The sequence below is a fragment of the Chiloscyllium plagiosum genome, unplaced genomic scaffold, assembly GCF_037043375.1.
Source record: "Chiloscyllium plagiosum isolate Xiang-an unplaced genomic scaffold, Cpla_swu_hap1 HiC_scaffold_47, whole genome shotgun sequence".
Taxonomy (NCBI): Eukaryota; Metazoa; Chordata; class Chondrichthyes; order Orectolobiformes; family Hemiscylliidae; genus Chiloscyllium; species Chiloscyllium plagiosum.
In genome coordinates, this window is record NW_028270185.1 from 3,706,726 (window position 1) to 3,759,697 (window position 52,972).

At 46.2% G+C, this 52,972-nt stretch overlaps 1 protein-coding gene across 3 annotated transcripts; it reads left to right on the plus strand.

Annotated features, from left to right (window-relative positions):
* The first annotated feature begins 17,649 nt into the window (after positions 1 to 17,649).
* Positions 17,650 to 42,002, plus strand: LOC148135980 (uncharacterized). 3 transcript variants are annotated; one of them, XR_015754699.1, is made up of 7 exons: positions 17,650 to 17,947; positions 22,341 to 22,566; positions 23,786 to 23,836; positions 26,740 to 26,916; positions 28,429 to 28,753; positions 37,884 to 37,955; positions 38,895 to 42,002. XR_015754699.1 is itself a non-coding variant. In XM_087983955.1 (6 exons), exons 2-5 carry the CDS (start codon positions 22,447 to 22,449, stop codon positions 37,938 to 37,940), a joined length of 405 nt encoding a protein of 134 aa, XP_087840081.1. In that variant the 5' UTR covers positions 17,650 to 17,947; positions 22,341 to 22,446; the 3' UTR covers positions 37,941 to 37,955; positions 38,895 to 42,002. The 3 variants fall into 3 exon arrangements, 1 of the variants encoding a protein (XP_087840081.1); XR_015754700.1 differs by having other exon boundaries at positions 26,776 to 26,916; XM_087983955.1 differs by lacking the exon at positions 28,429 to 28,753.
* Positions 42,003 to 52,972: the final 10,970 nt, after the last annotated feature.

Genomic DNA, 52,972 nt, shown 5'->3' on the forward strand with positions numbered 1-52,972 from the left:
ATAGATATAGGACAGATGTCAGAGGTAGTTTCTTTACTCAGAGAGTAATAGGGGTGTGGAATGTCCTGCCTGAAACAGTTGTAGACTCGCCAATGTTAAGGGCATTTAAATGGTCATTGGATAAACATATGGATGAAAATAGAATAGTGTAAGATAGATAGGCTTCAGATTGGCTCCACTGGCCTGTGCAACATCGAGGGCCGAAGGGCCTGTACTGCTCTGTAATGTTCGATGTTCTACGTTCTATTTTCCCACCTCTTACTATTTAGAAATACCCTGTTCCTCCTACAAAACTGGATAACCTCACAGTTTTCCACACTATGTTCTATCTAACATGTTCTTGTCCAAATCTTCATTATATCATCCTCAACAACAATATGTTCTCAGTTACCTCTGTACCATTTTCAAGTCGAGAAATACGACATTTGGTTCCCCATGTCCAAAGTATTCATGTAGGTTATGATTAGCTGAGGTGCAAGTGATGGCCTAGTGACATTATCACTGTGCTGTTAATCCAGAGACCCAGCTAATATTCTGGAGGACCTGGGTTCGAATGCTACCATGGCAGATGGTGACATTTGAATTCAATAAAGATTTTATTATGACCATGAATCCATTACCAATTGTTGGAAAAACTCATCTGGTTCATTAATGTCCTTCAGGGAAGGAAACTGCCATCCTTACCTGGTCTGGCCTACACGTGACTCCAGGCCCACAGCAATGGGGTTGACTCTTAACTGCCCCCTGGGTAATTAGGGATGGGATAATAAATGCTGGGCCTAGCCAACAACGCCTGCATTTGTAACTAATTTTTTTAAACATCCTCCTGGTTACAGTCTGCTCCTGTGAGAATGCTTCATTTTGTTCCCACTCTGTTTTCTCTCTGTCAGCAAATCCATATTGAAACAACCTGTGTTTTCATTTGTCTAAAAACTCTCCAGTGGAGAACCTTATCCAAAGCCTTCTGGAAGTCCAATATGCCACATCCATTGTCTCTACATTATCAATCTTATTAGCAACATCCTTAAAATAAACTGAACCAGTTTGTCAAACATGACTTTCCACTCACAAATTGACACTGGTTATGCCCACAGTTCATTTTTACAGTCACTTTTGCATCACTTTTGGCAATGATCGTTACACCCTCACTGTCCACTGGAGTAGTGCCAGATGATTGGAGGGTGGCAAATGTTATTCCCTTATTCAAGAAAGGGAATAGGGATAATCCTGGGAATTACAGACCGGTCAGTCTTACTCTGTGGTGGGCAAAGTATTGGAGAGGATTCTGAGAGACAGGATTTATGATTACTTGAAAAGGCATAGTCTGATTACAGATAGTCAGCATGGCTTTGTGAGGAGCATGTTATGCATCACAAACCTTAGTGAGTTCTTTGAGGATGTGACAAAACACATTGATGAAGTTCGAGCAGTGGATATGGTGTATATGGTTTTTAGCAGGGGGTTTGATAAGGTTCCCCATGGTAGGCTCATTCAGAAAGTAAGGAGGCACGGGATACAGGGAAATCTGTCTGTCTGGATATAGAATTGGCTGGCCCAGAGAAGACAGGGTGGTCGTAGATGGAAAGTATTCAGCCTGGAGCTCAGTGACCAGTGGTGTCCCCAGGGATCGGTTCTGGGACCTCTGCTCTTTGTGATTTTTATAAATGACTTGGATGAGGATGTGAAAGGGTGGGTAAGTGAGTTTGCCGATGACACGAAGGTTGGTGGAGTTGTGGATAGTGTGGAGGGCTGTTGCAGGTTGCAGTGGGACATTGACAGGATACAGAGCTCGGCTGAGAAGTGGCAGATGGAGTTCAACCTGGAAAAGTGTGAAGTCGTTCACTTTGGAAGGTCGAATTTGAATGCGGAATACAGGGTTAAAGGCAGGATTCTTGGTAGTGTGGAGGAACAGAGGGATCTTGGGGTCCACATCCATAGATCCCTCAAAGTTGCCATCCAAATTGATAGGGCTGTTCAGAAGGTGTACGGTGTGTTGACTTTCATTAGCAGGGGGATTGAGTTTCAGAGCTGCAAGATTATGTTATAAGACCATAAGACATCGGAGCGGAAGTAAGGCCATTCGGCCCATCGAGTCCACTCTGCTATTCAATCATGGCTGATGGGCATTTCAACTCCACTTACCCGCATTCTCCCCGTAGCCCTTAATTCCTTGTGACATCAAGAATTTATCAATTTCTGCCTTGAAGACATTTAGCGTCCCAGCCTCCACTGCACTCTGTGGCAATGAATTCCACAGGCCCACCACTCTCTGGCTGAAGAAATGTCTCCACATTTCTGTTCTGAATTTACACCCTCTAATTCTAAGGCTGTGTCCACGGGTTCTAGTCTCCTCGCCTAATGGAAACAATTTCCTAGCGTCCACCCTCTCCAAGCCATGTATTGGAGAGACCCCTGGTTAGACCACATTTGGAATATTGTGTTCAGTTCTGGTTGCCTCATTAGAGGAAGGATGTGGAATCTTTAGAGAGGGTGCAGAGGAGATTTACCAAGGTGCTGCCTGGACTGAAGGACATGTCTGACGAAGAAAGGTTGAGGGTAATAGGGCTTTTCTCATTGGAGCGAAGAAGGTTGAGAGGTGACTTGATAAAGGTGTACAAGATGTTGACAAGGGTAGGTAGAGTGGATAGCCAGAGACTTTTTCCCAGGGCAGAAATGTCTATCATGAGGGGGGTATAATTTTAAGCTGGTTGGAGGATGGTTTCGGGGAGATGAGAGAGGTAGGTTATTTACGCAGAGAGTGGTGGGTGCGTGGAATGCACTGTCAGCAGTGGGAGTAGAGTCAGAGACAGTAGGGACATTTAAGCGACCCTTGGATAGGCACATAAATGATAGTAAAATGAAGGGTATGTAGATTAGTCTGATCTTAGAGTAGGCTAAAAGGCCAGCACAACATCGAGGGCCGAAGGGCCTGTACTGTGCTGTGCTGTTCTATGTTCAATATTCTATTTTTAACTGTGTCCATAAAATGTCTAGAAGTGGCTTCCCAGTCTGAAAAGCAGAACAGAGTTTTGCAGACAGAAGGCACACGACACCAAGTTATAGTCCAACAGGTTTATTTGAAATCACAAGCTTTCGGAACACTGCTCCTTCAACGGGTGAAGTGAGAGAGAAGCACACAGATACAAGACCTTGATCAGTTGGGGAAGTGGGCCGAGAAATGGCAAATGAGTTTAATACAGATAAGTGTGAGGTCTTGCATTTTGGAAAGTCAAATCAAGACAGGGGTTTCATGGTGAATGGTAGGGTGGTAGGGCCTTAAGGAGTGTAGTGGAACAGAGGAACTTTGGAGTTCAGGTGCACGGTTCTCTGAGAGTGGAGTCCCAGGTAGACAGGGCAGTGATGAAGGTTTTTGGTGCACTGGCCTTCATCAGTCAGGGCATTGAGTAAAGAAGTTGGGAAGTTATCTTGTAGTTATAGAGGACGTTGCTGAGGCTGCACTTGGAATATTGTGTTCAGTTTTGGTCACCTTGTTATGGGAAGGGTGTTATTAAACTGGAAAGAGTGCAGAAGAAATTTACAAGGACATTGTCAGGACTCAAAGGTCTGAGTTATAGTGAGAGATTGGACAAGAGAGAGATAGGACCTTTTTCTTTAGAGACTGAGGGGGGGCCTTATAGAGGTGTATAAGATCATAAGAGGCATGGATAGGGTGAATGCACTTTTTTTCCCCCAGAGTTGAGAAATCGAGGACTACAGGGCATCAGTTGTAGGTTAGAGGGGAAAGAATAAAAGGGAACTTGAGGGGCAACGTTTTCACACATGAGGGTGGTACGCATATGGAATGAGCTGCCAGCGGAAATGTTTGGGTGGGTACATTAACAACATTTAAAAGGCATTTGAACAAATACATGGATAGGGAGGGTATAATAGGAAATGGGCCAAGTGCAGGGATATGGGGTCAATGTGGATAGGGGTTTTGATCGGCATGGACCGGTTTGTGCCAAAGGGCCTGTCTCTGTGCTGTAGGGCTCTGTTTGAAAGTGGAAGTAGAAGGGATGAAGACGATTGTAAAATCAAATTGCACCAGTGTGTTTTTAAAGAGTAATAAAGTATAAATGCAAGGAATCGAAGCTAAACTTTCATAAATCACAGATTGGGTCTGAGCAGAAGGCCTTCAGGAAGTCTGCCTGGGCTTGGAGAGGTTCCAGAAGGGATTTGATTGGTGGAGAGACCAGTCATGTGGGGTCACAATTTTAATCTGATAGAGACTTAAAAAGGATATGAGGGGCAATGTGGAATGAACTTCCTGAGGAAGTGATGGATGTGGGTCCAATTACAATGTTTAAAAGACATTTGGATAAGGACATATGAATAGGAAAGGTTTGGCAGGATATGGGCCTGGAACAGGCAGGTGGGTCTAGTTTAGTTTGGGATATTGTTGAACATGGACTGGTTCAAACGGAGAGTCTCTTTCTGTGCTGTATCACTCTGAGTCTATATCACATCCTTGATGAAAGATTCTAGCATTTTCCTGACTACTGATAGAAGGGTGATGACTGTCAGATGGAATAGTGTCGGAGGGTCAGTGTTGAGGCAGTACATCATGTTACATTCCAAATTTCTCGGAAAAGTCCTCATGAGACTTGGCATCTGCTTCACAAACTGTTTTGTGAACTTTTCAATGTTATCAGCTCAAGCCCTTTGGTTTTTTCTGAGTGTAAGTAAGACTTTTAAGTGAAGCCAACTGTCAGGTTGGCTCTGCTGTTCAGAAGGGTGGGATAAAAGAGTGGAATGGCTATAGTCATGGGGGATTCTGTGGTAAGGGGAGGAGATAGGCGATTCTGTGGTCAAAAACAAGACTCCCGAAAGGTATGTTGCTTCCCAGGTGCACGGGTCAGGGATGCCTCAGATCGCCTGCGAACATTCTGAAGGGGGAAGGTGAACAGCCAGCTGTCATGGTGCATACAGGCACCAACGATATAGGTAAAAAAATGGGAGGAGGTCCTACAAGCAGAATTTAGGGAGTTAGGAGCCAACTTAAAAAGTAGGACCTCAGAAATAGTAATCTAAGGATGGCTACCAGTGCCACGTGCTAGTCAGAGTAGGAATGAACGAATATTCAGGATGAATGCGTGGCTGGGGGAGGTGGGAGGATTACAAATTGGACGATCGACACCTGGGCAGGACTGGAACCAATGTCCTGGGGGGGCCTTTTGCTAATACTGTTGGGGACAGTTTAAATTAATGCTGTAGGGGATGAGAACCAAATGAGTAGACAGGAAGGAAGGAGGCAGTAACTAAAGCCTGTAAGGAACTAGCTAATGAAGTCAGCATGACTAAGGGGAAGAGTAGGCAGGGAGCAGATGATGAATGCAGAGGGACTGGTGGTCTGAGGTGCATTTGTTTTCATGTGAGAAGTATAGTAGGTAAGGCAGATGAACTTACAGCTTGGATTACTATCTGGGAGTATGATGGTATTCCTGTTACTGAGACTTGGTTCAGGGAAGGGCATGGTTAGCAACTAAATATCCCAGGATGTAGATGCTTCAGGCAGGAGAGAGAGGGAGGTAACGGGGGTGGAGGAGTTGCATTACTGGTCAGAGAGGATATCACAGCTGTGCTGAAGGAGGGCACTATGGAGGACTCTAGGAGTGAGGCAATATGGACAGAGCTCAGAAATAGGAAGGGTGTGGTAACAATGTTGGGGCTGTACTACAGGCCTCCCAACAGCGAGCGTGAGATAGAGGTACAAATATGTAAACAGATTTTGGAAAGATGTAGGAACAACAGGTTGGTGGTGATAGGAGATTTTAATTTTCTCAACATTGACTGGGATTCACTTAATGTTAGAGGTTTAGATGGAGCAGAATTTGTAAGGGGCATCCAGGGGGGTTTTCTAGAGCAGTAAGTAAATAGTCCAACCCGGGAAGGGGCCATACTGGGCCTGGTGTTGGAGAATGAGCCCGGCCAGGTGGGTGAAGTTTCAGAGTGGTCCTAAAGGAAGAGCACTAAACTGGGGGAAGGCCAACTATAGCAAAATTCAGCAGGAGCTGGGGAATGTGGATTGGGAGCAGCTGTATGAAGGGAATTCCACATTTTATATGTGGGAGGCTTTTACAGAGAGGTTGATTAGAGTTCAGGAGAGATACGTTCCTGTGAAAATGGCAAGATTAGGGAACCATGGATGACAGGTGATATTGAGAAACTAACTAAGAGGAAAAAGGAAGCATACATAAAGTCTAAGCGACTGAAGTCAAATGAAGCTTTGGAAGAATATTAGGAATGGAGGACCAATCTGAAATGAGGAATTAAGAGGGCGAAAAGGGGTCATGAGATATCCTTAGTGAGCAGGGTTAAGGAACATCCCAAAGCCTTTTCTTCATATATAAGGAGCGAGAGGGTAACTCGGGAAAGAGTTGGCCCACTCAAGGACAAAGGAGGAAAGTTATGCAGGGAGTCAGAGAAAATGGGTGAGATTCTTAATGAGTACTTTGCATCAGTATTCACCAGGGAGAGCGACATGGCAGATGTTGAGGTTAGGGATAGATCTTGGATTACTCGAGGTCAAGTTGGCATAAGGAGGGAGGAAGTGTTGGGTATTCTAAAAGGCATTAAGGTGGACAAGTCCCCAGGTCCGGATGGGATCCATCCCAGGTTACTGAGGGAAGTGGGAGAGGAAATAGCTGGGGCTTTAACAGATATCTTTACAGCATCCTTGAACACGGGTGAGGTCCCAGAGGATTGGAGACTTGCTAATGTTATCCCCTTGTTTAAGAAGGGTAGCAGGGATAATCCAGGTAATTACAGACCTGTGAGCCTGACATCAGTGGTAGGGAAGCTGCTGGAGAAGATTCTGAGGAACTGGATATATACCCATTTGGAAGAAAATGGGCTTATCAGTGATAGGCAGCATGGTTTTGTGCAGAGAAGGTCATGTCTTACCAACTTTATAGAATTCTTTGAAGAGGTGACAAAGTTGATTGATGAGGGAAGGGATGTAGATGCCATATACATGGACTTCAGTAAGGCGTTTGATGAGGTTCCCCATGGTAGGCTGATGGAGAAGGTGAAGTCACACGGGGGTCCAGGTTGTTCTAGCCAGATGGATAGAGAACTGGCTGGGCAACAGGAGACAGAGAGTGGTAGTGGAAGGGAGTTTCTCAAAATGGAGAGCTGTGACCGTGCTGGAATCACTGCTGTTTGTGATATACAGAAATGATCTGGAGGAAGGGAGAGGTTGTCCGATTGACATGTTTGCAGATGACACTAAGATTGGTGGAGGAGCAGACAGTGAAGGGGACTGTCAGAGAATGCAGTAGAATATGGATAGGTTGGCGAGTTGGGTAGAGAAATGGCAGATGGAGTTCAATCCAGACAAGTGCAAGGTGATGCATTTTGGATGATGCAATTCCAGAGCGAACTATACAGTAAATGGAAAAGTCCTGGGGAAAATTGATGTACAGAGAGATCTGGGTGTTCAGATCCATTGTTCCCTGAAGGTGGCAACGCAGGTCAGTGAGTGGTCAAGAAGGCATACGGCATGCTTCCCTTCATCGGACTGGGTACTGAGTGCAAGAGTTGGCAGGTCATGTTACAGTTGTATAAGACTTTGGTTCAGCCACATTTGGAATACTGCATGCTGTTCTGGTCGCCACTTTACCAAATTGGGGATCTGAGGGTTGTCCTGGTCTCTCTGAAAACTGGTTGAACAGTGGGGTTTGAGGTTTAACTTGCTGCCCCTTCCCCGGTATAAAGTGCACTTTTTTTGTGAACTGCTGCTTTCTGTTTATTGTTTACTGTACTGATTAATAAAACTTTTAAAAATATATAAACAGGAGGGTCAGGGGTTCTGTTCAAATGGAGAACTGGCTCTGATGGCGCTGGGTCAGGATTAGGGACTCTCCAAATGTAAGTAAAGGGGGACTTGGTGATGGGATACCGGTGTCTGGGGAGTTATTTGAACCACCCTTGACATTGCTTTTCAGAGTTCCTTTATAACGAACCAACCACTGACACCCCCACTCATAGTTTGCCTACTTCTGGGAAAATACTCCGTTCTTTAGACAGTGCGAGCCGCTGAATTAGCTTTTCAGCTTTTGGGCCTTTTCGAGACAGCTCACGTAGTGCCTCGGAATGTGTTCACCTCTTCCTCTGCCAATCGGAAAAACTGACCCTTACCCTCAAGCTTCTCCTCGAGAGAGTTTAACGTGCTCTTCCCGCCCTGGTCTTCAGTTCCATTTCATTCTCCCTCCCACTTGATGCTGTAACAAGAAACCTTTTCTCTTCCTTTCAGTTGTTCCGGAGTTCAAGTTCACCTGTATCTCCATTTCCCTCCACCTGCTCATCTTCCTCTCTCTGCTGCTCAATGACCTGTGCTCAGCAAAGGGTTTTGTTTATTCCTTTACTCATCCGCACACCCCTCAGCCCCCAGCCTCGATAGATTTCAGGCACATCATGACGCTGATGTCGTCCTCCGTTCCCTCCACCTCTGTCCTCACCACCTCACATGGCACCTTCTCCCCTGCTCTATCGACCCCTCCAACTGCCCTCAATAACCACAAGGAGCCCTCCCCTGGCCTCTTACCTGCCCTCGGATTCTTCATCAGGAATTGCTGACATGAACTGGGGTGCCTTCCCTGCTTCGCACCCCCATCCTGTCTAACCCGGGATTCCTCTGAAACTGCTGCACTCTGTTGCCTTGGATCTACACCACATTGTGCCAATAATTGGGGTGGCACGGTGACTGAGTGGTTAGCACTGCTGCCTCACAGCGCCAGGGACCCAGGTTCGATCCTTGGACTGTCTGTGTGTGGAGTTTGCACGTTCTCCCCATGTGCGCATGGGTTTCCTCCAGATGCTCCGGTTTCCTCCCACAGTCCAAAGATGTCCAGGTTAGGTGAATTGGCCGTGCTAAATTACTCGTAGTGTTAGATGCATCTGTCAGGGGTAAATATAGGTCAGGGGAATTGGGTCTGAGTGGGTTACTCTTCGGAGGGTCAGTGTAGACTTGTTGGGCCGAAGGGCCTGTTTCCACACTGGAGGGAATCTAATCTGAAAAAGACTAATCTAATAAGAAGTGGTTGAGGTATTGCTGGTGTAACCAATCTCTCCCTTTCATCAGATTTCTCCTCCATTCTCCCTCCTGGATCATGGCCCCAGTACTCAACACTGAGCGTTTGTTTTCAGGACTGTGACTGACCTCACCTCCTCCTTTACAACCTCTTCCTGTGTCAACGTTTAACTAATCAATGGGAGATTTAGCCACGATAGTGTCTAATTCACCTCTGCTCCTCCAAACAGAACTGTCCTGGCAGACCCAACTTCCTGTCTTGGATCGAGCTTCGATTAATCTTGTCCTGTTCCAAAGAAAATTCATATTAGCTCGAACAGTGAAATAACTGCACATCGGCCAATGTCCCATCACCCACTCACCCTTTATCAACATGATTTGGAGATGCCGGTGTCAGACTGGGGTGGACAAAGTTAAAAATCACACAACACCAGGTTATAGTCCAACAGGTTTAATCAGAAGCATGAGCTTTCAGAGCACCGCTCCCTCATCAGGTGATTGTGGAGGACACAATTGTAAGGCACAGAATTTATAACACAAATTTACAGTGTGATGTAACTGAAATTATATATGAAAAATACCTTGATGGTCTGTTGAGTCTCTCATCTGTTTGAATACCATGATAGTTTCACTTCTTTCATGTGTAAATCACAAAATCTTTCCCATACCCATAGGGAGGGCCTCAACTGGGACCTTGGGTTCATGTCACGCTACAGGTGACCATCATTGCACTATATACACACACACACACACACACAGACAGACAGACACTCCTATACACACACACACGCCCACACGCATCCTCTCAGAGACTTAGACCACTCTACACTCATGCACACACACATATACACACTCTCTCACAGACACTCAACCCCCCACCCAAGACACACACACACACACTCCCACCTCCTCACAGACTTAAGACACTCTACATTCACTACACACACACACATACACTTTCTCACACTCAACCCCCAACCCAGACAGACAGACACAGACACAAAGACCCATATCCACACATATATTTTGTGGGATGAATTTGTACTTGCAGAGTTACCTTGTACTTTACACAAAAACTGCATGAATTCATGTAAAACTCTTATCTCACCTTTTAGATTAGAATCAATCTCAACATCATGGCATAGACGGAGAACACAGGGGGCTAACACCTTCAACAGATCCTGGAGTAGTGGTGCTGGAAGAGCACAGCAGTTCAGGCAGCATCCGAGGAGCAGGAAAATCGACTTTTCGGGCAAAAACCCTTCATCAGGAATACAGGCAGAGAGCCTGAAGCGTGGAGAGATAAGCTAGAGGAGGGTGGGGGTGGGGAGAAAGTAGCATAGAGTACAATAGGTGAGTGGAGGAGGGGATGCAGGTGATAGGTCAGGGAGGAGGGTGGAGTGGATAGGTGGAAAAGAAGATAGGCAGGTAGGACAAGTCATGGGGACAGTGCTGTGACTGGGGTGAGGTGGGGGAAGGGGAAATGAGGAAACTGTTGAAGTCCACATTGATGCCCTGGGGTTGAAGTGTTCAGATGTATACAGAAAGAGGGACAGAACTATAATAAGCAAAGAAAGAGTGCTGGAAAAAATCAGCAGGACTGGCAGGGTCTGTGGAAAGAGAAACAGAGATGGCAGTGTGTGGTGATTGGAACCAAGTGGATCTTATTGACTGAGACTCCCTAATTGGGGCTGTTAGCCTCACCCGGTCAGGGACCCCTGGCTGACAGATATTAAACAGAAGAGTCAGGGTGTCCTGACTTCCAGTTGGCTGGTCACAGCCAGTGGGCTGTGCCCATGTTAATAATGAGTGAGTGGGTGATGGGATACTGGCCTCTGTGAAGTTTGAGCTAATATGAATTTTCTTTGGAACTGGTCAAGATGTTTAAAACTAGAGCCAAGACTGGAAGCTGGGTCTGTCAGGACAGTCCTGTTTTTGGGGTTTGAGAAAATGCCCTTTCCAAACATTCTTAAAAGAAGTTATAGATCCGACAGACATTTTGAATGGTTACAGATTTGCCTTACCTGATTGCTTCTAAGTTAAAGGATCTTGGAATTTCAGGAGTAGTTCCTGGTGAATTTGACCATGGGTCTTCATGTGCTCTCCCTCTAAGCCATGACTCAGCACTTTCAGCAGGATCTACCACAGTGAGAGAGATTCCTGCTCAGAGTTTTCAACAAAGATCAAATATTTGGAGTAGAAGTTGATTAGAATGATTATGACACTCCTAATCAATGAGTGGCTCAAACCCCCATTGATTAGATTAGATTGCTTAGTGTGTGGAAACAGGCCCTTCGGCCCAACAAGTCCACACCGACCCTCCAAAGAGCAACCCACTCAGACCCATTCCCCTGCATTTACCCCTTCACCTAACACTACCGACAATTTAGCACAGCCAATTCACCTAACCTGCACATCTTTAGTCTGTGGGAGGAAACCGGAGCACCCGGAGGAAACCCACGCAGACACGGGGAGAATGTGCAAACTCCACACAGATAGTTGCCTGAGGCAGGATTTGAACCCAGGTTTCTGGTGCTATGAGGCAGCAGTGCTAACCACCGTGCCACCGTGCAGCTGCACCTGAAATAAGCAATAGACTGAACCAGTCCAGGAGTAGACCCTAGAATAAGACCCAGGAACACACGTAGGCCATTCAGCCCATCAAGTCTGTTCTGCTATTCAATACGATTGTGGCTGATCTGGTAATCCTCAACTCCATTTTCTTGTCTTTTCCCTGTAACACTTAATTCCCTTTACTGATTAAACATCCGACACTGTCAACCTTGAATGCACTTAATGACCAACCTCAACAGCCCTCTGCGGTAAGGAATTCCACAGACTCACGATCCTGTAAGAGAAGAAATCCTCATCTATGTCTTAAATGGGTAACCCCTTATTCTGAGATTGTACCCTATCTTCTGCCAGGGATTCAGACGTTGTGCCCTGTGCTTTACATACAAGGCAGGATATTAAAGGAAAATTGTGGGAGAATCCAAAGTTGTGGTGATATATAAGCGATAGGCATCAATAAATGTAATGCATACTTATATATAAAACGATACAGCATAGAATAAGGCCATTTGGCCCGTTGAGTTGATGCTGACCCTTTGGTAAAGCTATCCAAATGAACCCCACTCAAATATTTGTAATAAGTTCCTACTGAATATGCTTCCACAACCCTCTCAAGCCCCAATGTTCCTGGTACGAAATTCAGGAGGGATTTCCTCCCCTCCCTGGTAGTGGGGAATGTTGTCCCAACGGAGAGCTGTTCAGGTAAAAAGTGGATTCATCATCACAGAGTCATACAGCACAGAAATAGACCCTTTGGCCCACCCAGTCCATGCCAAACATAATCCCAAATTAAACTAGTCCCACCTGCCTGCTCCTGGCCCATATCCCTCCAAACCTTTCCTATTCATGTATTTATCCAAATATCTTTTAAACATTGTAACTGTACCTGCATCCACCACTTCCTCAGGAAGGTCATTCCAAACACGAACCACCCTATGTGCAAAGGATTTGCCCCTCATGTCCTTTTTTTAAAAATCTTTCTCCTCTCTCTTTAAAAATGTGCCTCACAGTCTTGAAAATCCCCCACCCTAGGGAAAAGACACCTACCATCAACTCTACCTTTACTGGATAAACACACAAGGGAGAATGGGATTGAAGGATGCAGGGTGGGATGGGACATGTGTCAGGAGCCACGTGTGGAGCAGGAACACCAGCAGGGGGTGCATGTGGGCCAAATGGCAGTAATGTTGAATCAAATCAGTGCAATTAAGGTAACATTGACACACCCATAAACAACTGATAGCTTTCAATAAAGGGAGGTGTTTCAGAAATGAGTGCAGGAAATTGATAATGCCATCAGGAAGGGTGAGATTAGATCCTGACTGAATGTGTTAGCAGCAGCAACAATGGAGTCTAAGGTAAGCAATTGTAGTTTTCTTTCTCGAGTTCTTCAGGAGAATTTAATATGTACCCATTGGGAATAAGTTGAAATTCAACTTTCCAAACACTTCATCAACTCTGTTTATTTTTCACTTCCTGGCAAAGAGTTTATTTGTCAGTTGTGTGATTTATGACAGTACAGAGCCTTACTAAAGCTCATGAAGTGCTCTTTGAAAAAGCCCCCTGCCATAAAGTGTTGGTGTGGTTGTAATAGCATTGGGCAGGCAACCTGAGAACCACAGTGTAGTTATTTGTTGGAACATGGGTTTGAATCTCACCATTAACTGGTAGTTTGGTGACTCTGTAATGATATCTTAAAAATACACTTCTACACTGAAGGGATGGAAAATCTGCTCTCCTTACCTAGTCTGGTTGACACTTGACTCCAGTTGCCCCTGCAATGAGTTGATTCTTAACCAACAGCTGAAAAGGCCAAGAAAGCTCACCAGTTCAAGGGAAATTAGGGATGGCACTCACATGTCAGGAAACAATAAGGCTGGGCACAGTAAGATCCCATGAGCAATAATTATCTCTCAATTAGTGATGCTGACTTAGGGGTAAATCCTGGCAGCTGCACCTTTTGGGGGTTCTTGTGGTAGTGCCCCTGAACCAGGTGACCCAGGTTCAAGTCCCACCTGCTCTGGGGTGTGTAATCATATTTCTGAGTGCAATGATTGAGAAAATACCTCAAAGCACTGTCTGTGTTGAGCTTGCACATTCTCCCCATGTCTGTGTGGGTTTCTTTTGCGTGCTCTGGTCTTCCCCCCCCCCCACCCGCCGCCCCCACAGTCCAGAGATGTGTAGGTTAGGATGATTGGCCATGGGGAATGTAGGAGGGTGAGTCTGGGTAGGATTCTTTTTGGAGGGTCTGTGCACACACTTGGGGATTCTATACTCTGTCTAACCCCTTCTTGTAAAACATTCAATACTTCAGCCCCAACCACTTTTGGTGCCAGAGAATTCCACAGGCTGTCCCACTCTCTGGGTGAAGACATTTCTCCTCAGCTCAGTCCCTAGCGGCCTACCCCATATCCTTCGACTGTCACCCCTGGTTCTGCCCTCTCCTGTGATCAGGAACATCCTTACTGTATTTACTTTGTCTAGTCCTGTTAAAATTTTACAAAGTTAAAAATCACACAACACCAGGTTATAGTCCAACAGGTTTAATTGGAAGCACTAGCTTTCAGAGAGACACTCCTTCATCAGGTGATGAAGGAACGTCACTCTGAAAGCTAGTGTGCTTCCAATGAAACCTGTTGGACTATAACCTGGTGTTGTGATTTTTAACTTTGTATACCTCAGACCAACACCGGCATCTCTGAATCATGACTACAATTTTACAGGTTGCTATGAGACTCACCATTTCACCCCCCCCCCCCCCCTCACCTCACCCCCAAATTAATCTAAACTCCAGCAACTAAAGTCACGAGATGAGACTAAAATGGTGTGTTTTCAGAACTGTGCAGCTCTGAGCTTGATTGCTCCTCCCCATGAGTTGGAACAGATTGGGACTGAAATCCCCATGATCCTGAGGTTATGACTTTGGCCGGAAGAACAGAGGAAGCTGAATATTATTTAAATGAGGAAAGACTGCAAAGAAAAAGACCAAAGAACAGATGAATTTGGGATTCCTCGTCCATGAAGCACAGAGTTAGCATCCAAGTTCAGTGGGTTATAGGGAAGGCAAATGGAATGCTTGATTTTATTTCAAACAGAATGGTGTACAATGGCAGGGAGCTATTGCTAAAACTGTACGAGTCAGACCACGGAGAATACAGCGATTAGTTTTAGAACATAGAACAATACAGCACAGAACAGGCCCTTCGGCCCACGATGTTGTGCCGAACATTTGTCCTAGCTTAAGCACCCATCCATGTACCTATCCAATTGCCGCTTAAAGGTCACCAAAGATTCTGACTCTACCACTCTCACAGGCAGCGCATTCCATGCCCCCACCACTCTCTGGGTAAAGAACCCACCCCTGACATCTCCCCTATACCTTCCACCCTTCACCTTAAATTTATGTCCCCTTGTAACACTCTGTTGTACCTGGGGGAAAAAGTTTTGGGGGACCTCCTATTTAAAGAAAGACAGACTGTCATTGGTGGCACTGCAGAGAAGGTTCACTCAGTGGACCCCTGGTACAGAGATAGTCCTCTTTAGGAGAGGTTGAGTAGGCTGGGTCTATACTTGGACTTGCACCTAGACCAGGTACAATAGGCTGCATCGCCTACTCCTGTTCTGCATTCTTATGTTTGCATCAGAGTTTAGAAGAATGAGAGAAGACTTTTGAGATGTATAAGGACTAATACCGCAGCGACCCAGGTAATGTTCTGGGACCCAAGTCTGAATCCTACCTTGGCAGATGGTGGAATTTGAATTCAAGGAATATCTGGACAGATGAGTCTCATGAAGACCATGAGTTCAATGTTCCTTGTCAGGAAAATCCCACCTGCGTCACTGATGTCCTTTAGAGAAACTGTCGTCCTTACTTGGTGGACAAAGTTAAAAATCACAACAGCAGGTTATAGTCCAACAGGTTTATTTGGAAGCACTAGCTTTCGGAGTGCCACTCCTTCATCAGGTGGTTGTGCAGGAGCAGCAGTCTGAAAGCTAGTGCTTCCAAATAAACCTGTTGGACTATAACCTGGTCAAGATTAGTGTGGTGCTGGAAAAGCACAGCAGGTCAGGCAGCATCTGAGGAGCAGGAAAATCAACGTTTCGGACCCAAAATGTTGATTTTTCCTGCTGGGATGCTGCCTGACCTGCTGTGCTTTTCCAGCACCACTCTAATCTTGACTCTGATGTCTAGCACCTGCAGTCCTCCCTTTTGCCTAGTTGACTATAACCTGGTGTTCTGTGATTTTTTTAATTTTGTTCATCCCAGATCAATGCTGGCTCCTCCAAATCCTTATTTGATGTTATGGACCTTGGCCAGACCCTCAAAACATTTCAGATAGGTCGCCCAGACCCTAACATTTTAAATTTTATTTTAGGCAGTTGTACAGTGGATATTCCAGCAGTGATTCAGCTAGTCAAACCACTCAGCATTAAACAAAACCAAATTTATTTAAACACTATGGATGAAACATAAAGAAAAGAAAACAGAATTTAGAATAACTTAACTTATTTGATAACCCAACCGACTCTCTCTCTCTCTCTCTCTCTCTCTCTCTCAACTTAACGAAGGAACTGTTCCAATCCTGACACCATCCCATAAACATACCCCTTGGCAAAAAGCAAATTCAAACACAAGTTCTTCCATGCAGGACAGGTTCAGAGAGAAAGTCCAGGCAAGACCTCTGTTGAAGCGTAGAAGCTTTTTTTACTATAGCTGCTTCTCTAGGTCACCAGAGGTTTTTATTTGACTACTTGCTAAAACAGACCAAACTAGGAAAAAAAAGCCACCTGAGCTGGGAAAACTGGCCGCTCCCCTCCCATTGTTCAAGAAACCATTTCCAGACAAATCAGCACCACCTGCCTTTATGACCTCCCTTGAAAAAAGCTGAAAATGTGTTGCTGGAAAAGTGCAGCAGGTCAGGCAGCATCCAAGGAGCAGGAGAATCGATGTTTCAGGCATGAGCCCTTCTTCAGGATTCCTGAAGAAGGGCTCATGCCTGAAACATCGATTCTCCTGCTCCTTGGATGCTGCCTGACCTGCTGCGCTTTTCCAGCAACACATTTTCAGCTCTGATCTCCAGCATCTGCAGTCCTCACTTACTCCCTCAAAAAACCAAGGACAACATAACTTTGTTAAAGGGGCAGCGTTGTCACACCTGTTCTGGCCTACATGTGACTCCAGACCCACAATGTGGTTGACTCTTAATTGCCCTCTGGGCAGTTAGGGATGGGCGATAAATGTTGGCCTAGCCAGTAATGTCCTTCTCCAATGGATGAATAAAGAAAAATTAATTTAGGATATCTGGTCAGCACGGACAAGTTGGACCGAAGGGTCTGTTTCTGTGCTGTACAGATCAATGATTGATGTGGCAAAGCCAGAGACTATCAGGAGAACAGTGACTTTGCCAACCTGACTAAAGTTACAAGAGTCTCTCCACCCCCAAGGCTCCTGACCTCATTCCTGATGAAGGGCTTTTGCCCGAAATGTCAATTCTCCTGCTCCTCAGATGCTGCCTGACCGGCTGTGCTTTTCCAGCACCACACTCTCGACTCTAACCTCCAGCATCTGCAATCCTCACTTTACCTAAAATTACCGAGACCTTGAAGTATGATGGGAATGGGGCAGGATTAGGAACAAATCTTCGAGGAGAAAGTGAGGTCTGCAGATGCTGGAGATCAAAGTTGAAACTTTATTGCTGGAACAGCACAGCAGGTCAGGCAGCATCCAGGGTTAGGAACAGTACTGTTAGTGTTAAAGTATTTCTGTCATTTGTTTCTTAATAAAGTTGAGGCCAAGCTGTTTCCCTAGTGAATTGACCATTTCGGTATTGTGGGATATCTGCATGAAATCACTTCTAACCTATTGGTCAAAGAGTCTGGTAGGATCTAAAGAGGTCAGACAACTATAGACAGGAGATGAATGAGAAACAGTCCTGTCTCACACCGTTAAAAACACTCTGTTACCAGATCTGATCATGTAATCCTCCCCTTTTTAACCTTGGACAAAAACCAAAGATTGCTTCAAGATGTCTTCACATCAGATCTACAGCAGTGCCAAACTTTCAGAAGGAAGTTTTATGACGTCAGCCAGATTTCTTGGAAAAGGAAGCTAGTTACATTGGCTCTATTCCACCTGCCTTTGGTGTTAATAAAAATCCTTGACATGCTGCAAAGCCAGTCTGCATTCCTGTGGACGCAACGGAACGCTTTTGCCCAAAGAATACAGGGGACCCCCAACATCCCAGGAGCTGTCCTGGCTATCGACACCACCCAGAGGCATCAAGAAAGAAGACCCGTTCAGCAAATGCAGGAAGCACTCCTGAGCTTGAGAGGAGACCGTACAAGGTAACACTCAACCTGGGACTTGGTTACTCGCACTGAGGGATTTTCCTTTAGCAATCGGCTCAGGGATATTACCACCCACCTCCTGGACCAGGTGGGACTTGAACCTGGTCTCCCAGGCTCTGAGGTAGGAGCACTGTCTCTGCACCACGTGAGGCAGCCTTTGCTGCTTCTGGATTTTTACCAGAACAGTACTTCAAGTGTCAGAGCTCTTCATTAATCATGGGGAGGGGGTGATCCACAACAGAGCTTTTGAAATGGGGATCTGCTGACTTTAAATAAACTAACAGTAGATTCCAGCAGTCTCTTTGCAGTGTAACATTTGATGTACTATGCAAGGAGCTTAACCCAGCCACACCCTCCTGGGGGTCGCTTCGCGATGCCAGCAGCGCGGATTCGAATCCCACACCAGCTGAGGTTCTGCTGAAGAACTCCCCTTTCAAACTCTTCCCAGGGCACACTGACCCTCAGGTTAAACTCCCCACCGGCCGCCTCGCTGTCCCTGATGACCGAGTGGGACTATTGTGGGGTTTTGCTTTGAAGTGAAGTGGTAACCAGGGAGCTGTTGGGCGAGTGTGAGTTGGCAAATTGATAAACCAAAGGCAGTGTCAGCCTTTTCCCAGGGGCTAATGCTGTCACGTTTGATTCAGAATTTGAGTTGGATTTCTCAGCCCTGAGACTGAATTGCCAGATTGTACACTGGGTGTTTACACTGTGGCATATTCCACCACTCAGCTCAACCGAAACCATAGAATCATAGGCTCCGTACAGTGTGGAAGTCAGCCATTCAGTCTATCAAGTTCACACCAACTCTCTGAAGGACATCCCCACCGTGTCCCTTTAACTCTGCATTTCCCATGGCCAATCCATCCTAACCTGCATACCTTTGGACTGTGGGAGGAAACCCACACAGACACTAGGAGAATGTGCACAGACAGTTACCTGAGGCTGGAATCAAACCCAGGTCCCTGGTGCTGTGAGGCACCAGTGCTAACCACTGAGCCACCATGCTGCCTGATCACACAGTGCCTGTTTAAAGAAGGAGAGAGAAATGTTTCCTTGGTACACTGGTGGGCATTAACTCCTCAGAAAATGAATAATCAAACAGATTCCCCACTGGCTACCACATTGCTGCTTGTGGGATCCTGCTGTGCACAAGTTGGCCGCTGAGTTTCCCGCATAGCATCAGGGACGGCATTTTAGATGTACATCACTGGGATGTCCTGAGGTTGTGAAGGCACTATTTAAATGCACGTGTCTGTTGTTAACCTTTTTGGGAGATTGGTGCTGTTCTGCAGTACTCCATCCACAAGCTCATTGTTAATTGGGTCGGGGCTCCACGCTGAGGTCACTTGTACAGAAATTGACAAAAGGGACTAGTTTGACAGGATGGATGTTTGTTTTAGTGGAATTCACAATGCTGACAAAGGCCAATCGGCCCAACTCTGGTGTACTAGCCCACATAATGATTTGATGCCGGTGTTGGACTGGGGTGTACAAATTTAAAAATCACATAACACCAGGTTATAGTCCAACAGGTTTAACCGGAAGCACTAGCTTTCGGAGCGCTGCTCCTTCGTCAGGTGGTTGTGTGGACTAATAAACCTCTTGGACTATAACCTGGTAGGAGAAAGTGAGGACTGCAGATGCTGGAGAGCAGAGTTGAAAAGTGTGGTGCTGGAAAAGCACAGCAGGTCAGGCAACATCCAAGGAGCAGGAGAATCGACGTTTCGGGCATGAGCCCTTCAGGAATGTTGGACTATAACCTGGTGTTGTGATTTTTAACTCCGCCCATGTAAGAGTTGTGTGTTCGTCCCATTTCTATTTTCAGATGCTCCAATTAGATTAGAATCCCTACAGTGTGGAAACAGGCCCTTCGGCCCATCAAGTCCACACCAACCCTCCAAACATTAACCCACCCAGACCCATTCCCCTACCCTATATTTATCCCTGACTAATGCACCTAACCTACACATCCCTATGGGTAATTTAGCATGGCTAATTCATCTAACCCGCACATCTTTGGACTGTGGGAGGAAACTGGAGCACCCGGAGGAAACCCACGCAGACACTGGGAGAATGTGCAAACTCCACACACATTTGCCTGAGGTGGGAATTGAACCTGGGTCTCTGGCGCTGCTAACCACTCTGCTATGGTGCCGCCCACTAATAGTTCAACTCTTTCCTTTTCAAGCTATTTGGGATTCTGATCTCAGTCTGACATTCTGCATCCAAAACAAAATTCAACTTATGCCCAAAAAGGAGTAACTTTTGCTTCTCTCGTCAATGTTTTGACAATTGGCTTCACTTCATGGGAACCACTCCTAAATTTCTGTGCAGTGGAAATTATCTATCACAATTGTTTTTAGTCAAAATGTTTATTTAACTTTGACAAACTTCCAACACCAGGAGGAATCACTTAAATTTACTTGGAAAAACAAATTCTGTTAAAACAGCACCTTCATGGTAAGGCGATGTTACAAGGTCATGTGTAATGGAAATTTCATTTGACATCAAGTGCTATCGGGAGGTATTTGGAAAGATGATATTAGCTCAGTTTTTAGAAGTTCGAAATTAAGGAGGATATTCAAGGAGAGATGGTCAGAGGGGTTTCTGGAGGGAATTCCAGAACTTGGGATCCAGGCAGCTGAAGGCATGGCTGCCAGTGGTGGATCTGGAAATGCTCTTGAGGTCAGAATTGGATACTTATGGACCTGGAGGAGGTTAGAGATGAGGGATGAAACTTGTCAATTTGAGGAATTCTCAAACCAGGAAGCGACTCCAATCAGTGTGTGCAGTGGGGTGATGGGCGAGTGTAGTTTAGCTACTAGTTCGGTTAAAAAGAGCAGAGCTTCCGATGAGCTGAGGTCAATGAAGGATGCAAGATGGAGGCCTTGAAATTGTCAAGCCTTGAGTCTAGAATGGTCTGTGTGATGCTGGCTGATTTCAACTTGGGCACCTGATAGAGTTAGCTCTTACCAGGCATGTCAAGCAAATTAGGGGGGTTACTGCAGGTTTTTTTATTCATTCATGAGATGAGTGTGTCTCTGGTTAGGCCCAGGATTTATTACCCCATCCCTAATTGTCCAGGGGGCAGTTAAGAGTTGACCACATTGCTATGGGTCTGGAGTCATATGTAAGCCAGACCAGGTAAGGATGGCAGTTTCCTTCCCTGAAGGAGATTAGTGACCCAGATGGGGTTTTTCAACAATCGATTCATGGTCATCATTAGACCTTTAATTCCTTATTTCTGTTGATTTCAAAATCTAGCCTTTGCTGTGGTGGGATTCCATATTCCATGGGACATTTCCTGGATCTCTGGATTAACAGTCCAGTGTCATTAGCATGAGGCCATCAGTCTCTCCATACAGTGGGAAGCCCCTTAGACTGTTGTTCATCACTGTCTAAACTTGTACCAGCATAAGGGCTACAATGGTGTCTGAAGATACTGCTGATACACAAACTACTCTTCCCTTGCATAGGAAGTAGTTTTAATAAGAATGTAACCACTGGGTATGTTTGTGAAAATCTAGTTATAGGGCCGTCACTGGACAGTGGTGATACTGGGTCAAATCCCATCACTGCAGCTGGTGAAGCAGGAGTACAATTAACCAATCTGAAATTGAAGAGTTCATCTCCATAATGGTAACCACCAAATTGTTGGAATGTTTACTAATGTCCTTTTAGGGAAGGAAATCTGCCATCCTTACCCAGTCTGGCCTACATGTGTCTCAGACCCACAGCGATGTGGTTAACTCTCAACTGCCCCCTGAAATAGACATTAGTAAACATTCCAGCAACTTGGTTACCATGATGGAGATTAACATTTTGATTTCAGGTTGGTTAATTGTTTCATACAGCACAGAATTAGACCCTTCATCCAACTCGTCTGTGCCATCCAGAGATCCCAATCTCCCCTCACCCAATATTCAGCCCATATCCCTTTAAATTCATCCTATTAATCACACCTCCCAGTTCCAGGACAACAGCACAGTGGTTAACACTGCTGCCTCACTGACCAGGGATCTGGGTTTGATTCCAACTTTGGGTGACTCTGTGTGGAGTTTGCACATTCTCCCTGTATCTGCGTGGGTTTCCTCCTACAGTCCAAAGATGTGCAGGTCAGGGTGGATTGACTATGCTAAATTGCCCCATGATGTGCAGGCTAGGTGCGTTAGCCATGGTGAATGCAGGGGTTGGTGTGGGATGATCTGTGGAAAGTCTGAGCAGCCTTGATGGGCTGAATGGCCTGTTTCCGCACTTGCGGGATGGGTAATAAATGCTGACCTTGTCAGTGACATCTGCTTATTGATGAAATAAATGCCCAGCCAAGTCTCAGTATGGAATGTTAAAATTAAGAGATGGGACTTTAGGTTTCCTGTGCTCTGTCTTTCAGATGTTGACCATTGACCATATCAGACAGACACGCAGTGAGGAACATTCGGAGTCAACGTTTGTGTCATCCGCGCTCACTGACCAATATCTCTGAAGGGAGCCCTGACATGAGTGTGTTTTACTGCTGCCTTGCATTGTGTGTCATGATGGGGGTGACCATTGGGAGTGGTAGCAATCTCTTTTTCATGGAGTTTGATGTGGATCTTTCAGCTTTGCAGCAGGCAATGGTAAGGACTGGTGCAATTGCTAATGGCCTGCATTTTGAGACAACACTGTGATTTCATTCATCATTGACACAATCATTCCCCCTGGAAATTGCAAAGTTGACATCAACTGGCCCTGATTTGAAGGGGGTTGGAGTAGAAGAGCGGGGAAGTCTTACTGAAACTGTACAAGGTGCTGGTGGGATCGCATCCAGAGCACCATGAGCAGTCTTGGCTTCCCAATACTTAAGGGGACAGGGCGGTAATACAATTGGATGAGTAAACTGAGGGTTCAAAGCCCACCCTGGCATCTGCTGGAAATTGAAATGTAGTTGTTTAAGTGCCTGGAATTATAAACCAGGCTGTGAGGGATGGTAATGGTATCATTGATCTAAAAACCCAGTTAGATCACTCGTGTCCCTCAGGGGAGGGAATCTGCCATTATCACCCAGTCTGGCCTATAACTGACTCCATAAACTCATTTGAATATCTGAAGCCTCGTTTCTGACCATGCTCCAGCTCCCACTTACCCATCATTCTCCCAGCCCCCCCAGCCACATTGGCTCCTGATTCACCAATTCCCTGTTTATGGCATTTCCATTCCTCAGGTCAAAGCCTTGCATCACCTCACCCTTCCCTATCTCTGTAACCTCCCCCAACTCCAACACCCTCTCCCTCCCTCCCTATCTCTGTCACCCCCTCTGGCTCCTATACCCCCTCCCTATCTCTGTCACCCCCCCCTCCCTATCTCTGTCACCCCCCCTCCGGCCCCTACACCCAATAATGTCGGACCAACACCATTTAAATGTTATACGTCGAGCTGAGGCAGAAGTTTGATAGATCAGAAACCTTTGGATTCCAAATGCTCCAATGAGCTAGCCTTTTGTTCAAAATGAACAGGAACGATATACAGGAACAGTTTCAGAATTCCTGACGGGGAATTGAGATGAGCTCATTCTGGGATTACAACAGTGATGTGATTGTTTTTGACTGGGGCAGTCTCGATGGGCTGATGGGTCTTTTTCTGTGTGATTGACCTTCCTTACACAGCATCTGCATTCACATCCAGCTCAATGGAAAGAATGAAAGGCTGTTCCTGACTCTTTGCTGTGGCGATGATGGGACGGACATCTCATACAGGAATTAAAGAATTTCTTTCTTATAATAAGATTTTAAAAGGTTGGATAATAACATCAATATTAGCTGCTAAATAAAAACAAACATTCAACATTCTACCCTCTAGGAGAATGAAGGTGACATGAAACTGTATTGTCCTGATTCCTACTATGTCAAAGTAAGTATTTGATCAGCTTTTATTTATCTCATTCCTCCTCCTTATCTTGCATGTTGTGTTTGTTAACTTCACTATGTTATGAAGGTGAAGTGGAGGTCACCTTAGAATACAGAACAGTATGTGAACAGGCCCTTCGGCCCACCATGTTGTGCTGAGTGTGACACCATGTTAAACTAACCCCTTCTGCCTGCCCTTGGTCCATATCCCTTCATTCCTTGCATATCCATGTGCTTATCCTAAAGCCCCTGAAATGCCCCTATCATACCTGCCTCCACCACCACCCTAGGCAGCGTGTTCCACACTCCTACCACTCTGTGTAAAACACTTGCCCCTCACATCGTCTTTGAACTTGCCCCCTCTCACCTTTAAATGCACACGCCCTAGTATTAGACATTTCTGTAGGCGGCACGGTGGCACAGTGGTTAGCACTGCTGCCTCGCAGCGCCAGAGACCCGGGTTCAATTCCCGACTCAGGCGACTGACTGTGTGGAGTTTGCACGTTCTCCCCGTGTCTGCGTGGGTTTCCTCCGGGTGCTCCGGTTTCCTCCCACAGTCCAAAGATGTGCAGGTTAGGTGAATTGGCCATACTAAATTGCCCGTAGTGTTAGGTAAGGGGTAAATGTAGGGGTATGGGTGGGTTTCGCTTCGGCGGGTCGGTGTGGACTTGTTGGGCCGAAGGGCCTGTTTCCACACTGTAATCTAATCTAATCTAATCTAATTTCAACTCTGGGCAAAATGTTTCTGACCATCAACCCTCTCTCTTTGCATCTCATAATATTTATATATAGACTTCTGTCCAGTCTCCCCTCAGCCTCTGCCACTCCAGAGAAATCAATCCGAGTTTGTCTAGCCCATCTTGTAGCTCAGACCCTCTAATCCTGGTAAACCTCTACTGCACCCTCTTGAGTCTCCACACACTTCCTGTAGTGTGGGCGATCAGAACTGAATGCCAAGGGTGGTCGAACCAAAGTCCTATGAACGTTACAAAAGCTGCCTTCATATCTACACATCCGAATCTGAACCACTGTCTTCTGCAAACCCCCTCTGCTTCCTATCCCATTCTAGACCAATTCCTCCCAAATGCAACACAGAAGGCATGAGGATGGTTGGACAAAATTCAGAGTTTTTTCACGAAGTGCAGAGCACGGATCATAAATAGTAATAGGAGGAGGCAGTTTGACCCCTTGAACCTGTTCTGGGTGAAACAGGGCACAGCGCTGTAACTACAGAGCCCAAGAGACACTTTCCAACAGGTTCTGAGGGGGAGACAGCTTGTTGAATTTATCCTATCTTCCTGATTTACTCAGCACAGTTTTTAAAACTCATTCAGGGAATGTGGGTGTCTCTGGCTGGGCTCAGTGTGTATTGCCCTGTCCCTAGTTGACCCTGGAGAAGGTGAGGGTGAGCTGCCATCTTGAACCGCTGCAGTCCACCTGCTGTGGGTTGGAGCACCAACGACAGCCAGTCGAAAGACCCCTGGATTTTGCTGAGAATGATGTCAGTCTTCATTGACTGGTGCAATCTCTATGGTAATACCCTGGGTGACCAGGATCCAGTTGCCAACCAATCAGCACTCTCCTTTCATACCATGTAAATCTTGCTTTTCCCCTTTGAATTGCTATTCTTGTGAATGGTCCTGATAGGTGAAAGATGAAAAGCTTCAACATGTCTTATTCTCAATAATACTCAAGATCTGTACCACTGAAGGGCTACACATTTTTCTATACATTTGTACCTCTTGAATTTTTCTCCTAATATGTACCTTTCCCTCCCATTATTTTGTCATGTTCTATCTAGTCAATCTGATATTCATCATGTTCTCTGTTTTTTTTTTTAAAAACCATTGTTAATATTTGAAAAATGTGCAGCAACATGTCTAGACCAAAGAGTCAGATCAACTTGTTCATTTCCGTCATTTTCTGTTGTTTCACGTCTCCGCCTCCTTGTTTTAACAAAATGTGGAATTTTCCTAAATCCTCTGCAAAGCTGAGAGCTTCCTCTCTGCCACAGGGATGTGGTGGGAATGTTGCTGTGCTAGTAATATTCCAGCTTCCCAAACTAATGCCCTGAGAGCGTAGAGACAAAATACACCATCTCAGTTCAATGAGAGAATCTGGGATTAAAAGTTGATTTAACAAATCAGAGCAGGACTTGCACAATGAAAAGCAGGGCATTGGCTAGTGCTGATTTAGGTTAGAGCGTGAGTAGGAAAGGTTTGGAGGGATATGGGCCACGTGCAGGAAAGTGGGACTAGTTTAGTTCCGGATTATGGCCAGCATGAACTGGTTGGACCAAAAGGTCTGTTTCTGTGCTGGATGACTCTGAGGGCAGTATGGTGGCTCAGTGGTGAGCACTGCTGCTTCATAGCGCCAGGGACCCAGGTTCGATTCCAGCCTCAGGCAACTGTGTGTGTGGAGTTTGCACGTTCTCCCCACATCTGCGTGGGTTTCCTCCCACAGTCCAAAGATGTGCTGGTTTGGGTAGAATGGCCCTGGGAAATTGTCCCATAGTGTTCGAGGATGTGTAGGTTGGTGGATGAGCTATGGGAAATGCGGGGTTAGAGGGCTAGGGTGAGTGGGATGCTCTTCAGAGGGTCAGTGTGGACTTGATTGGCTGAATGGCCTGTTACCGCACTGCATGATTCTATGACTCGATCCTTTAGGAAGAGAAAGCTACCCATCCTTGCCCTGTCTGGCCTACATGTGATTCCAGACCTTCAGCAAAGTGGCTGACTCTTAACTGCCTTTTGAATTGGAGATGGGCAAAATTAATATCATGCTCACATTCCATGGTTTTTTTTTAAAAAAAAAGCAGGAAGGACCTCTGCTCACAATATCACCAGCTGTGTACTGCTGCTGCCCTTCATGTTGTCTGTCAGCTGATCTAAGACTTTATTCATGCAGCCACATAGAAATGGTGTGATGTTCATTTCGCTGCAGACTTGCCAGAGAGAGGCAATGGAGTGTTTCAGAGAGGAACTAAACGTCTTGGATTTTGAATATGACGGAACTTTGAAGCAGAACGTCTCTGACATCATAGTCAGGTTAAAACGAGCTTTTGATTTCCATCTTTCTCATCTGGTAAGTCTGACCGTGAAGTCCTTCCTTGCTACACAATCATTCAGATGCTGAACCCTGCAGATGACTGTGTTTATAAGTGATGGCTGTGGACCATGGTAAAAATGAGTAGAGTTAATGTGTCATAACCCCCACTAGCAATCTAGTGTTGCTATCAAAGGCTTAGATTAGATTATGATTTGGAGATGCCGGTTTCAGACTGGGGTGTACAAAGTTTAAAAATCTCACAACACCAGGTTATAGTCCAATAGGTTTAATTGGAAGCGCTAGCTTTCAGAGCACCGCTCCTTCATCAGGTGGTTGTGGAGGACACAATTGTAAGGCACAGAATTTATAGCAAAAGTTTACAGTGTGATGTAAGTGAAATTATACATTGAAAAATACCTTGATTATCTGTGTCTCTCGTCTGTTTGAATACCATGATAGTTTCACATACTGTCCAGCTGACACCAATTGTTACTGCTAACCTGAGAATGCAACTTTTTAAAAAAAGGTTTTGTGATTTACACATGAAAGAAGTGAAACAGACCCTTCGGTCCAACTCGTCCATGCTAACAAGATATCCTAAACTAATCTAGTTCCGTTTGTCAACACCCGGCCCATATCCCTCTAGTCTAAACTCTTCCTATTCATATACCCACCCAGATGCATTTTAAATGTTGTAATTGTACCAGCCTCCACCACTTCCTCTAGGAGAAAGTGAGGACTGCAGATGCTGGAGATCAGAGCTGAAAATGTGTTGCTGGAAAAGCGCAGCAGGTCAGGCAGCATCCAAGGAGCAGGAGAATCGACATTTTGGGCATGAGCCCCTCTTCAGGAATTCCTGAAGGGCTCCTGCTGTGTTTTCCAGCAACACATTTTCAGCTCCACCACTTCCTCTGGCAGCTCATTCCATACACAAACTACCCAACTGCATGGAAAAAGTTGCCCTTCAGGTTCTTTTTTCATATCTTCCCCTCTTACCCTAAACCTTTGCCCTCGAGTTCTGGACTTTTTTTTTCTTCCACCCCAAGGAAAATACCTTGTCTGTTCATCCTATCTAAGCCCCTCACAATTTTGAGGTCACCCCTCAGCCTCCGACGCTCCAGGGAAAACAGCCCCAACCTGTTCAGCCTCTCCCTGTAGCTCAGATCCTCTAATCCTGACAACATCCTTGTAAATCTTTTCTGAAATATTTCAAGTTTAGTTACGTCCTTTGGAGAGGGAAATTTGACGTCCTTGCCTGATTCAGACACACACACTGTTCCAGGGTAGTTAGGGATGGGCAATAAATGCTGACCTTGCCCAGTAATACCCCATGTCCCATGGAAAAACACCGGTGTACTAGAATGAGGAACTCAGATTGGTTAAGGTAAGTGGTCGAGGGGGAAGGTCGGATGGTGTTTGGTGGTAGGATGGGGATGGAGTATTTACATTCATTGGGGTTGGTGTCTGATAACCCTAAGCACTTGATGTAACCTCTGACATGTCTGAATGAATATTCAGCATAATCTGAGTTGGACTGTCATCTCTCAGAACGTTTCCAAAAGCTGCCAACACTGTGAACGTTTTGAAGAGAAACCTGCGACAGAATTTCTAAACAGTTTGAAGACCCTTATGCAGTTTCACAACAAAAGATTATTGACGTCACCACAGTGAATGACATTCCAAAGATACCTCACCAGCTGGAAAGGACTGTGGGACATGGTGAAAGGCACTGTGGAAATGGAACTCCTTTTTGCCCACATTATCTCTGAATGGATTTATGGATGATGAGCTTCCTGTAGACAATGGAGGGAAAGAACATTCTGGAAAGGAGATGCTGTTGTTGCTGACAGCAGGTCTGGCATGTGAATATTGAGTAAGTGTGAACTTTCTTTGATTTTGATCTATTGTTGTTATGTGGATCTGAGTACAGTGAGGTTTTGTTTAGTGAGCAGTCATAGAGATGTACAGCACAGAAACAGTCCCTTCGGTCCAACCCGTCCATGCTGACCTGATATCCCAACCCAATCTAGTCCCACCTACCAGCACCTGGCCCATATCCCTCCAAACCCTTCCTATTCATATACCCATCCAAATGACTTTTAAATGCTGTAATTGTACCAGCCTGCACCACATCCTCTGGCAGCTCATTCCATACATGTACCACCCTCTGTGAAAAGGTTGCCCCTTAGGTCTCTTTTATATCTTTCCCCTCTCACCCTAAACCTATGCCCTCTAGGTCTGGACTCCCCCACCCCAGGGAAAAGAATTTGTCTATTTATCCTATCCATGTCCCTCATGATTTTATAAACCTCTATAAGGTCACCCCTCAGCCTCCAACGCTACAGGAAAAACAGCCCCGGCCTGTTCAGCCTCTCTCTGTAGCTCAGATCCTCCAACCCTGGCAACATCCTTAAATCTTTTCTGAACCCTTTCAAGTTTCACAACATCTTTCCGATAGGAAGAAGACCAGAATTGCACGCAATATTCCAACAGTGGCCTAACCAATGTCCTGTACAGCCGCAACATCGACCTCCCAACTCCTGTACTCAATACTCTGACCAATAAAGGAAAGCATACCAAACACCTTCACTATCCTATCTACCCAAGACTCTACTTTCAAGGAGCTATGAACCTGCACTCCAAGATCTTTGTTCAACAACTGCCTAGGACCTTACCATTAAGTGTATAAGTCCTGCTAAGATTTGCTTTCCCAAAATGCAGCACCTCACATTTATCTGAATTAAACTCCATCTGCCACTCAGCCCATTGGCCCATCTGATCATGATCCAATTGTAATCTGAGGTAACCTTCTTCGCTGTCCATTACACCTCCAATTTTGGTGTCATCTGCAAACTTACTAACCATACCTCCTATGTTCACATCCAAATCATTTATATAAATGACAAAAAGTAGTGAATCCAGCACTGATCCTTGTGGCCTCCACTGGTCACAGGCCTCCAGTTGGAAAAACAACCCTCCACACCACCCTCTGTCTTCTACCTTTGAGCCAGTTCTATAGTCCAGGCAGATCAAACCATGCAAGGACATACAGATCACTGGATGTTTAGACAGTGAGGCATACAGGGTTACACAGGAGGTGCACAAAAGTAAGATGAACATCAGATTTGAAATTTGAGAACTCCACTCAGCAGTCTAATACAGCGGGGAAAAGGCTGTTCTTGAATCTGTTGGTGTGTGTTTAAACTTCTGCATCTTCTGCCAGATGGGAGAGAGCATTACAGGGGTGGGAGGCGGGTCTTTAGTGTTGGCTGCCTTCCCAAGAGGCACTGGGAAGTGTAGATGGAGTCAGTTTGTGAGACTCCATGGGAGGTTGGTTTGTGTGATGGGTAGATTAGGTTAGGATATCTGGCCGGCATGGACGGGTTGGACTGAAGGGTCTGTTTCCACGTTGTACATCTGACTGTATGGCTGGCCGTGTTCACTCTGTAGTTTCTTATGGTCCTGGGCAGAGCAGTTGCCAAAGCACACTATGATGAACCTGGATGGAATGCTTTCTTTGGTGCATATGTAAAAGTTGGTTCTAATGTAAATTGGAGTTACTCTTTCATGTAGATCTATGCCCCACATCCTGTGAATTGCATTTCATACTTTAGATGTAACCATTACTAACACCTCCAGTACAAATCTTAAGAACCCAAGCTCTGCACGGTGGCATGATAATTGTATAACTGGACTAATGATCCTAAGTTCAAAACCCACCTTAGTAGTTGAGGACATTTAAATTCATTTAATTAAATCCACATGTGAAACAAAATAAACTCTGGGTTAGCAACAATTGGCCACAAAAATACTGAATGCTGACTTAAGACCCACCTGGTTCACTTTAGGGAGGGAAGTCTCTCCACTTTGACCCTACATGTGACTCTAAACCCTGCTGACTGAGCTGTGCTCTGAATTCAATGGGAACACCTTCCCAGTTGTATTTGCAAAGGTGAGACAGCAGCAGCAACAGGTTAGATTAGAGTCCCTACAGTGTGGAAGAAGGCCATTCAGTCCATCAGGTGCACGCAGACCATCCAAAGAGCATCTCCCCTACACCCATCCCCTACCCTATCCCTAGAACCCTGCATTTCCCATGGTCAATCCACCCTAACCTGCACATCTTTTGGATTCAGGGATGGAAACTGGAAGACCCAGAGGAAACCCACACAGACACAGGGGAACATGCAAACTCCACACAGACAGTAACCTGACGCTGGAATCAAACCTGGGCCCTAGTGCTATGAGGCAGCAGTGCTAACCAATGAGCCACCATACCACCCCATGAGGAGTAGGGCTTGTTTTTTTGGTGCTGGGCTCGCCAAAACCCGGGACATCTTGAATGCCGGGGGCGACAGGGAGACACAGCACAAGTCGGGTCATCTTGAGAAGATGTAGTGGGGAGAGACTGGGTGGGGTCGCCATCTTGAGTAGGTCGGGTGGGGAGAGATTGAGTGGTGTTGCCATTTACAGAGGTTTGGGGTGGTGAGCCACAGTGGCTGTCCCCCATTTTGTGCAGGTCACTAATATGGGGCCATCATCGCCAAGTCGTCATCGGGTTCAGCACTGTCAATAAATGGTGGTCTTGCCAGAGAAGCTCAGTGCGTGAACAAATAGGAGGAAGAGGCAGGAATGTGCTGTGCAGGCAGATCCAATGAGATCATGGGAGATTGTCTCCCTGAGCACTCGATTCCACCTTTTAGCCTTTGATTCCCTGAAGAGCTGCCCTGAATGTTGTTAACTATCTAACCTCCCTGCAAACAGAATGCTAACATGCTCTGGGAGTCAAAATCAAACCCTTTAACAATTGGCAGAAGGTGATAGGGGAAGATAATTGCCTTCTGCATCAGTGAACCCCTCCTGTCATCCAACATTCTTCCTGCACATACTGTAAAGCTGAAGTCGGGTGGTGAAATATTTTTGATAGATTTGACGCGGCTGCAGTTTGGTTTTTTTTGGTACAGAGCTCCTGCAAAGTTAATATAAAGGTCGTCGTCTTTAACAAGGTGACAATGGAGTTGGGGGAAAGCCCTCTGAGGGTGTGAGCTGCGTGCATTCCAACAGTAGGAAATGTCAGCATCACAAATGGGAAGAGTTGAGATTAAAAAAAACGCAATTAAAATTCGTAGCCTCAGGAACGGTGGCTCAGTGGTTAGCACTGCTGCCTCACACCTTCGGGTGACTGTCTGTGTGGAGTTTGCACATTGTCCCTGTGTCTGCGTGGGTTTCCTCCGGGTGCTCCGGTTTCCTCCAACAGCCCAAAGATTTGCAGCTTAGGGTGGATTGGCCATAGGAAATGCTAGGTTGCAGGGATAGTGTGGGGGCATGCCTCTGGGTAGGATGCTCCTCAGAGGGTCGGTGTGGGCTGAATGAGTCAAAATGTGTGGTGCTGGAAAAGCACAACCAGTCAGGCAGCATCCGAAGGGCAGGAGACTTGAGGGTTTGAACATAAGCTCTTCATCAGGAATAGTACTGAAACATTGACTCTCCTCCTTGGATGCTGCCTGACCTGCTGCGCTTTTCCAGCAACACGTTTTCAGCTCTGATCTCCAGCATCTGCAGTACACCCTTTCTCCCCTTTTAGTTGGGACGAATGCCTATCCCCACACTGTAGGGGTTCTATGGATGAGTCAAAGGAGTAAGGGCTATTGAGCACCAATTAATTTGTACTCTTTATTAAATCACTTATCCCGGCTCAAATTCTTTTTTTTTTTTCCCCCCACGACTTGCAAATATCTATGCCCCTTGCTGGGTGCAACAAATGTTTGTTTTCTGAGTATTCCATGTTTCCAACTTCTTGTGTGAAGATGTTTTTTTTTTCTCCCTTTTTGGGAACAAATAGCTGCAGCTGCTAGAATCTGTACTGAGAGCAGTAAATGCTGGAGATCACAGCGGGTCAGTCAGTATCTGCGGAGAGAGAGAGAGCAAACTAACACTTGGAGTCTAGATGGCTCTTCATCAGAGCTGAAGTGAAGTGTGGCAGGGGGCTGGATTAATCCCATACTGGTGGTGGTTGAGAAAGGGTGTTAGTTCAGATTAACTGATGGACTGAGAATGGCAGAACAATGGTGAAAGTGAGGACTGAAGATGTTGGAGACCAGAGTTTTTTTAGATTAGAGTGGTGCTGGAAAAGCACAGCAGGTCCGGCAGCATTCGAGGAGCAGGAAAATTGACGTTTCGGGCAAAAGCCCTTCAACAATAGTGTGTCTAACTGCCTGAGTGGAAAGAATAGTCAGTCCTGCTTGAGGGCGGAGAGGAGAGAGGATATGGTGACAGTGTGACAAGTAAAGCTTTTTGCCTTGGCTTTGATTTTTATTTGCCCCCAAGCTGAATTTTCTTCACCAAACTTGCCCTCTGAATAGAGGAGCAATTATAAATCAGCCTGCTCTTACTTTTACAGACAAGAAATTGTCTTTTGATATTCCCTCCTGAAGACTTTGAGTGAGTAATGAAGTCAGTGTGTGTTCAGTGGGAATGTGTCAGTACCTCCTGAATACTGCCTGGTTTTATCCCAGTCTCGCTAGCTGGCTAATGATTTTATTTTCTCTGTACGTTATCTGTGCAATAGAATCTTGGTGATCAGAATTCGGGGTAGCTCAACGTTTCACACTGCTACCTCACAGCGCTAGGGACCCAAGTTCGATTCCAGCCTCTGGCGACTGTGTATGTGGAGTTTGCACATTCTCCCCCATGTCGGCATGTTTCCTCTGGATGCTCTGGTTTCCTCCCACAATCCACAGATTGATTAGAATCCCTACAGTGTGGAAACAGGCCTTCCAGCCTAACACGTCCATACCAACCCTCTGAAGAGTAACCCACCCTGACTAATGCACCTAATTCTATGAGCAATTTAGCATGGCCAATTCACCTGACTGGCACATCTTTGGACTATGGGAGCCAACTTGGGCACCCGAGGGGGAAACTCACCCAGACATTGGGAGAATGTGCAAACTCCACACAGTCGCCTGAGGCTGGAATCGAACCTGGGTCCCTGGTGCTGTGAGGCAGCAGTGCTAACCACTGAGCCACCATGCCACCCTCTTGTGTGGGTTAATTGAATTGGCCATGCTAAATTGTCCCATAGTGTTCAGGGATGCACAAGTTAGGTGCATTAGTCAGTGGTAAATATAGGATAATAGGGTAGCAGAATGGGTCTGGGTGGGTTTCGCTTTGGAGGGTCAGTGTGGACTTGTTGGGCCAAAGGGCCTGTTTCCACACTGTAGGAAATCTATGAAACAGGCACAGCCTACGAGTGAAGGGACAATCTTTTAGAGCTGACAATAAGGAGGAATTTCTTCAGCCAGAGGGTGGGGAGTCTGAGGAACTCATTGCTGCAGAGGGTTGTGGGGGCCAAGTCATCGAGTGTATTTAAGACCGAGATAGATTGATCCCCTTAACAATCGGGAACCAAAGGGTTACAGGGAGAATGGGGTTGAGAAACATTACTGCTGTGATCGAATGGTGGAGCAGAATGGATGGGCTGAATGGTCTAATTCTGCTTATGGTCTTAGATTCAGACAACCAGTAAGCTGGTGCACAGTTTATTTGCTTCCAATTGAGGCCTAACAATCCAGGGTTCTGTGTCCTCCAAGACCACTTCACAACTAGCCCTTGACGAGTATTTTATCAATTTGTTTGTGGGATGTGGATAACTATTGCAAAGCCAATGTCTGTTACTCATTCCTAATTGCCTTGAAGGTGCTAGTGAGCGTTTGACTGATCACTGGGTGAGAATACTGGAATTCCCTCCCTAAGGGCATTATGGGTTAACCCATAGCACATGGACTGCAGTGATTCAGGAAGGCAGCTCACCCCCACTTTCTCAAGGGAACAATTAGGGATGGGCAATACATACTGGGCCCAGCCAGTGATGCCCACCTCCCACAGATGAATTAAAAAAACTCAGCCTCTACCACCTGGCAGTGCCTTCTACACACCTACCCCTTTTTTTAATAAAAAAAAAATCCTGCCTCACTCATCTCCTTTAAATATTCCCCCTCCCCTTAAACCTATGCTCCCTAGCACTTGATATTTCTACCTGGGAAAGGCAGTCTGATTATCTATCCTATCAATGCCACTCAATTTTGTATACTTTTTTTATTGGGTCACCCTCTGCCCTCATTCTTAGAGACTCTAAGGAAAACAATCCAAGTTTGACCAATTTCCCCTAATAGCTAATACACTCGTTTCCCAGGATGTTGCCTGGAATACTCTTCTGCACCCTCCCCAAAGCCTTCACATTCCCTCCCCCTATAGTGTGGAGACCAGAGCTGTGCACCATACCCCAAATGGGACCTGACTAAATTTCCTGATGAAGGGCTTATGCCCGAAATGTTGCCTGACCTGCTGTGCTTTTCCAGCACCACACTCTGATCTCCAGCATCTGCAGTCCTCACCTTTCTCAGTGGCCTGAGCAAAGTTTTTTATACAGCTGCAGCATGACTTGCCAACTCTCCGACTCTGCCTCACACTATATGTATTCTTTACTAATTTATCCACTTGGGTGGCCACTTTCAGGGAGCTATGGACTTGCACCCCAAGATCCCTCTGAATATCAATGCTCCTTAGGGTCCTGCCATTTACTGTATACCTTCCTCTTGCACTTGACCTCCCACAATGCATCACCTCACTTTTTTCCCAGCTAAAACTCCATCTGCCATTTCCCTCCTCACTAACCACAATTCCACCAATTTTCCTGTTGTCTGCAAGCTTATGAATTAGAACACCTACATTTTTCATCCAAATAATTTTATCTACATTACAAGCAACAGCGGTCCCAGCAGAACTTCCAGATTGCCACTGGTCACCAAGAAATTCACCAGAATCTTGGCTGAGTTTCCTTTTAATGCTTTTTAACTTTAAGGTCCTTCCCCCTCCCACCTACCACCAAGGATTAATGCTGCAATCCAATGATTTCCCCTTACTGTTTTGATGTCTCTTTCTTTCTGCTGAATTTGGGATTAACCTCCACTTGGTTGGTGTATGGTCAAACACCCCTTCGTGATATATGCCTGCTTATAAACTTTTTTTTTATGATTACATAGAAATGAATCAACTCAATTATGCTTGGCTAAGATCAGATGTTTTGAATGTACAATCTCAATCCTGTTTTATACTCGTTGTGGCCAAGAAACATAATTGCACTCCGGAGTTTTGCTCAATTATGGATGTAATCTGCAGATCCTTCTGGAAAGGATTAATGGAGAAAATTCACTTACAAACATAATTGTGTATATACATGACCGAGAGATGGGTATTTTCCCAACATGTGTTTTATAAACCAAAGAAAACACTGCGGAAAGGAGATCTGACCATTGTAAACAGTTTTGATTTTGTGAAATATGAAAATGAACTTTGGACAGTTGTTTGTTGATCTCTCCAGCACACGCCCTGAAAGGGAGCTAGAAACAAACCGTTTCAACTTTCAAATGGAAAGGGGATAAATACTTGACAGCTGTTTATTTCGAGACATGCAGGATGTTGAGTTTGTTATAATCTTTTGATTGTTCATTAGGGTTGGATCAACTCTGTGGCTTGGTTTATTTAAAACAGTAAAACATATGGTAAGTTATGAATCAGTCCGTGCAGTCAAACCATTGAACTTTGTGCATGCAGCATGAAAACCCAAAGCTGCAGGCCAGCATTGTATACACACTGCACATGGAGTCCTTAAAGGTGCACCCTTTTTAAAGGCAAGGTACACTTTAAACATGGGGATGGAGCAAGGGAGTGGGATTACCTCAGAGCAGTGGAATGGAATTAACCCAATGAAGGGGCAGTGCTCCGAAAGCTTGTGGTTTCAGAGAAACCTGTTGGACTGTGACCTGGTGTCCTGTGACTTCTGACTTTGTCCACCCCAGTCCAACACAAGCACCTCCACATCAAGAATTTTGGCTCAGCACTAATCTCCTGCCTTTTTCCCCCAAAACCTTGGACATTATTTTGACTTGGGAGACAGCGAGGTCTGCAGATGCTGGAGATCAGAGTCAAGAGTGTGGTGCTGGAAAAGCACAGCAGATCGGATGCTGCTGTGCTTTTCCAGCAACACACCCATTATGTCTACTTAACCAACTGTACAAAGCCCCTCTGGAATACCTTAATTGAAACTTCCGCCACCACATTCCCAGACTGTGCACCTAACCACACGCTCTGCGGACGTAGTTTATCTTGCCTTGCATTCGTTTCGTTTGCAAAACACTTGAAACCTGTGCCCTGCGGTTCTCAGTCCGGTAACGAGAGAACACAGTTTCTCCCTGACAAAAACACAAATTGCTGCAAAAGCTCAGCAGGTCTGGCAGCATCTGTCGAGAGAAATCAGTCAACATTTTTGGTCCACTGACCCTTCCTCAGAATTGATTCTCTTTGTCTGCTCTGCCCAAACTCCTCCTGCATTTTGAAAACTCCTCTGTTTCGTTTTCCCCATGGGAATGCTCTCCAGTCCTATCCTCGTCACTGAAGTTTCTCAACCATTGAAGCAAACTCAAACTCCACATTATACGGATTCCATTCTATTCTAAACTGACAAAATTGAGAGAAATAGCAGTGATTCTGAAGATTGGGAGATTTAAAGAATACAACACCTAGGAGCAAGATATTGGAAAGGAAAGGGAGAATAGAATATGGATGCAATCTTGCAAACAAAAAAGCAAAAGGCTGTCAAAGCTTCTAGAGGTATGTAAAAAGGAAACATTTGGCTAAAATGAGTATGGGTCCACTACAGGCAGAGTCACACGAATGTATGATGGGTGAATCGAGAAGTGCCGGAGAAACCAAATGATTACTTTGTGTTGGTTTCCCCTGAAGAGACCCCAGCAGTGCTCCAGGACTGAAGATCAAAGTGGCTCTGGGGGGGGGGGGGGGGGGGAGAATGAGGAATTGAAGAAAATTGTACTGGAGAAAATAATGGAGCTGAAGGTGGATAAATCCCAAGCTTCAGCACTCGCACAGTCTTGTCACTCCCAAAACAGTTCATCTCGTGTGATTTCCCTCCTCTCTCATTGCAGCCTTTCGTCTGGACAGCAATTAGCAACAGGGACCCGCGCAGATTATCACCAACCTGACCGCTGTGGAATGAGGTGAGCAGCCAATTCCTTCAAACTATTAAGAGCATGTATTTGCAGTCATGTTCCTCCTTTCCCAGCCTGTTTCTCCGGACTGTCCGGTCTGATCTCTGTAGTTCCTCCCAGTGTGAGATGGACCACTTCTCTACAATAGCGTTCCGGAAGCTCCGTGCCTTCCAGGATAAAGACCATAAGACATAAGAGCAGATAACCATTCAGCCCATCCAGTCTGCTCTGCCATTCAATCATGGCTGATATGTTTCTGAACCCCATTCTGCTGCCTTTTCCCTGGAGTCTTTAAGCCCCTCACTAATCAAGACTGCCTTAAATACCCTCAATGGGTAAGGTGTCCACAGCTCTGTAGCAATGGGTCCCAGAGATTCACCACCCTCTGGCTGAAGAGGTTGCTTCCCCATCTCGGTGCTAAAGGGTTGTCCCTTCACTGTGAGGCCGTGCCCTCTGCCCTCTGCTCCTGGTTGGCTATCTGCCACCTTGAATCATTCACTCCTTCCAACCAACCTATGGGGAGCAGCAGTGTACACTAATCTACATTTCAGCTCTTCAGTCCTTCAACAGGACCTTCCAAACCTCTAACCCTGGAAGGATAAAGACCTGTCTCAGCTTGATGTGGAGAAGGTGGTGTTGGACTGGGGTGGACATAGGTAAAAATCTCAGCTTGAGCATCAGCCCTCTGCTCATACGTTAAGTGTATGCTTGGGTACCAGGGCTGGACTGACAGTGAAGAATTTAGTGTACAGTTAAACTTCAAGAGGCTGGAACCTCAACCCAGGATCACCTCAATCCCCTCAGGAGAGCAGAGGGTGACCATCCTGTCTCTGACTGGAGGGCAGATACTCTAGAATCACAAGGCCAGTCTGAGGTCAGCTCAAACCTTTCAGAAGCCGAAATGCCTTTTAAAGAAAAAGTCAATTTGTCTCTTGTTCATTCCTGCAGCTTGTCCCTTCTCATGGAGAAATCAGTGAGTGCTGTTTTTTTGTGAGAAACATCAGGCCTCCAGAAAACTAGCAGCTGACATCCTGCCACAGTGTCAAGGAGTTCCTGCTGCAGCTTTCCAGAGATCGGGAATGGTGTCCCATTCTCCTTCCCACCATGATCCAAGGCAATGAGAAGTGAGATGAGTTCAGCCAATGGAAAATCAGGAGGGTGCTCCAACCCCATGTCTCTATTGCGGGTCAGACCAAACCACATCTGGGATCAGCTGGAATCTTTCTGCCGACCCTAGAGGGTCAGCAGAAAGCCTCTTAGCCATTGTTGTACCTGTTTAGTGAGAATCCTGTTCTGATTGGATAACAGTTTTCAGCAGCTGGGCCTCTGGCTGCCGGTTTATGGCAGCTAGATCGATGATTGATTGGTTCAGTGTTCAATGGGTAGCTTTCTGACTTGCTGACAGTGTTTAGCAGGTGGATCTCTGGATGATTTTTCATCAGGTAGATCTCTGGCCAACAGTTTTAGGTGGGTGGATAGATCTCTGGCTGATAGCGTTTGGTGGGTAGTGTTCAGGTAGATCTCTGATTGGATGATGGTGTTTGGCAGCTGGCTTTCAGATTGGATGATAGTTTTCAGCAGGTGGGTATTCTGCCTTCTGTCTTTATGCTGAGAGTGCCCATCTCTGTCCAGTTAGACATCTGACTGGCACTTGATTGGCTGGTCTATCCCTGGAAGACATGATATAGGGCTGCCATTAGTTATGGAGCCAATAAGCAAGGCTAGCCTTTACCCCCATTTGAATTTATCCCAAAACCTTCTAAAAGGATAAACTCTTGCAGGTGGGAAATTCTGAGAGCCATGGGGAAGAAACTGGGAGTGGGACTTGCTGGAGGAATAGCACAGGTTCAATGGGTGAATGGACTCTCTGTCCTCTACTGTCAGGTAGAATCATACATATTTTTAATCTGTGTGAGAACTCGCCCCTCTCTCCTGAATGCTGCCTAAACTCTTCAATATGGGGACCCATGTAGTGTGTCAAAGTTCACAGATGACACTAAAGTGAGTGGTAGAGCAGTGTGTAGAAGACATGAAGTCTGCAGAGGGATAGATTGGTTCAGTGAGTGGGCAGGGGTCTGGCAGATGACGTACAATGTGGGTAAATGTGAGGTCACCCTCTTGGTTGGAATAACAGCAAAATGGCTGATTTTTATTTAAATGATGCAAGACTGCAGCATGCTGCTGGGCAGAGGGACCTGGGTGTCCTTGTGCATTAATTACACAAGGTTGGCTTGCAGGTGCAGCAGATAATTAAGAAGGCAAATGGAACATTATCCTTCATTGCTAGAGGGATGGAGTTTAAACATAGGGAGGTTTTGCTGCAGCTGTATAGGCGAAAGCGAGGACTCCAGATGCTGGACATTAGAGTTGGAGTGTGGTACTGGAAAAGCGCAGCAGGTCAGGCAGCATCCGAGAAGCAGGAAAATCGACATTCCAGGCAAAAGCCTTTCATCAGCTTCCTGCTCCTCAGATGCTGCCTGACCTGCTACTGACCACACTCGACTCCAGCTGTACAGGGCGCTGGTGAGGCCACACCTAGAGTACTGTGTGCAGTTTTGGTCTCCTTGCTTGAGAAAGGATGTACTGGCACTGGAGGGGGTGCAGAGGAGGTTCAGCAGGTTGATCCTGGAGTTGAGGGGGTTGGCTTATCAGGAGAGAGTGAGATTATAGTTGTTGGGATTTAGAAGAATGAGGGTAATCTTGTAGAAACATAAATATGCAGGATGTTTCCACTGGTGTATGAAACTAGAACCAGGGGCATTGCCTCAAAATAAGGGGGAGTGGGTTTCAGACTGAGCTGGGGAGGAACCTCTTCACCCAGAGGGTTGTGAATCTGTGGAATTCCCTGCCCAGGGAAGCAGCTGAGGCTTCTTCACTGAATGAATGTTTGTTTGTTTGTTTGTTTGTTTTTATATTGAATGGGGGGAAAAGTGTAGGCTGGAGGGGACAGATGGCCTACTCCCATCCTAGTTCTTATATCTCCTCAACTCAAACAGTTAGTAAATCTGCCTTGAAACAGTTTCCCTCTCTGAGAATAGAAAGTCAAACAGCAGGTTCCCTTCAGCTGCTCACAAGAGGCCAAGCGCTGACTGGACACGGCAGTCTGAGTACAACGTTATGTGGTTTCTGTGAACAATCCTGACTCTACCAAGGGCTACTTTAACAACTCATTTATGAGTGAGTGGATATTGTAATATGGCTCATTTAACGTTTTGCTGGAGGCCACACACATACATAGTCAGGGCGCAGTCCTCTGCAGGTAAAAGGAATTTGTCCAGGAAGTGTCTTTCCAATTCAACAAAAGCTTGGTGGACATTCTTCCCTAGCATATTCCCCTATGACATGTCTCAACCAATCACAGAATCCCTATGGTGTGGGAACAGCTATGTCTTTTTTTTGCACCAATGAATGCACACCAACCCTTTTGAAGACTATCCCACTCAGACCCTTCCCATCCCTGTAACCCTACATTTCCCATGGCTAATCCACATAGCCTACACATCCTGGACACTATGGGCAATTTAGCATAGTCAGTCCCTCAAATCTGCACATCTTTGAACTGTGGCAGGAAACTGAAACACACAGGCAGAATGTGCAAACTCCAGTCCCCTGATGTGAGGTAGCAGTGCTAACCACTGAGCCACCAGGGTTGACCTGCCTTTTTACACAAGGGTTAGGGGACCTTTCCCTGGTGCATTTTTGAAAACTCAGCCAATGGGAAACCACTTGCCAACCAATGAGTACCCAGTTTCTCATGCAGTGTAACTTGTTATTCCCTTTGGGATTTGGAATTCTTGCTGTATGTCCTGCTGAAAACCGTTGATAGTGTATCTGTTTTCGAAGCAATGCTTGTGAACGCAGGGTACTGTTATTTCACAGCCGATTGAGAGTTGCAACGCTGAATTGTTATGTTTTCTGATGTGGCTCAGGATAATTGGTTGAATCTGTGATTGGCCAAAGTCAATTTATCAGTCTCCATGATACAGGAAACTCTCTTGTGGAGTGTACCAGTTGCTGCTGAATGCACCAAAGCCCACTGTCGAAGGCCATTGCGTGAACCATGCATCCTGTCGCACGAGAGGAGATTCAATGTTGAGCTGTTTATTTATTAAAAAAAAAGAAGCATTGAGGTCATCCAGATAATTGAAAACAAGGATAAATATTTTAAAGATTGAGGCAGTACCTAACATGGACCTAGTATGGATTGACAAACACAAGGATGTGGGGTGAATTGGTGCAAGTTAGGACATAGGAAATCAGGATTTGGACATCTGTAATGGGGAAGGCCATTTAGCCCTTCGAACCTCAATAAGATCACGGTTGATCTTTCTGAAGATCACTTTTCAATCTCATCTCCGCATCCCTCGATTAACTTTAGGATCTAGGGATCAATTGATTTGTACCATTGATTGAGGATAGAGAATTACTGAGATTCATCAGTCTCTGGGTGAAGACATTCCTACTCATTTGATAACCCTTTAATCCTGAGATCATTCGTTCAGGTGAACAATTTTGCACATATTTGATATTCCGGAATTGGTTTAATTTGAACAATTTAAAATAGTTCTGTGGTCCCAATAAAGACATTTCAAAATCAAAGGCATGTTTTTATTTTTGTCTCCATCAGTCTACAACAGTAACTCATCGTGTTGGTACAGTTTGCAGTGGTTTCTGTGTTTTTTTTATGGTGGTTTTTCTAAGGCAAGAGGGTGCTGGACTGACAAAACATCACGGCAGCGATCAGCTCCAAAAGGTGACATGAATTCTCCCCTGAAAGAAATGTTGAGGCCCTGGAAGGGGCAGGATTTGATGGTTGACCAGAGCAATTAGAAAGAAGAAATGGTTACCTGCCCTCACTCCACTTCTGGGGGAGGTCTGGCCACTCCTGTTCCAAATGACTAAGTTAGTCCTTCCTACTTGGTGAAAATGTGGCTGAATGAGTTGGCTGTGGGTGACGGTGCACCGGAGCAGGAGGAAGCTCCAACAACCTTTCATGCAGCTGATAGTCTAACACAAACTCTCACTCGCTCACACTGATGTTCATGCACACTCTCACATTTACATAGATTCACAATCACATGCTTATACATTCACACTCTCATACGCACCCATTCAGACACACACATTCTCACTCTCGCATGTACACACACATTCTCACACAGACATACACACACTCTTGCACACACACTTTGCATATGCATACTCTCACACACACGCACACTCATGCTCACACACACATGCTCACACATACACATGTTCTCACATACACACACTCACTCTCTCATACACTTACACACGCACTCACATAAATCCTGTCTCACAGAATCCTCTCCAATACTTTGCCAACAGCTGACGTAAGACTCTAGATTAGAGTGGTACTGGAAAAACGCAGCAGTTCAGGCAGCATCTGAGGAGCAGTAAAATCGACATTTCGGGCAAAAGCCCTTCATCAGGAACACGGGCAGAGAGCCTGAAGGGTGGAGAGATAAGCTAGAGGAGGGTGGGGTGGGGAGAAAGTAGCATAGAGTACAATAGGTGAGTGGGGGAGGGGATGAAGGTGATAGGTCAGGGCGGAGGGTGGAGTGGATAGGTGGAAAAGAGGATAGGCAGATAGGACAGGTCATGGGGACAGTGCTGAGCTGGAAGTTTGGAACTGGGGTGAGGTGGTGGAAGGGGAAATGAGGAAAGTGTTGAAGTCCACATTGATGCCCTGGGGTTGAAGTGTTCCGAGGCGGAAGATGAGGCGTTCTTCCTCCAGGCGTCTGGTGGTGAGGGAGCGGCGGTGAAGGAGGCCCAGGACCTCCATGTCCTCGGCAGAGTGGGAGGGGGAGGTGAAATGTTGAGCCACAGGGCGGTGTGGTTGATTGGTGCGGGTGTCCCAGAGATGTTCCCTAAAGCGCTCTGCTAGGAGGCGTCCAGTCTCCCCAATGTAGAGGATATTAAATGATATTAGTGGATGTGCAGGTAAAACTTTGGATGTGGAAGGCTCCTATAGGGCCTTGGTAGAGGTGAGGGAGGAGGTGTGGGCGCAGGTTTTGCAGTTCCTGCGGTGGCAGGGGAAGATGCCAGGATGGGAGGATGGGTTGTAGGTGGGCCTGGACTTGACCAGGTAGTCAAGGAGGGAACGGTCTTTGCGGAAGGCGGAAAGGGGTGGGGAGGGAAATATATCCCTGGTGGTGGGGTCTGTTTGGAGGTGGCGGAAATGTCGGTGGATGATTTGGTTTATGCGAAGGTTGGTCGGGTGGAAGGTCAGCACCAGGGGCGTTCTGTCCTTGTTACGATTGGAGGGGTGGAGTCTGAGGGCGGAGGTGCGGGATGTGGACAGATGCTTTGGAGGGCACCTTTAATCACGTGGGAAGGGAAATTGCGGTCTCTAAAGAAGGAGGCCATCAGGTGTGTTCTGTGGTGGAACTGGTCCTCCTGGGAGCAGATACGACGGAGGAATTGGGAATACGGGATGGCATTTTTGCAGCAAGTAGGGTGGAAAGAGGTGTAATCCAGGTAGATGTGGGAGTCGGTGGGTTTGTAAAAAATGTCAGTGTCAAGTCGGTCGTCATTAATGGAGATGGAGAGGTCCCGGAAGGGGAGGGAGGTGTCAGAGATGGTCCAGGTAATTTTAAGGTCAGAGTGGAATGTGTTGGTGAAGTTGATGAATTGCTCAACCTCCTCGCGGGAGCACGAGGTGGCGCCAATGCAGTCATCAATGTAGTGGAGGAAGAGGTGGGGAGTGGTGCCGGTGTAATTACAGAAGATGGGCTGTTCTATGTAGCCAACTGACTGGTCTGTAATTTCCAGGATTATCCCTATTCACTTTCTTGAACAAGGGAATAACATTTGCCACCCTACAATCATCTGGCACTGTTCTAGTGGACAGTGAGGACGTAAAGGTCATCGGTAATGGCGCAGCAATCACTTCCCTCACTTCCTGTAATAACCTAGGGTATATCCCGTCGAACCCAAGGGATTTATCTATTGTTATGCTTTACAAAATCTTCAGCATATCCTCCTTCCTAACATCAATCTGTTTTAGCATATCAGTCTGTTTCACACTGTCCTCAGAAATGTCAAGGTCACCCTCAGTAGTGAAGACTGAAACAAAGTACTCATTAAGGACCTCCCCTACTTCCTCTGATTCCAGGCCCAAATTCCCACCAGTGTCTGTGATTGACCCTACCCTCACTATGGTCATCCTCTTGTTCCTCACATAAGGGTTTTCCTTAATCTTACTCCCTAAAAGCTTTTTCATGCCCCTTCTAGTTCTCCTAAGTCCATTCTTCAGTTCCTTCCTGGCTACCTTATAACCCTTTAAAGACCTGTCTGATCCTTACTGCCTCAACCTTAAGTAAGCTTCCTTCTTCCTCTTGACTAGATGTTCCACAGCCCTTGTCACCCAAGATGCTTTCAACCTACCATCCCTTCCTTGCCTCAGGGGGACAAACCTGTCCAGCAGTATCAGCAAGTGCTCCCTAAACAACCTCCACATTTCTGACGTACATTTCCCTGAGAACCTCTGTTCCGAATTTAGGCATCCCAGTTCCTGCTGAATAGCATTGTAATTCCCCTTCCCCCAATTAAATACTTTCCCATACCACCTGCTCCTATCCTTCTCCATGGGTGTGGTAAAGGTGAGGCAGTTGTGGTCACTGTCACTGAAATGCTCTCCCACCGAGAGATCTGACACCTGGTCTGGTTCATGGCCAAGCACCAAATCCAATATGGCCTCCCCTCTAGTTGGCCTATCGACATATTGAGTCAGGAACCCTCCCTAGACACACCTAACAAAAACTGCTCCATCCAAACTATTTGAACTAATATTAGGGAAGTTAAAGTCCCCCATGACAACAACCCTGTTGTTTCTGCACCTTTCCAAAACCTGCCTCCCAATCTGCCCCTCTCTGGCTATGTTGCTATTGGTGGGGGTGGGGGGGGGGTGCTGTAGAAAACTCCCAAGAAAGTGACTGCTCCTTTCCTGTTTCTGACTTGCCCCCATACTGACTCAGTCGACAAACCTTCCTTGACAACCTCCCTTTCTGCAGCTGTGATACTATCCCTGTCTAGCAATGCCACTCCTCCATCTCTTTTACCACCCCCATCCCTTTTGAAACGTCTAAACCCTGGAAAATCCAACAGCCATTCCTGCCCCTGTGATATCCAAGTCCCCACAATGGCCATAATCTCACAGTTCCAAGTACTGATCCATGCTCTGAGTTCACCAGCAAGTTCACCAGTCTTATTCCTGAAACTTCATGTGTTAAAATAGACACACTTCAACCCATTACGCTGACTGCAACTTTGCCCAATCAACTGTCGATCCCTCCTCACACACTCTCTGCATGCTGTATCTGGCTGTTCACTACCTACTCCAGCATCTGACCCATAGCTCAGGTTCAGACCCTCCTGCCAATCTAGTTTAAACCCTCCCATATAGCTCTAGCAAACCTCCTGCCCAGGGTATTGGTGCCCCTCCAGTTCAGGTGCAACCCATCTCCTTGTACAGTCCCACTTTCCCCAGAAGGTACCCCAATGATCCACATGGTGCAACAGTTGTAGACTCGCCAACGTTGAAGGCTTTTAAATGGTCATTGGATAGGCATATGGACAAGAATGGAATAGTTTTGAGTAGATGGGTGTCAGATCAGTTCCACAGGTCGGTGCAACATCGAGGGCCTGTACTGCATTGTAATGTTCTATGTTCCAAACCCGAATCTCTCCTTCCTACATCAGCTCTGTAGCCACGTATTCACCAGCACTCGCTCTCTGTTCCTAGTCTCACTATCCCGTGGCACCGGAAGCAATCCTGCTCTGCTCGTTCTGCCTTTTAACTTCCAACTTAACTCCCTATATTCACTTTTCAGGTGCGCATCTCTTTTCCTAGCTATGTCATTGGTACCGATGTGTACCACGACTTCTGGCTGCTCACCCTTCCCATTAGGAATATTTCCAATTCAATCTGAGACATCCCTGACCCTGGCACCCGGGAGGCAACATACCATCTAGAAGTCTTGTTCACAACCACAGAATCTGCTGTCTGTTCCTCTCCCCATTGAATCTCCTATCACTGTCACTCTCCTGTTGTCCCCCCTTCCCTTCTGAATCACAGAGCCAGACTCAGTATAAGAAGCCTGACCACTGTGGCTTTTGCAATAGGTTATCCCCCCAACAGTATTCAAAGTGGTATATTTATTATTGAGGGGAACAGCAACAGAGGATACCTGTACTGTCTGTCTATTCACTTTCCCTGCACTTTCTGCCTATTCCCTTTCCCTCTCCTGATGGTTACCCAGCTACCTTTACCCTGTAACTTAAGTGTAACCACCGCCCGACAACTCCTCTCTGTCACCTCCTCAGCCTCCTGAATGATCTGAAGTTCATCCAGCTCGAGTTCCCTAACGCGGTCTGTGAGGAGCTGGAGTTGGGTGAATGTCTCACAGGGGAGGTCAGCAGGGACATCAGTGATGACCCTTACCTCCCACATACTGCAAGAGAAGCATGCACCTCTCCATTAACACAGCTTTGTGCATGGGAAATCATATCTCACAAACTTGATTGAGTTTTTTGAAGAAGTAACAAAGAAGATTGATGAGGACAGAGCAGTAGACGTGATCTATTTGGACTTCAGTAAGGTGTTTGACAAGGTTCCCCATGGGAGACTGATTAGCAAGGTTAGATCTCACGGAATACAGGGAGAACTAGCCATTTGAATACAGAACTGGCTCAAAGGTAGAAGACAGAGGGTGGTGGTGGTGGTGGGTTGTTTTTCAGACTGGAGGCCTGTGACCAGTGGAATGTCACAAGGATCAGTGCTGGGCCCACTACTTTTTGTCATTTACATAAATGATTTGGATGCGAGCAAAAGAGGTACAGTTAGTAAGTTTGCAGATAACACCAAAATTGGAGGTGTAGTGGACAGCGAAGAGGGTTACCTCAGATTACAACAGGATCTGGACCAGATGGGCCAATGGGCTGAGAAGTGGCCGATGGAGTTTAATTCAGATAAATGCGAGGTGCTGCATTTTGGGAAAGCAAATCTTAGCAGGACTTATACACTTAATGGCAAAGTCCTAGGGAGTGTTGCTGAACAAAGAGACCTTGGAGTGCAGATTCATAGCTCCTTGAAAGTGGAGTCGCAGGTAGATAGGATAGTGAAGAAGGAGTTTGGTATGCTTTCCTTTATTGGTCAGAGTATTGAGTAGAGGAGTTGGGAGGTCATGTTGCAGCTGTACAGGACATTGGTTAGGCCACTGTTGGAATATTGCATGCAATTCTGGTCTCCTTCCTATCGGAAAGATGTTGTGAAACTTGAAAGGGTTCAGAAAAGATTTACAAGGATGTTGCCAGGGTTGGAGGATCTGAGCTACAGGGAGAGGCTGAACAGGCTGGGGATGTTTTCCCTGGAGTGTCGGAGGCTGAGGGGTGATCTTATAGAGGTTTACAAAATTATGAGGGGCATAGATAGGGTAAATAGACAAAGTCTGTTCCCTGGGGTCGGGGAGTCCAGAACTAGAGGGCATAGGTTTAGGGTCAGAGGGGAAAGATATAAAAGAGACCTAAGGGGCAACCTTTTCACACAGAGGGTGGTACGTGTATGGAATGAGCTGCCAGAGGATGTGGTGGTGGCTGGTAAAATTGCAACATTTAAGAGGCATTTGGATGGGTATATGAATAGGAAGGGTTTGGAGGGATATGGGCCGGGTGCTGGCAGGTGGGACTAGATTGGGTTGGGATATCTGGTCGGCATGGACGGGTTGGACACCGTGTAGTGTCTCAGTTTCAGCCACAGCCTGAATATATCAGTGCACGTGCCCAGCAATCCCCGTGTCCGTGTCCATTCCTGCTGAACCTTTGCTCCACCTATTCTCTATAGAACATAGAACATAGAAAAGTACAGCACAGAACAGGCCCTTCGGCCTACAATGTTGTGCTGAGGACTAATCCTAACATAAAATAAAATAACCTAACCTACGCTCCCCTCAATTCACTGCTGTCCATGTGCATGTCCAGCAGTAGCATAAATGTCCCTAATGACTCTGCTTCCACCACCACCACTGGCAACACATTCCACTGCATGAAGAACCTTCCTCTGACGGCTCCTGTATACCTCCCTCCTAACACCTTAAAACTATGATCCCTAGTGCCAGTCAATCCTGCCCTGGGGAAAAGTCTCTGGCTGTTGACTCTCTCCAAGCCTCATTACTTTGTACACCTCGATCAGGTCACCTCTCTTCCTCCTTCTCTCCACAGAGAAAAGTCCAAGCTCAGTCAATCTTTCTTTGTAAGATAAGCCCTCCGGTCCAGGCAGCATCCTGGTAAACCACACCAGGCACTGTGTGGGCGGCACGGTGGCACAGTGGTTAGTACTGCTGCCTCACAGCGCCTGAGACCTGGGTTCAATTCCCGCCTCAGGCGACTGACTGTGTGGAGTTTGCACGTTCTCCCCGTGTCTGAGTGGGTTTCCTCCGGGTGCTCCGGTTTTCTCCCACAGTCCAAAGATGTGCAGGTCAGGTGAATTGGCCATGCTAAATTGTCCGTAGTGTTAGGTAAGGGGTAAATGCAGGGGTATGGGTGGGTTGCGTTTCGGCGGGTCGGTGTGGACTTGTTGGGCTGAAGGGCCTGTTTCCACACTGTAATGTAATCTAAAAAAAAATCTAAACCTTCTTTGTACCCTCTCCAAACCAGAACTGGACACAATATTCCAAGAGTGATCTTCGAGGAGAAAGTGAGGTCTGCAGATGCTGGAGATCAAAGTTGAAACTTTATTGCTGGAACAGCACAGCAGGTCAGGCAGCATCCAGGGAACAGGAGATTCGACGTTTCGGGCACAGGCCCTTCTTCAGGAATGAAGAAGGGCCTGTGCCCAAAACGTCGAATCTCCTGTTCCCTGGATGCTGCCTGACCTGCTGTGCTGTTCCAGCAATAAAGTTTCAACTCCAAGTGTGATCTCACCCGGATTTTGTAGAGCTGCAGCAAAACCTCGTGGCTCTTAAACTCAATCCTCTGTTAATGAAAGCCAAAACACTATATGCTTTCTTAACATCCCTATCCACGTGGGTGACAACTTTGAGGGATCTACGCACTTGAACACCAAGATCCCTCCAGACTGCCAAGAATCTTGTCTTTAATCCTATATTCAGCATTCGAGTTCGACCTTCCAAAAGCATCACTTTGCATTTATCCAGGTTGGACTCCATCTGCCATTTCTCAGCCCAGCTCTGCATCCTGTCTATGTCACACTGCAGCCTGCAATAGCCCTCGATACTATCAACGGCACCTCCAACCTTTGTATCATTGGCAAACTTACTAACCCACTCCTCATCCACCTCATCCAAGTCATTTATAAAAACCACAAAGAGCAGAGGCCCAAGAACATAGTCCCTGCGGGACACACTCACCACTGACCTCCATGCAGAATACTTTCCATCTACAACCACTCTCTGCCTTCTGTCAGCCAACCAATTCTGAATCCAGATAGCCAAATCTCCCCGTATCCCATACCTTCTGACTTTATGAATGAGCCTACCGTGGGGAACCTTATCAAATGCCTTGCTGAAATCCATGTACACCGCACCAACTGATTGACCTTTGTCAACCTGTCTCGTCACCTCCTCAAAGAGCTCAATAAGATTTGTGAGGCATGACCTGCCCCTACAAAGCCATGCTGACTGCCTTTAATCACGCTTTAACAGGAAAGGCCCCCAGGTCCTTACTCTCACCATTGCCACTACTGTAAGGGCAGCCGCTTGATGGGTGAACAAAGAGGATTGTTATTTGGACTGGAGGCCCCTGACCAGTTCTGAGTCCACTGTTGTTTGACATTTATATAAATGATTTGGATGAGAATATAAGAGGTATGGTTAGTAAGTTTGTGGATGATGCCAAATTTCGTGATATAGTGGACAGTGAACAAGTTTATCTAAATACAGAGTGGGACCTTGATCTGATGGGCCCATAGGCAGATGAAGTTTAATGCAAATAAATGTGAGGTGTTGCACTTTGATAAGGCAAAGCAGAGCAGAACTTCTACAGTTAATGGTGGGGCCCTGGGGAGTGTTGTTGAACTGAGAGACCTAGGGGTCCAGATGTATAGTTTCTTGAAAGTGGCGTCCCAGGTAGACAGGATGAGGAAGAAGGTGTTTGACACACTTATCTTCATTGGTCAGAGCACTGAACACAGAAGCTGGGGCGTGATGTAGTGGGACATTGGTGAGGCCACTTCAGGAGTACTGCTTAAATTCTGATTGTCCTGCTATAGGATTTTGTCAAACTAGAAAGGGTCTGGAAAAGACTTACAAGGATGTTGCCGGGACTGGAGGGGTTGAGTTGAAGGGAGGGACTGGAAAGACTGGAACATAGGGAGTTGAAGGGTGAGGTTTATAAAATCATGAGGGGCATGGATAGAATGGTCTGTGTGGACGGTTGGACTGAAGGGTCTGTTTCCACAGGAAGTCCCTGTGTTTGCAGCTCTCACAGCTGACGGCACACTCACCAATGGTGTAGGTAACATTCAGCACATGCATAAGACGAGAATTGGAGTCTTCTACATATCCTGGAGGGTTGAGGAGTTGGAGAAGGAGGGTAAGACCCTCTTACAGCGAGATATCCGAAAAGGATGGTAAAAATTTTTAAAATTGAGGCATTGTCTAACCAGGAGCCAGTGTAGGTCAGCGAGCACAAGGTTGGTGAGTGGGATGGGGCTCGGTTCAAAATGAGGGATTGAGGAGGTGAGCTACTCCCTTCAGGGATTCACAGCAGCTGACCTGTTCTGCTAGCCACTGTGTTTATATGGGTGCGTCCAGTTCAGTTTCTGGGCAATAGTAAACCCCAGGATGTTAATTGATAATGACTGTGTATAACTGTGTCGGGAGTTAATCAGCTGGATGGCTGCTTTGTAATGGCAAATAAACATTCAGAATCATTACACTGTGAAAGCAGGCCATTTGGCCCATCGAGTCCATGAAATCTCTCGAAAGAGCACCCCACCCCTTCCCTGAAACTCTACATTTCCCATGGCTAACCCACCTCAACTGCACCCTAACCTGTGCATCTTTAGACTGTGGGATGAAACCCACACAGACATAGGGAGAACGTGCAAACTCCACACAGACAGTCGCCCAAGGCTGGAATCAAACCCAGGTCCCTGGCGCTGTGAGGCAGCAGTGCTAACCACTGGACCACTGTGACACCTGTTAAGGCACATCTGAGTGAGCACTTAAAATGCCAGAGTATTGTACACTATGGAGAAAGTGAGGACTGCAGATGCTGGAGATCAGAGCTGAAAATGTGTTGCTGGAAAAGTGCAACAGATCAGGCAGCATCCAAGGAACAGGAGAATCAACGTTTCGGGCATAAGCCCTTCTTCAGGCACTATGTACACTATGGACCAAGGGTGGTAAACGGGTTTAGGCTGAAAGGTCTGTTTCGATGCTGTATGACTCTACAACACCAATTACATGGGTTCAATTCCTGCACCAGCTGAGGTTATTGTGAAGATCCCACCTTCTCAATCTCACCAGAAGAATGGTGACCCTCAGGTTAAATCGTCACCAGCCATCTCTCTCTCTCTGACGAGAGAGTGGGACTACAGTAATTTTTAATGCTTTATGTCTGAATTTCTGGAGAAGGATTTATCAAAGGGTTTGTACGTGTCATCAATGAGGCAAACAAATGAGTTGTTCTAAGAAATCATTTTGTATGCTCAGGAAATGTGAGAATTCATCCCTAATCAATGGCCCAGCGTGGGATTAAATGAAGCTTCTGGGTCATTCAGTCATCTCCTGATTTCATCATTGTCCTAGCCTCCCCCACACTAGCCACAGCATTCCTTGTCGTTCTATTAAAGCAACTATCTGGTTATCCAGCAGATGGAGAGCAATTTAACACCAGAAACCTGATTTCCTAGAACCTGTTTAATCAATCAGGGGCAGGCAAGTCTCATCGTTCATGAGGCTTAACCCTGTTCTATAGACTTCACCAACTGTTTTAAGGTAACCCATGTTTGAGGAAGCTTTTTATCGCAGGGATTTCCTGCA

What these genes read in the sequence shown, in the direction of transcription:
- LOC148135980 (XM_087983955.1), top strand. Translation starts at nt 22,447, where the DNA reads ATGAGTGTGTTTTACTGCTGCCTTGCATTGTGTGTCATGATGGGGGTG. An exon ending in CAGCTTTGCAGCAGGCAATG is followed by an intron (nt 22,567 to 23,785) that starts GTAAGGACTGGT and finishes TCTACCCTCTAG; the next exon opens with GAGAATGAAGGTGACATGAA. An exon ending in ATTTCCATCTTTCTCATCTG is followed by an intron (nt 26,917 to 37,883) that starts GTAAGTCTGACC and finishes CTCTCATTGCAG; the next exon opens with CCTTTCGTCTGGACAGCAAT.